This window comes from Mytilus californianus, unplaced genomic scaffold, assembly GCF_021869535.1.
Source record: "Mytilus californianus isolate M0D057914Y unplaced genomic scaffold, xbMytCali1.0.p SCAF_6, whole genome shotgun sequence".
NCBI classification, from domain to species: Eukaryota; Metazoa; Mollusca; class Bivalvia; order Mytilida; family Mytilidae; genus Mytilus; species Mytilus californianus.
The window spans coordinates 47,685,647-47,757,735 of NW_026262712.1; the positions used below are offsets into that span (position 1 = coordinate 47,685,647).

Genomic DNA, 72,089 nt, shown 5'->3' on the forward strand with positions numbered 1-72,089 from the left:
TAAAAGAAAGCGACTTTCGTCAGACCAATGAATTTTCCGCCAATTTCGGATGTTCCAAAGAATATGGTCATAGGCCCACTGCATACGAATTTGTCGATGCCTTGGTAACAGATGTGAACGTCGTACAACTCTACGTGCTCGCAGGTTAGCGTTATTGAGCATACGGATAACACTTCGAACACCTATCCTTCCACCTAGTGGCCATTGCTGTAGTAACTGAGTTGCAGGTGTAAATGGATGAGCCCTTGCGGTGCGAATCAACAATCTGTCACTACGAATTGACGTTTTACGTGGTCTTCCAGATCGAGGTCTGTCATTTACACTTCCTGTGTCTCTTTGACGTCGTAAAAGTCGAACGATGACTGTGTGATTGACGTTAAAATGGTCACCAATGGTTCTTGTGCTCATACCTGCAGTTGACATGCCAACAGCTTGCCATCTTTCAGCTTCAGATAACTTACGTCTTGCCATCACAGATAAACTTGATAAAAAGTGCTAATTCTACCTGTGCAGGTAACTTATAGTGGAAAGTTTGAATGTACCCAAACCTGTTTTCCACACTGACCACGATGAGGTTAATTAAAAGTAGTTTAACAGGTTAAAATGAACTTATTATTGCACAAAATTGATACACAATATTGTGTATGCTTATTGTTATAATTTAAAACAAAAAATACGATTAAGCAATACTTTTATAAAAATTATAAAGTATCATATATTGGTGGTGCTTAACTTTTGGCGGACTGTATATAATAAAACTCAAGTTTAAAACATAATTACTAAATTACAAATAGAATGCAACACTAAGAGAATAGTCATAAAGAAGGGCAATCAATGAACAAAAGACGAACCCGGGAACAGATAAAACACAAAATGACAAACATTATAGACAATCAGCACTGAAAAATAAAAATAAATGAGAAACATGGATCTCAAAAAACAGGGGCTACGTCAGAGGGTAAACAGAACTTGCTTCTTGCAAGACACTTGCCATGAAAACAATTTGATATGATGACAAGCTTTTGTTTTGAAATTTCCAACATGAGGCATTTGCCTCAATGTAGTTACGGCCCTGTAATAAAAGTGAGGTGAATGGTCACGAGACAATATACCTCAAGTGAAATGAAACCTATTTTCAAACATATTAAATACATTAATATTTATATTATTAAAAGATTTGGGAAGTTTTTCCCGAAAAAAATATGAAAAAGACGAATTTTGGAAGAATCTGGTGCCATCTCATACTTCAGAATAGCATTTATAAAATGGCTTAAAAGACCTGCCAAGTTAATTTCAATACATTGTAAGTCAGGTTATTTATTTTCAAACTACCACAGAACAAACCATTCATTTTTGTTATTATCAAGGCTGAGTTATTTATTTTCAAAATCCGCCTGCCCAGCCCCCCCCCCCCCCCCCCCCCCCCCCCCCCCCAGAATATCAAATGGTCGTTCCCTAATATTAAAAAAAACACCGAAAAAAGCGCTTAACTGGATAATCTCAGTTACCTTTAGTTAGTGTTTGATTTCCAGTCTCTAGTGTGGCGTGTCCTAGTTGGAGATAATAGACACTCATATCCGAGAGTGTCTTAGATTTCAAAGTTTTGCATAATTACCTATGAAAGATTTTACTCATTTTTGTTCAATGACATTTTTATTAACAAATTTTCAAATATTGCGGTAAAGGTTCTTATGCATTGTCTCATTCAGGAGAAGTGTGGTTAGACAGATGTATCTTGTTCCATATTATACATCGTAAACTGTGTATAAAGACATGCTTGTTTTTCTTCAAATTAATGATAAATGAACTAGCACAAGTATACTTCTGTTTATAATAAAATGTGACACTACTACTTTTACTAAAATTTACTTCCCCGATGGTTGTATGATAGCGTGCTCACCTCAGCGAGCGAATAATTATTGGTACGATACGCGGCAAGGTCGAAAAAAAGACTAACTACTTGCACTTATCATTTTACTGCCTTCATTTAGGAGTAAGCAAAAGGATTGATCGGTTCTGAATCAGTATAATGTGTCCGGGTAGATCATGTAGATGACTTATCTGCTCTGGAATGTGACCATGTGATAAAAAAAATCTTTACTCAAAATGAACTTCCTCGCAAACAACACTTTAAAAAATACTAATAAAAAAGGAAGATTATCTTAGAGATAAACCATACGATCTCTTTACTTACTACTAGAAGCCTTTTGGTTATTTTGTCATAAGATAACTGTTCCTATTATTGGGGGGAAATGCATATTCTCAGTAAACATAAAAGTGAGCGGGGTATAAGTAATCTTGAGACAGCAATCTCATGCAGGACTATGACTATGCGTTACCAATATATCAACGCTGGCTGTTGTCGTATTTGTTCGTTTCCAATGAACATTTTTATTGAAAACATTGAACAATAACGACTTATCAGTTTCTTTTCTCTGGCGTATGTACACATAATATGTCAATTTCGTACAGTAGTCTTGATTTCATAAAGAATTGACAGCTTACTTTGTTTATATTTTTTTTTTCTTCATAAAAACATATTTGCTGTTTTGAAAATGTTTTACATAGTATCACTATAGAAACTGAGTGTTTTTTTTAATAAAAAGACATTTAGTTGGAATAGTTTTCTTTTCATCTTTTCGATTACATATTTAAAAAAAATATTAATCGTATATTGAGTTCTAAAGAGTGAAATGAAAGGAATTGTGCCATTCATGATTGGTTTGTACTTTGAAATAAAAGAAGCTTACCCGACAACACAAGAACGATGGTTACTAAATATATTTGTTCATTAAAATAGTACAATGCTGTGGATTCATTTATTTTCGTGGGTTCAATTTTCGTGGATTGAGGAAAACTTCCATTTTCGTGGATATTTGAATTCGTGGTTTTGTTTTAGGCAACATATATTTCTATGGAACATTTGTAATTCATTGAACATTTAAATTCGTGGTTTCCCTGTACCCATGAAATCCACGAAAATTGGTATCCAACGAATAATAATAAATCCACAATGTCTGCTAAGGTTGATTCTTTGTATCGTTAATATATGCTTTCTTTATCTTACCATTGTTTTCAGAATGCAAGCACATAAATAGAAAAACGAATTGGTTTAGTGATAGAGGGTTTTATGCTGTGATCAATTTAATTCAAGTTCAAGTTTAAACTCTTTATTATGACTCTCCGATACACAAGGTGTAACAAAATGAATTCAATATATATTTAAATGGAAATGACAGATAATATGATATACAAATACATATATATTGAGTTAACTATGAAAACACGATTTATCAAAACAAAACAGATAATTGTGTATAAACTTTTTTTTCTAATTTTCTCGAGAATATTGCTATTATAAGACATTTTGTATTATTTAAGACCTTATTATCACATAATGCAAATAGTCCATACATTTTATATACACATGGATAGCGTGTATAATATAAAGACCCTAATGTTAAGGTCGAAAAGTTGGTATCTTTTCCGTGTTACGTTTAAACATTCTCTTGTTTCATTTTATATAAACATGATGAAATAATCGATAAAATTAACTTTGATTGCAAATGGCAATTTTACCTCCAACACTAGCTATGAACTTCAAATGATGAATGTAGATTGATTGATTCTGAGGGAGGAGGATGTTTACCAAAAAACCAAGGACTAACAAAGCAATCATTTTGAATAACTTGTTAAATTTTGCTTACAAGTATGGATGTCAATGAGTACGCGATTACTTCCAAGTAAAAAATTATGTGTACATTCATAAATATATTTATACTATAAGAATTAAATAAATTTACTTATTAACAATTTACAATAACTAATTACCTTACGCTATATTTTTTTTACAAAACACATTACTTAGATATTTAGAACACAGTTCTCATATCATATAGATTATCAGCCCTTTGTCGTAATATCAGCCAAAAGACCAACGATTCAAGTGATAATATCGGCATTATAGTAAATAAATCTGACATGAAAAAAAAATGAATATCATGTAATCATGTAATGATCTTTTTATAATATACTTTTAAAAAAAAATTTCCATGAAATATTTTTATTTATTTTGAAAAATATTTCTCGCGTACTAAATATTGACATTTATAATCATGATAATATTGCAAATCAAAAATCACAGGCAACTTAATATATTCAACTACATGTATATTAAATATATTAAAGTGTAGAATAACATATTTCAGAGGGTTCACATTGTCATTATTTAAATGACAAAATGGATAAAATGATTTTGTACAGTCTGATTTAACTAGATTTTGATACTTGAATAGCTTCACAGAGACAGCACGAATTTGGAATATGCTGCTTCATTTGGTCAGAAATATAGCCTTGTTTAATTAGAGCACGCAACTATCAAACTCTGCTGTCTCATGGCTGAATTATATGCCTGCTTTCTACAATATTTAATATAATATTGCCTGTATCTGCTTTTCGACGCATGCTTATTAATGTAGCTACATAGAAAATGAAAGGATATGGAGTAAATGTACATGGGACAAAATCGAACACAATACATAGAAAACATAGAAAATTGTCAATGAACAGGGCTTTTGTTCCTGTTCTTCATCTTGACAGTTGATGTCTTGTCACTTGCCTATATTTTTGTTTTCTGCTTGTTTTGAATTATGAAATTTTAGGTAGACTTATCGTATTGTTCTAAATCGTTATTAATGTGCTTATATATGAAAATTTAAAGGTGCCACTAATCCATATTCTCTATCTATTTCAATGTAAGTAAGTAAGTAAGTAATTTCTTTTGATATAAAGTCCAAACATTGAACTATTATCATTTACAAAATAAACATATTACATGTGATTATAAAATGGAACAAAATTATAAAAACAACAATACATTGAACAGCACAATTAAAATAACTTTACCACGGCCGAGTTGGTTACAGTTAAGTCCTATATTATATGTTACAAATGTATCAAAGAATTCAAACTCAGCAGTCGAAAATAAGGTTTAAATTGTACATGTGTACCGATTCTAAATAAAATTTATTTACTTTCTTACATAGAGCATACGTTTAACACTTCGGTATAAAATATATTTTATGATTTGTATTGCATTTTACATTAAATTAATAATACGACAAATCTATTACCGGCATCAGATCCGTGTCCTTTTCTCAAATATGTGCCTTCTGACGTCATGAAACCCAAATCAGTGGCCTTTTTTTCTGTATCCTATTTGTCAGGAAGACTTTTAATGTAACAATATGAAACTTAAATCTATGCCCCTTTGTTTCATTTTAAATCTGTTTGAGCATTAATGCAATAATGCTTCGTTACTTATTTCACTAGCATGAAAAAACCGAAGGAACAGTGTTGAAATTTCGCAAAAGTAGTTTTCTGAAGTCATTTTAAGTTATGCTCTTTTTATTTGGACAACATCACTTAATTACTTGGTACCTCTTACAATAATTGTCACTATAGGCCATGGAATGCCGTACATGTATATAGAAAAGGATTCATAACAGCGTTCATGTAGACACCAGTAATCAGTTTGGTTCACAAAAAAACTTACGACTAAAATTGATCGAAAGTTATGAACAATTCAGTATACTTACGATCAACTTTAGTCGTATCATTTTTTTTGAAACTGATTACTGGTATTTAAACGTGATCGTGTGTGTCACTGGATGTCGACATCACAGATTTTAGGCAATTGCAGTACATTGTAGGGGTCTTTTAATGAGGATGTACATAATTACCATCTTTACTCATTACCATTCATAAAATAAAAGTTTATAGGAATTTGGTATAAATATGATTTATAGATCCCATCAACAAGTTTCTTATATTCAAACGATTAAGGATGTTCAGAGGTGATGGCATCCAGTAATCGAGAAAAAAGGTTATTTGTTATCTTTTGCACAAAACTTTAGTTATGTTGCTCATTTTAATTGTTCATTTTTTTTTATATTCAGCTAATCCTTGTTATGCAGTTTTTTGTGGTGTTGGTACTTGCTCTAATGGAATCTGCTCGTGTCCTAGTGGATATTATGGAGTTAGCTGTGAAAACTGTACGTATGTTATTGTGTGTTATCTCTTATTGTACACATTTATGATACGGGTTTTATGACATGATACAGGATACATTGTACGTCAAACGTATACCTGACTACAGTGAAACACTTGTTAAGCTATAGAGTGAAACGAGCGTTGCAAGCTTTTAATTATAGTTATAATCGAAAAATATTTAAAAAAAAACCTTTATAAGTGGGAGATTGAAAAACTTTGTATACTAAACATACATTCATACAGATCTAGATTCTAACCCTGAATGCCTGTATATGCATTTTACAAATTTTATTAAAATTTTGAATTAATATAACTAGGAGTATTTTGTAGAGTGAGTTAAAGTATTATGGATAAAATGTCTACTATATGTACATACAACCCACATTAAAAAAATGATGTCAAAAATTTAGCACCACCGGTTATTGTTAAGATACATGTATAGTAATAATTTTCAAAGTGGAAACTACTTCTCCTTACTTTACTTATCTACAAATACGTTATTAGAATGTAAACACTGCGAAATTCTGATATTTTTACCAAATTAAGTGAGAAGTAATATTATAGAATATTGCACGCTGACTTTCCAGTGCGTTCTGTGGAAATGTTACATTGCTTATAAATAAGATGAGGTATGAATGCAAATGAGACAACTATCCATCCAACATGTCCAAGTCACAATGTGTAAAAAGTAAACAATTAAAGGTCAAAGTACGACCTTCAACACGGAGCCTTGACTCACACCGAACAACAAGCTGTAAACATGATAAAGGGCCTCAAAAAGACTAGTGTAAAACAATTCAAACAGGAAAACCAACGGTCTAATCTATATAAAAAACGAGAAACGAGAAACACTTACATGTATACAATATTAATATCTATACACATTGAGTTGCAAAGTCTAATTTATTGCACAGATGATCCATGTTATGGTGTAAGCTGTGGTGTTGGTACCTGCTCAAGTGGAATATGTTCCTGTCCAGGTGGTTACTCTGGTAGTAGTTGCCAAACTTGTAAGTATCGATATTTGTATACATTTGTTACAACTGGAACCGCTGGAGTAAAATAGAAGTTTAATCTTATTTGCACGATTTGACCCTTTTTTCAAATATTTAAAAATAGATTTGGAGTAGAAATATAAAAATTGTAGTTTATGACACGATTGATTGATTGTTGTTTTGTAACGCCAAATTGCGAATATTTCATGTTTTTCAGGACGAAAACAAATTGATACTAGTAATAGATTCATTAGGTGGGTTTTGTAATGGCGTCGACAGGTGTGAAGGGCATTCAAGTTAGACTACCACTGAAAAGAGTATCAATGTTTAATCGAAACAAATCAATTAAGTGTTATCTCATTTTTATAGCACTGGGTCTGTACTCCCGCTCGGGAATTGTTAGTCCCGACGGTATCTCAGGCCTAGAAGTCAGTGTTTTGCACTGACATGAGTTACAAGCTATATTTTTTTTTTATTAATTTCCAGTTATAAATTAAGAAATTAGCAAAATAGAAAACAAATAAGGTTCCAACTCTCTTCGCAAAAGTTGACCTGGTTATTCGAGTAAAAACGTAAAAGGATAAAAAATTTCCAATACATTTGATAAACTGTAGTATATATTGTGATATGTTTAATAAAAATGATAGGCCACCGACATTTCACATGGATTACACAGAGGAAAGGCATCATCACGTGAATAGAATTTAAACTAAAGGATAGAATTTTTGAATAATATAGGAGAAAACAAAATCTAATAAATGCTTTTAAAAATCCAAAAAAGAGAAATGGAATCATCGGACTGTTTTTCCTGCTATAATATATCAAAGGAAATAATCCTGTAGATTCCTTTGTAAATTAAACAATTTCTTAACCCCCACTAAATACGCTTTGATCAACAAATTTATAAAACAAGCAAAAATATTTTATCTTAAAATATGTGAAAATCTGTTTTTTTTTAATGAGGATTTTTATTAGTAAATTGCATTCCTGCATTCGAATATGCTGACTTGATTGAAAATCTAGACGTATTGCGTTATGCTATTTTACTATCCAAGATGGCAAAGACCCCTATACCACATTAAATTCTTTTTTGGTTCAATATCTTTTAAAATATTGAAACGTTTTGCGGTTTCATTGTTTAGGTTTTGAGCGTTACGGATTGAAAATAATTAAGAAATGTGTTTGTATACTCTAAATTTATAATTTTTCTTTTGTTTTTTGAAAATTGCCTTGCAATAGGAAAAAAAAACGCACTTGTCACTCAGTTTTAAATCTGGCTTAATGTGCACACATCATGGCAAATAGGATTTTATATCTACACATGTACTTCTGGATCACGCGTGGCAACTTTTTTATATATCCGACACAGCCAAACGGAATGGGTGTTTACTATATGATGGGAGAAGTCGAAATGACTATATATTTAATACCCCGGTCAACCCTGTAGGTGGTATAGGTCATGCTTATTCTATAAATTTCTATATTTATTAGAGAAATCCAATGTCCCTCGGCCAACAAATATATTTACACTCAGGCAATATTATCAAACATATACAAGTCTTCATTTAAACATGACGTTTTGCAAATAAATTCCATTTCTATAAAAACCTTTGCTGACGCCTTCAAGTTTCGAATTGCTGGAAGCAAACTTACGATTATTTGTTCCCACAATGTTAAGCACATTAAAACAAATATAGTATATGTGATAATGATGTATTTTATACAGATGATCCATGTTACAATATAAACTGTGGGGTTGGTACCTGTTCCAGTGGAACCTGTTCCTGCCCAGGAGGATACTCTGGAAGTAACTGCCAAACTTGTAAGCTAGTCATAAATGTAAAAAATACGATAACTGTGCCTATTTTTTCTCCTTTTCCTTTCTGCAAACTAAATGTGAAAAAATTTAAGATAAAAGATGAACACTGCAAAACTTTAGTTATACATGTACTCGCCAATATTCTGAAAACCCCTTGATATGCTCAGAGTCACGAATTTGTCATATTAAACATAAATGGATACAGATCTAGATCCTAACCCTGAAGGCTTGTAAATGCATTTTGAAAAGTCTTAATAAAAATCATAAATTAATATTAATAGGGGTAAATTGTTGAGTGAGTTAAAGTATTAAGAACTTAATGTTTTGAATGTGAATTAGAATGTCAACAATTTAGCATCGATAGTCTGGTTAATATCAAAATAAATGTCTTGTATATACGTTTCAAATTGAAATTGGAGTCTTCTCCTTTTTTGATATCAAGGTTATGTTATTATAATGTAAACAAATGTATTATTCTGATATTTTTACCTAATAAAAGTAGGTGCACTATATTGTAGGGTTAGTGCATGATTATTGAAAATATTTTTTATATTGCATGAGCTTGCAAGTGCAGTATATATTCTACGATAGTCAGCATTCACAAATATGCATGCATTAACCCTTTTATTGTGCAGCACAGTTTGAAAACTGTTTATTAATATTTGTGTTTTTGATAAAGCTCTATATTATAGAATATTGCATGCTTTTTTATCATTACGCTTTGTGGGAATATTACATAGCTACATGCTGTACAATAATATTATTCATACACACTGTGTCGCAAAGTCAAATTTATTGCACAGATGATCCATGTTACGGAGTGAGCTGTGGTGTTGGTACCTGCTCCGGTGGAACATGTTCCTGTCCAGGTGGTTACTCTGGTAGTAGTTGCCAAACTTGTAAGTATCGATTCTTGTATACATTTCCTTAAAATTTCGGTTTTTAGTGTTACTTATGAAAAGTTAGCCACAAAATTGTTTTGGTTATAATATTTTTCTTTGTTTTCTGAAATTTTACCATGCAATAGACAAAATTTGGACTCGTCATGTAGTTGTTGCAAAGTTTCCTCAAAGTGAAGACAGTAGGGCACGTCGGATTTAATATCTTCTTTTTGATCTCTTTTTGATCGCGGATGGCGGCATATATATATATATATCTGACATAGCCAAAATGAATGGTTGTTTTCTTTACTGTAGGATGGGAAAGATCCGAATGAAAACATTTCAAAAACCACAGTCATCCTTTCGGTCATATAGGTCATGCTTATTCAATAGATTTGAATATTCATTTGATAAATCGAATGTTTTATCATGTTTATATTGATGTCACTTAGCCAACACATGATATTACACTCAGTCAATATAAGGAAACATATAATAATATAAACGGTACCAATTGTACTACACCAGATGTCCATTTCGACAATTAATATTTCTTTGGTGGTGTTCGAGGCCAAAATATTTGAAAATACAAAACCTAGTACAAACATTGAAGAGCTAATCAACCAAAAGGACATAAAGCGTAGCCAAAAAACTTTATCAATGATGTATTTTATACAGATGATCCATGTTACAATATAAACTGTGGTGTTGGTACCTGTTCCGGTGGAACCTGCTCCTGTCCAGGAGGATACACTGGAAGTATTTGCCAAACATGTAAGTATGTCGCCAATGTTCAATCACGCAAACGAAGTGTTTTTTGACACATCTGTACATGAATATAAATAAAAGGTTGTGTGAATTTAAGACATCAACCGAAATCAATACTCCCCCGAAATACTCTCCCTATAAAAAAAAACATAAAAAACAACAACAAAAGAACTGCACATTTTTCGATAAAATAATCTATCACATATTTTTAAAAGATATTGATATTTTTTTAAAAATAAAATTTGCATTGCTTGAAAAGACAAAACAACTGATTGAGTTTTTATTTATGCCCCACATTCAACAAACATTTATGAATGTTCCACCAATCTGCGCTGCTTGTTCCTTGAAACACTTGAAACAGACTGCACTTTAAACAGTTGTTTTCCCTAATACTACAAACTGATTTCCTATGGTCAGTGTCTTAACTCTTTAGTCTAAGTGGAGAATGATTAAATGTGGTGTTACGCAATAACCTAGTAGTCAATGGCTAATCGTCTAAAGCCCTGTATTCGAAAGGTTATTTTCAAAAAGCAAAAATACATTTAAAATGCGGGCCATGTTTTCACAAGCCGTTTGTAAATATTGTTTAATCACAGATGATTTTTGAAATTCATTCTTATAAGCATACGACCTCATGTGTCTTATTAAATAAGACGCAAAAGTTTTTGCATACGAAATAGGATATGCTATTGAGAGCATCAAATAGTACTCAATGTTTTGATTCAAGTTTTAAGTATTAACCAAAGCTTCCTTTTTTAGCTCACTAGACCAAAAGAGCCCCATATGAGCTTATGCCATCACTTGGCGTCGGTCGTCGTCGTAAACTATTTCAAGAATCTTCTTCTCTGAAACTACTGGGCCAAATACCTTCAAACTTTAATTGAATGTTCCTTAGGGTATCTATTTGTATCCGAAGTTTTGATCCATCAACAAACATGGCCGACATGGCTAAAAATAAAAAATAGGGGTCAAATGCAGTTTTTGGCTTATATCTCAAAAACTAAAGCATTTAGAGCAAATGTGACATGATCTAAAATGTTCAACAAGTCAAGGTCATCAGCCCTTAAATTTTCCATTCCCATTGTAGGGTTGCTGCCACTAAATTGGTAATTAAAAGGAAATTTTACAGTTTTTGGTTATTATCTTGAATATTATTGAAGATAAAGATAAACTGTAACAGCAAAAATGTTCAGCAAAGTAAGATCTACAAAAAAGTTAATATGACCAAAATTATCATTTAATCCCTTAAGGAGTTATTGCCCTTCAAAGACAATTTTACACAATTTGTTCATCATGTTTGCTAACATTTAAAAATCTTCTCCTCTGAAACTACCGGGCCTAAGACTTTTTAACTTTAACTGAATGTTCTAAACATGGCCGCCATGGCTAAAAATAGAACATAGAGGTCAAATGCAGTGTTTGGCTTTTATCTCAAAAACCATAGCAGTAAGAACACAAGTGACATGTAGTTAAAGTGATTAATAAGTCAAAATTTATCTGCTTTGAAACTTTCAGACCAATTGGACAACCTATTGTAGGGTTACTGTCCAAAATAGTTTATTTTCATGAAATGTTACTGTTTTTGGTTATCATCTTTAATATTATAATAGATAGAGAGAAAGTGTAAATGTCAAAAATGTTCAGCTAAGTAGGATCTACAAATAAGTTAAATGATGAAAATAGTCAATTGACTCCTTTAGGAGTTATTGTCCTTGAATGTTTATTTCTTACAATTTTTTTTGTGCAAATCTATTACTTTTTCAAAAATCTTCTTCTCTAAAACTACTGGGCCAAATACTTCCACACTTTAACTGAATGTTTTTTTAGGGTATCTAGTTTGTAAATTATATCTAAAGATTTGATTCATCAACAAACATGCCCGCCATGGTTAAAAATAGAACATAGAGGAAAAAAGCAGTTTTTTGGCTTATATCTCAAAAACTACAGCAGTTAGAGCAAAAGTGGAAGGGCGTTAAAGTGATAAATGGCTCATGATCTATCTGTTATGAAATTTTTAGGTTGAAAAAAAAAAAAATGTATTAAATTTTACTGGTTTTGGTTATTTTCTTTAATATTATAATATATAGAGAGAAAATATAAATGGCAATAAATGTTCAGCTAAGTAAGATCTACAACTAATTCAACATGATCAAAATAGTCAATTGACCTCTTAAGGAGTTATTGCCCTTAAAACGTTTTTTTTTTTTTACATTTTTTTGTGAAAGGCTAATTACTTTTTAAAAAATCTTCGCCTCTTAAACTACTTGGCCAAATACTTAAAAATTTGAATTGAATGTTCCTTAGGGTAACTAGTTTATAGATTGTATTCAGGGATTTGATCCATTCAAAAAAATAAATGGCGGCAGTTTCTAAAAATAGAACATAGGGGTAAAATTAAGTTTTTGGCTTTCATCTCAAAAACTAAAGCAGTAAGACCAAAACTGACATAGGTGAAAGTGTTAAACAGGTTTAGATCTACCTGTCAAGTAATCTTCAGACCAAAAGGACAACTTATTGTTTGATTACTGTCCAGAAATAGTTAATTTTTCGGAAATTTTACAGTTTTGGGTTATGTATTATCTTTAATATTATTATAGAAAGAGAGAAAGTGTAAATGACAAAACTGTTCAGCAAAGTAAGATCTAGAAATAAGTTAAATGCCTGAAACGCAAAACGTATAAACGGGACGTAGGGTAAACGCCAATGACACATTAACTCAATTACACAAACACGAAGACATCTGTATGTCTACCAGTCGTCTGCAACAAAAGACAGTTAGCTTTGGAACGTGTTAAGCTCGATAACGTCTTTAGTCAAAAGTTGTGAATAGATCAATGTAAAGTGTAATACCATATGATACCGAAAAAGCGATTTACTTTTTGACACAAACATAATCTAAATGTAACGAAAACAACTTACAAGCACAACAATAACTTACAAAACAGTAATAAATTCTTTTATTTTTCAAAAAACTACATCAATAAGGGTTAAGCAAAAAAAAAAAACAAAAAAAAAAACAACAAGACAAGAAATCAACCTTTGACCATATACATAAAACTATACAGGAAGAAATTATATAAATATATCTATATTATGAACTTGTCTGAAAGGGGTCCGACAAATTAGTATAAGAGATTCCAATACTACAAACAAGTCCAGGGGTGGTGATAAGAACGTGTAATTATTTATTCATCGGACCAAGATCTAGAAATGAATCAAAATTGTCTCTGGACACATTTAGTTAATTAATATCACAATCGAAAAAGAAGTTATACTCAACCTGTAGAACTCAACATGTATTTTTAGTATTTGTTTACCAATAAGAGATTATCATGCACTTACATTGTTTTTCCGCAGGAAAAAAAAATATTTCTCTTAACACAAAGAACGAAGAGTGATATAAATAACAGATACGAAAAATGCGTTAATTGTTCGACCTATCCTGCAATGTATTACGCAATTGTGACTTATCTATTTAATGATTTTCAAAGATCAGATTTCATCAATGAAAACGACGATTTGTGATATTTCAATAATATATAAGACAAATAAAATTTTTCACCTGAACATATTCATTTTGTCAAATTTGATTCCATTCTAAAGCCTATAAAAAGCTTGACTTGAAATCGTCTAACGTTTGCTCTTGTCTTGGTTCCTTTCACACTATTCTCATTGCTATTCATAAGGAAAGAGATACTTTTTTATGTGTTTAACATAAGAGAAATGGTTTAACAAATCGTGAGAAATGAACAATCCGCGGTATCAACTCGCATTAGCTAATTAAGATGAGAATAATTATCAGGCTAACTGCCTGGTTTTATTATATAAAAATTTAAAAATCATGCTGATAAAAACACACCAGGTATCCGGCTCAAAATTCCGCTGAGAAATCCGAAGCCCGAGTAACAATTACACTTTGTTTAGAGCAAATCGTAAGTACAATCTGGATCCAATTCCCACAGAGGATAATGCTCCGTGTAAATCGGATCCAGATTTTTCTTGCCCACCGTGTTATGGTCTTGTGTAATTGCTCTTCAGAATTCGAAACCTTCGACGGATTTCAGATTGGTATGACCGGTGTGATATCGATTAGGCTATATCTAAACCAGACTCAAGCAAGCTACCAATTCCAGCGACTATCAAAGTCTAATTTGTTATGAATCTTATAATTAACATGGTCAAATTTGGTATTTTATGTTATTGAACTATGCAAAATAACAATATATATATATATATATATATGAAAAATGACTATATACCAAAACAATAAAAAACAACAACAATAATACAGACGACCAAAACCAACGCTTATACAGTTAAATTATTTCAGTTGAAAATTGGGGCGAAAGTTGAAGCTTATGTATTTGTTAGCTGAAACATGATTTAATGTTATTTTGTGAAAATAGGTGTTTACACATGTTAAACAATTGCAAATAATCTTTCTCTGGTTGCGTTTTTGATCATTTGACTGACACGGGCACCCATTTCTTCTTACATAGGACAAAGCTAACGTTTTTTCTTCAAAAAACTTAGTTTTGTACACTCTCGAAAAGAAAAAAGTCGTTTATAAGATTTACCATCAATGTCCTACATGCAATGTACATTTTGCCTTCACGGTATATGTTGAATTCACATTGAAATAGATCTTATGCAATTGATGTATTATATATGTTGTTTCAGAAGCTCTCTGAAGGGCATATGTTGTGTTGTTATTCAACTTGCCGACTTAAATTAAAACCTATTTAACATGTTTAAGATGAATCAACACTTTATATTTCCTCAGATAAAATGTTCTTACAATTTGTCAAACCGGAGATTTTGCCATGCTTTTTTAGAACATAAGATACAAAGTATGGGTCATCTAACTATTTTTCAGACTACAATTCGTTCAAACGTGCCAAACTTGCATAGATTACTCGTGAAAAAGAAACAACCTTTTTTTTGAATAAAAAGAAATCTATGAGATAGAATATTGAAATAAAATATGAGAAGATAAGTTTTATAATATGCTTTAAGAAAATAAATAGAAAAAATGGTGTCACCGAACTACAAGTAAAAAAATGAAAATTCACTTTCATTCCAGCGTAAAAGATTGATCAGAGTGATCTCCCATTATATATTTATGGCTAGGACCAAAATTTCAATCGAACAAACACACATAATTAATAATTGTTAAAACAGTCTAAATATTGCAATAAATATTTTTCTTTATTGCAACGAACAGTCTTACACAATTATTGCCAATCTGTCTGAACATTTGCAGATTTGAGCAAAGAACTAGACCGATAGTTTTCTGCTTTTGTACAATCCAAAGTGATGGTTTACAATTAATCTACCATAATTTGATTTGATTTGGTGTGTGTACTGTTTCCATTGATGAAAGAAACACTGTGACATTATGGCATTTTTATCTTTTCTGGCTATTATATGTAATAGTTGAGCTTTTTCTTTCTTTTTTTTTATTGCAGATGATCCTTGTTACAATGTGAACTGCGGAGTTGGCACTTGTTCTGGTGGAACCTGTTCTTGCCCTGGTGGATATTCTGGCAGTAATTGCCAAAATTGTAAGCATTATTATAATATCTTCCCTGATACATTTTTACGTTGATACATATATTGTTATAAATCTATAAGAATTGTGAATACAATGTATAAAGGCAATTGACGGAATATTATGTTCTACTCTCCGGTGTGATAAGGCTTCTCTTTACAATTAGATTGAGTCTAAATCACTTTTGCTAAATTAATAAATCAAGAATAAATTAAATCTGTAGGAAAATACAACGTCAAAATCGCGTTAAAAATTGATTGACATCAGGTAGTTCGATGAGGAAATCAATGTCATACTTTTTTGTTTTCATTTTCAATATTGCAGTTTTCAAAACGTATGTCATTTAAGATTTCACATAAATATTTAAAGGATGAACAAATAAATATACCCCTGAATAAAGACATTCACGAACAAAAATAAATGAACAAATCAATGATAACTAAATTATCCCTACAAAGAATGTTCCTCCTTGAAAATATATATTATCTATGTTCTATGACATCAATGATTCATCTGGAGGAGGGTTGTGGTCGTGCTGGGGTTCATCTTGAGACAAAATATATTTTTATCTTTAGAATTACAAACAATCAACCAAAAAATAATCGAAAATGACATGAAAGAAGAGGAACAAACACTTTTTTGGCAATCAAATGAATTTTTGCTAGTTTTCAAAAAGAAAAGAACTATTTTTTACTTAACGTCTGAGATTTATTTTTCATGAATCAAACAATTTATTTACAAAAATCTCTTTAGCCCTTCCTCCTTCCCCAAAAAAAAAAATAAAGTAGCAGCAGTTGAGACAACTGAGCAAGAACTTACCTTTTAAAGCTTTAAACTTAAGTATATTACAGCTCTCGTTAATTGGCTTTTGTTTATTCATTTTAGCGTGTCCATTTGGTTATGACTGGCTTTCAAGTAGTAATACGTGTGTTAAATTCTATGACGGCGATTACAGAAGCTGGACTAATCTTAAATCGGCATGTCAGGCTGATGGTGCAGATTTGCCTCTTTTAAATTCAGACACGTTATTCAATGACTTCAGGATCTACATGGATCAAAAAACAAGTAAGTCCAAAGTATTCACTATCATCGCAGACCTGAAAAAAAGGACACAGAAATAATTAAGATTTAAAAACCGGACAGACAGAAGCTTATTTACCATTGTTTTCCCTTCAAAAACAAATACCCGTCTGAGAATCCTCTTCTTTACAAAACAAAATACAAAACAAAATTAACGTTAATAGGTTGCATTTATATTCTAATTTTCCCTAACAATGATATTAACCGATGCAAAATTAATAAAGACTTTGATACAATACAAGTCTTAGCCAAGTCTTGTCGAACAATCAGAAATATAATGTTCAATTTTTCACACATTGTTCATACCCGTTAATATTCCTAAACTTAAGCAACTCACGAATCTTCAGTTAATTTGTCTTGCAGTAAGGTTGAGTTTGATTGTGATTATGAAAAGTTAAAGGAAAATCTGGTTGACTACAATCAAGACGTCATTTTTGCTTACTCTGACCTTCTATCCCCTGAATATTATAGAATGAAAATCAAACGTTAAAGATGTCATATATTTCCTAATCTTCATATACAAATAAGAAGATGTTTTATAATTGCCAATGAGACAACTCTCCACCAGAGACCAAAACGATATAGAAGTTAACAACTATCGGTCACCATACGGCCTTCAACAATGAACAAAACCCACACTACATAGTCAGCATATAAAAGGCTCCAACAAGACAAGTGTAAAACAATTCAAACGAGAACAAGCGACAAGTTTTGGTGAAAAAACAATGTGTACATACATATTATGGATCATATTAAAATCACGGAATTTATTTTAGGTAAACAAGAAAAAAGAATAAAATTTCGCCAGTGATTTAGGTCTATTGTTATTAATTTAAAAGTTCTCATCTGGTAGGAAAACTTTATCGACAAACAAGATACAGTGAATTTGTTATTAAACTTAATAAAAGTTGAAAGTGACATTGACTATAACAAGTTATTTGCACGTAAAATGATCCGGAAAATATAACTATAACTCATTTATAAAATTTGAAGTTAAACATAATAACAGGCCGAGTTCATTTTGTGTTTTCATCCAGATGATCGAGTTGCTGTTGATGGAACGTTGAGCGGAAACCAAGGTTATTGGTCAAACGGGGATGTAATAAGCAGTAATAGATTTTGTAGTGGGAATCCCGATCTGACGTATCAGTCAAATGTGTGTTTATATTTTGAAGATACAGCTGCAGGTTATTGTGGAACATCTGACAGTAGACTTGACGATTCTTATTGTAATACGTCTGCATTAAGAATTTGTATGAAAAAATTATGATCATGGCTTTTGTAAAATGTTCTGTTGGAAATGATGCATAGAGTGACTGTTGAAAAAAATAGTATTCAATTTGTTATACTTGATCTAATGACATCTTTGAATAAACAAATGAAATTTGTCTTTTACCATAAAATCGGTAGGAAACTTGGATCTATATTTTAGGTGGCCGAGTGGTCAAAGTTTTGTATTCACTGTATCACTACTCTATAGAACTATGCATTTTCTACATAAGGAAATGCTTGTACCAAGTCAGGTATACGACAGTTATTTTCCGTTCGTTTCATATGTTTGAGATTGTATTTGGCCATTTGTTAAGGGACTTTACGTTTTGAATTTTTATTGGAGTTCGGTATTTTTGTTATTTCACTTTTTACCTTATTAACAAGCACATTCTTAATATTGTTTGTGCTTGAAGTAACATGAGCAACAAGACGGGTGCCACATGTGGAACAGGATCTGTTTACCTTTCCGGAGCACTTGAGATCACCCCCAGTTTTAAGCGGGGTTCATGTTGCTAAGTGTTTGGTTTTCTTTGTTGTGTTTTGTGTATTGTTTTTTTTTTGTTGGTCCTTTTTCTTTTGAGTCATAGCGTTGGCAGTTTGTTTTCGACTTATGAGTTTAATTGTACCTCTGGTATCTTTCGCCTACCTCTTATGTGTAGTATTTAACAATGGTTAATACTAATTACATTTTGTTGGTTTCTTGATGATATATTCTTATTAGGAAGTTTTATGTTTACCTTGCTGCTATTACATTAAACCTATTCCTGCAAATATGGTAAAGAATGATGGTAATCAGGGCGTTAGTAAATATTGAAAGAACAAAGACAAAACCAGAGACACAAATTTAGATTAACAATTAAGAATACTTTGCCTTCACTTGATGATAGAAATATACACACCGAGATGTCACCAATACGACCGTAAAGAGAACATTAAAGACGAGGCAAAAGATCCAAAGGGACATTCAACTCTAACATAAACTGACAACGCCATGGTTAAAAATAGAAAAGGACCAAAAGACAAACAACATTATATAAAACACAACAAAGAGGGGCCAGCTTCTGATTAAACTTGCGTGGGGTATGGATGAACACACAGTCACGTTTGTTCGGAATTGGCTAATTAGATCCATTGCTTCGGCTTCGTGTATAAAGGGTGCCATGTTTCTTCATGTTAAAGAACCCTTGCAAAATTTCTGGTTTTTACAACATTCCTTCTCTTTTTATTGGCATTCTAACTTTTTCCATCACGTTTGACCATTTTTGCAGAATTCTAAGCTACCTTTAGGATTAATAAATTTGTTTTAATCTTTACTATGCATATCATATTTGCCTCTAGCATATATAGACGTTAAATAAAAAAGAATCAAGCAAACCATATTTTCCTTCATTTACTTCTGTCAAAAACTGAACTGCATCAGATGCATGAGACATTGACAAGAACAATTTACATTGTTTCAAACTAGATTTACTGCCATTCAAACTAATCTAAGAGTTAACATGTGATCATAAGTCATACACACATTGCTTAACTACTGACTGAATTTACAATAGGAAAAAGTTTTAATGTCTACAAATGAATAATTGTCATTGGTATTGTTCATATACTGTACATTTGACTGTATTATTATGCATACAACTTCAACTGATCTCCCACATGTCTATATTTAAAATTCAGAACTGACTCCTTTAAAAAAACACACGATACATCATGATGTAGGAACTTTTACAAATCTGTTTGGCAGATGTTATGTATGTATGAGGGTATTGATGGGAGGTCATCCTTAATTTCTGTATTCTTTTCAATTTGTAGAGCATTTTTTCTGTATCATCAAAAGTAACGCTTATTCTGTACAATTTTAATGAATTTAATGAAAACGACTTCAAACTATTACATTGTTCAGCAATTAGATGATTTCTTTATTCTAAACATCGTTCATATTATGTGATCAGTATATTGTACTACTTAATTTTTTATTTACCAGAGTTAATCTGTATATATTTTTTCAACCCATTATAATTTATTCCATTTTTTTGGATCGTTTTTCTGTATTTGTTCTTTTTTTAATATTATTCTCTAAACCCATCCTTACCTCATCTATTAATAATTTTAAAATTATAACTAATATGAACGTTACAGTACTCTCCGTTTGCCTTGAATAAACTATGAATTTGTGTTTAAAGTCAATGTACCATGACAGATGAATAAAGGGATGCATCGTTATCAGATGTGTATGTCTTGATAAGGAAGCACACTACATGTGTTTTTAGTTGAACGTACCACCAACAGCCCTTGTTTGACATAAATCAGCATATTAAACGGAATGTTTAATCAGGTTTTTGCGGTCAGAATAAATTTGAATTGCCATTTTGTTAAGCACAACCCAGAATGTGACGTACATCATCGGGTTTGTACTTACATGAGCAGCACGACGAGTGCAGCATGTGGAGCAAGATCTCTGCTTATTCTGCCTGAGCAGCTGAGATCGTCCCCGGTTTTCGGTGCGGCTCGTGTTCTCAGTTTTTAGTTTTCTATATCGTGTTTTGTTAACTGTTATTTGTATTTTGATTATTTTTCTGTTTTTGCGATTACATTGTTAATTTGTTGATGACTAATGAGTTTTAATATCTCTTTATTCTTCCGCCTCGCCTCTTTAATATGACCAGATTCATTAAACAATCCATACAATGTACAGTAATGCATTTTTGTTACTACGAGTTTACTGTCTCTTAAGAACACTTAGTATGTGTGTCAAAAGTGTTATTTTCGATTGTGTCCCTGGGTCTCATGCTTCATTTTTTTTCTAGACATCTAATATGTTATAAATATAATATATATATATATCATAGTCTTCAAAATGAGTGCTCATATTTACAATTATTTATTAATTGCAATATACCTGTACATTCATGTCACGTGAATAAGCAATAAAGAGACGAATGTCCAGTAATGGTTATCAGAGTAATTATAGCAACTTATGCAAATAAAGATATAGGGCTGAACAGATTAAGAATGTGATTTAGATTCCTTACAACTTTTTCCCCTTCTCGTTCCCTTTGGAGTCATGCAATTCTCTCAGTTATAGGTTTTGCTTTGATTTGTATTTTATAAATGGAGTTTTTAGATCTGATTATCGATAGACTACTGTTACCTCTAATTCCTTAATATATAAATCCATAAAGTATAAAAAAAACATTACCGAACTCCACGATGAATTCAAATTCAAGAAGTCCATAAAACCATAGACTATATAACCAAACAGAAAGATAAAAAACAAATGTCATATTCCTGACCTGTTACAGGAATTTTCCGAAGAAAATGGTGTGTTTAACCTAGTTTAATAGATAGCTAAGTCCGTTGATTTAGTAAATAAAATCCAATTTTAAACAAAAGAAATAGAATTGTATGCAATCGAAAGAAAAGAAAAACAACTTTTTTTGATAATGATTGATGAAAATGATATTATCTTACCAACAGAACAAATGAAACATTTTGAGTTTGAGCAGAAATCACTGAACTAAGATATTTAATAAAAAAAAATTAATTTCTTTTAGATTTCTGAACAATGTAAGACTGGAACTAGGAAATGACTGGAGTAGTTAAGACGTTTTTATGTTTTTTTTTCATATTGCATGTATTTGTTCACAACCCTTTAATAAAGAATGTATTTATACATTATATTGATAAATATATATACTATCTATGTATAAGACTACGTATTGTTACTATTTCTAATTGAAGGAGTAGATTCAATACGGCCGTAATATGGCCTCTAAGTCTACTATACTAAATTTCAGATTTGGATATACATGTGTAATACAAAATAAGGAGATGCGGTATGATTGACTTTTAGACCAACTATCCGCCAGAGATCAAATGATGTAGATGTTAGCAATTATCGGTTACCGTACGACATGGACGTAAAACTGAATGCAAAATGGAACCTTATCTTAGGTACACGTTTTGATCATGGCGAGAGTGTCCAAAAGGCAACGTCATAATACATGATATAAATGTTCTTTGAAGTTAATATCAATTATAAATTGCATGGGTCTTATTTTACTGCGACGGTTTTACAATTTTACCTCCCAGTTTTACACAACAGTTGAGCTTACCTTTGCTATTTTGTTATTGTAACTGGTGGCATACCAGGTTTAATCCACCGTTTTCGACATCAGGAAATGCCTGTACTGAAATTCATGCAACATTCGTCAACAACAATAAGTCAGGAATATGACAGTTGTTTTCCATTCGTTTGATGTGTATGAGCTTTTGATTTGACATTTGATAAGGGACTTTCCAATTTGAATTTTCCTTGGAGTTCGGTATTTTTGTTATTTTACTTCATACGTAACGAGCATTTTATTCATACCATGATGGAATGATTTAAGTAGTTTTTTTCTGATCACAAAGCTTCGCAACTATCTTTCTTGCACATACAAGGACTTCATCATTGTCCGGACTTTCGAAGCTCTGTAAACCACTGTTATCATCGTAGATTTATCACCTACCCCAAACAGAGAAGAAGTTATGTCGCATCTAGTAAGAGCATGTACAGCAAGCAGTAGTTTACAAATAGTTGGGGAAAGGTAGGCACATACTTGGTGAATAGGTGAAAATATTTGCTAGTCCTTCACACTGCTAATGCCATATGTTACTCATCTGCACCCACAACTCACTTGTATGTGTCATCTGTTTGTAGTAGTGAACACACAAAACAACCACATCCGTATCACAGATCCGTATGATTATTCTGCCGCTCTTTTCCATTTTTTTAAGGTTCGTGTCAAAGTATAAAGCATGAGGTGTCATACCAGTACATATTTAATATTGCCTGTACCTGCTTTTCGACGCATGATTACTAATGTAGCTACATGTCTTGTAACTTGCTTATACTTATGCATTCTGCTTGTTATGAATTATGAAATTCTAAGTAGCCTTATCGTATTGTTCTAAATCGTTATTAATGTGCTTATATATGAAATTTTAAAGGTGCTACTAACCCATATTCTCTCTCTATTTCAATGTGAGTAAGTAAATAAGTAATTTCTAAAAAAAAAAAAGTCCAAACATTGAACAATTATCAATTTCAAAATGAACATATTTCATGTAATTGTAAAATGGAATAAAATTATAAAAACAACAATACATTGAACAACACAATTAAAATCGCTTAACCACGGCCGAGTTGATTAGAGTTAAGTCCTATATTATATGTTACAAATGTACTACAAAGAATTCAAACTCATCAGTCGAAAATAAGGTGTAAATTGTACATATGTACCGATTCTAAATAAAATTTATTTACTTTCTTACATAGAGCATACGTTTAACACTTCGGTACAAAATATATTTTATGATTTGTATTGCATTTCACATTAAATTAATATTACGACAAATCTATTTCCGGCATCAGATCTGTGTCCTTTTCTCAAATCTGTGTCTCCTGACGTCATGAAACCCAAATCAGTGGCCTTTTTTGTATCCTATTCGTCACGAAGACTTCTAATGTAACACTATGAAACTTATGCCCCTTTGCTTCATATTAAATCTGTTTGAGCATTAATGCAATAATGCTTCGTTACTTATTTGACTAGCATGACAAAAGCGTAGGAACAGTGCTGAAATATCGGAAAAGTCTTTTTCTGAGGTCATTTTTAGTTATGCTCTTTTTATTTAGACAACTTCGCTTAATTACTTCGTACCTGTTACAGTAATTATTAGTAAAGGCCTTACAATGGCGTACATGCATATAGAAAGAATTAATAACAACGTTTATGTAAACACCAGTAATCAGTTTCACAAAAAAACTTACGACTAAAATTGATCGAAAGTCATGGACAACTCAGTATACTTACAATCAGCTTTAGTCGTATCTATCATTTTTTGTGAAACTAATCACTGGTATTTAAACGTGATTGTGTGTGTCACTGGCTGCCGACATCACAGATTTCTGGCAAGTGCAGTATGTCAGGGGCCTTTTAATGAAGATGTACATAATTACTATCTTTACTTATTACCATTCATAAAATAAAAGTTTACAGGAATTTGTTTTAAATATGATTTATAGATCCAATCAACAAGTATCTTATATTCAAAGATTACGTATATTCAGAGGTCATGGCATCAAATAATCGAAAAAAAAAAGGTTATTTGTTGTCTTTTGCACAAAACTTTAGTTCTGTTGCTCATCAAAATAAATACGAAAACACTATTCGTACAAGTTAAACAGTTTAGAGTAACATACGATCAATTCACCCAAAGATTTGTTTTGTAATAAGAATCTTGAAAAACCGTCTAAGATATGTTAGAACTTGTCACGTGGTATATACTCTTCTCAATGCTGTTTTAGTCCTCTACATGTCTTTTGATGTTTTTTATTGTTTTGAAATGTACGTCTCCTATTAAAATCATCCATGGCAAAGCAGAATAAGTATCAGTGTCAAGCGTATTACCCTTTCCTACAAGTTTTGTAACGTAAATTCAACAGAACTGACGAGTTTAAACATTTTAAATGTGAATTTTGTTCTTTATATTCAGCTTATCTTTGTTATACAGTTTTTTGTGGTGTTGGTTCTTGATCTTATGGAATTTGCTCGTGTCCTAGTGGATATTATGGAGTTAGCTGTGAAAACCATAGTGAAACACTTTTAAGCTATAGAGTTAAACGAGCGTTGCAAATTTTTAATTAAAGTTATAATAGAAAAATATTCTAAAAAATTCTTTATGTGTTGGAGATCTTTGCATACTAAACATACATTCATACAGATCTAGATATTAACCCTGAATGTCTGTATATGCATTTTACAAATCTTATTAAAATTATGAATTAATATAACTAGGAGTATTTTGTAGAGTGAGTTAAAGTATTATGGATAAAATGTCTACTACATGTACATACAACCAACATTAAAAAAACGATGTCAAAAATTTAGCACCACCAGTTATTGTTAAGATACATGTATAGTAACAATTTTCAAAATGGAAACTTCTTCTCCTTAAATTTATATCAACAAATACGTTATTAGAATCTAAACATTGCGAAATTCATATATTTTTACCAAATTAAGTGAGAAATAATATTATAGAATATTGCAAGCTGACTTTCCATTACGTTCTGTGGAAATATTACATTGCTTATAAATAAGATGTGGTATGAGTGCCAATTAGACAACTATTTATCTAACATGTCCAAGTCACAATGTGTAAAAAGTAAACAATTATAGGTCAAAGTACGGCCTTCAACACAGAGCCTTGGCTCACACCGAACAGAAAGCTATAAAGGACCTCAAAAAGACTAGTATAAAACAATTCAAACAGGAAAACCAATGGTCTTATCTATATAAAAAACAAGAAACAAGAAACACTTACGTGTATACAATATTAATATCTACAATATTAATATCTATACACATTGAGTTGCAAAGTTTAATTCATTGCAAAGATGATCCAAGTTGCCCTGGTTACGGTGTAAGCTGTGGTGTTGGTAGCTGCTCAAGTGGAAAATGTTCTTGTAAAGGTGGTTAAACTCTGGTAGCAGTTGCAAAACTTGTAAGTATCGATATTTGTATACATTTGTTACAACTGGCACCGCTGGAACAAAATGAAAGTTTAATCTTATTTGCACGATTTGACCAGTTTTCTTTTTACACATTTGAAAATAGATTTGGAGTAGAAGTATACAAAATGTAGTTTATGACACGATTGATTGATTTTTATTATGGAACCAACTCTCTTTATCAAAAGTTGAACTGAGTATTCGAGTAAAAACGTTAAAGGATAAAAAATGTCCAATACATTTGACAAACTGTAGTATATATTGTGATATGTTTAATACAAATGATAGGCCACCGACATTTTGTATGGATTGCACAAAGGAATGGCATCATCACGTGAACAGAATTTAAACTAAAGGATAGAATTTTTAAAATAATATATGAAGAAAAAGCTCTAATAAATGCTTTTAAAAAACCCCAAAAAGAAGAAATGGAACTGTTTTTGCTGCTATAATATATCATAGGAAATAATCATGTAGATTCCTTTGTAAATTAAACAATTTCTTAACTTCCCTAAATACGCTTTGATCAACAAATTTATAAATCAAGCAAAAATATTCTATCTTAAAAGTATGTGAAAATCTTTTCTTTTTAATGACAATTTTTATTAGTAAATTGCATTCTTGCATTCTAATATGCTGACTTGATTGAAAATCTAAACCTATTGTGTTATGCTATTTTACTATCCAAGATGGCAAAGACTCCTATACCACCTAACGTCCCTTTTGGTTCAATACCTCTTTAATATTGAAACAATTCAGGCTTTCAATGTTTAGGTTTTGAATGTTACGGACAAAAAGTAATCCAGAAAAGTGTTTTGGATACTCCAAATCTATATTTTTTTTCGTTTGTTTTCAAAAATGTGCCTGGTAATAGGCAAAACACGGACTCGTTATTGAGTTTTCAATTTGCCTTAACATGTTAATGTGCAGACATCATGGCAAATCGGATTTTGATATCTTCAAAGGTACTTGTGGATCGCGCGAGGCTGCGTATTTATATATCCGGCACAGGCAAACGGAAATGGTGTTTATTGTATGATGGGAGATGTCCAAATGACTATATATTAAATACCCCGGTCAACCCTTTAGATCGTTTAGGTCATGCTTATGTTTGTAAATTTCTATATTGATTTGAGAAATCCAATGTCCCTCGGCCAACAAATGTTTTTACACTAAGGCAATATTATGAAACATATACAAGTCTTCATTTAAACATGAAGTTTTGCAAATAAATTCCATTTCTATAAAAACCTTTGCTGACTCATTCAATTTTCGAATTGCTGTTAGCAAACTTACGATTAATTGATCCCACAAAGTTAAGCACATTAAAAACGACTATGATTACTGTGATAATGATGTATTTTATACAGATGATCCATGTTACAATATAAACTGTGGTGTTGGTACCTGTTCCGGTGGAATCTGCTCCTGTCCAGGAGGATGCGCTGGAAGTAACTGCTAAACTTGTTAGTGTGTCATAAATGTTCAACTAAGCAATAAAAGTATTTTTGTTTAGAAATTTAAGTGAAGCCAACAAAAAAATGACAACTATGACTATTTTTCTTTCTCCTTTTCTTTTCTGCAAACTAAATGTGAAAATTTTAAGATAAAAGATGAGCACTGCAAACTTTTAGTTATACTCGCAAATACTCAGAAAACCCCTTGAGATGATCAGAGTGACGAATTTGTCCTACTTAACATACATGAATACAGATCTAGATCCTATCCCTGAAGGCTTGTAAATGCATTGAAAAAAATGTTTGGTTGTTTACTGTAGAATGTGAAAAGTTCAAATGAACACATTTCAAATACCGCAGTCAACACTCTAGGTCGTATAGGTCATATTTATTCAATAAATTTCAACATTCATTTGATAATCCAATGTTTTATGGTGATGTCCCTCGGCCTTTACATGCTATAACACACAGTCAATATAATCAAATATATAATAATATAAACGTTACCAATTTTACTGCACCAGATGCGCATTTCGACAATTAATGTCTCTTTAGTGATGCTCGAGGCCAAAATATTTAAAAATCCAAAACTTAATACAAACGTTGAAGAACTGATCAACTAAAAGGACCTAAAGTTTTGCAAAAAACGGACAATAAATAAGACCTTTGCCCGAGAGAGATATATATGTTCTAATTTTAAATGATTTCAAAAATGTAATAATAGCAAAACTTAATCAAAACAGTATCCGTATTATCACGCAAGTACCAAAGTTTTGGCTACGTGGCTGATAATACCCTCGGTTCACCAGCAGAGGTATCGACCCAATGGTAGTAAATAATATAAACGGTGCTTATATAACTGCATTAGATGCGCTTTTTTACAATAAATGTCTCTTCAGTGATGCTTGAGGCCAACATGTTTGAAAATCCAAAACCTAGTACAAACGTTGAAGAACTGATCAACCAAAAGGACTAAAAGTATAGTCAAAACGGGGAATCAGAGCTTTGCATGAGCAAGAAATATTTCTTAATTTCAAATAATTTCTAAAATTTAATAACAGTAAAATTTTATCAAAACAATATCCGTATTATCATGCCGGTAGCGAAGTCAATGGCTATTTGGCTGATGATAACCTCGGGCAATAACAGTTCACCAGCAGAGATATCGGCCCAATGGAAGTAATAATATAAACGGTACAAATGTCACTGCATCACATGCTCATTTTGACAGTTAATGTCTCTTTAGTAATGTTCGAGGCCAAAATATTTAAAAGTCCGAAATCTAATACAAATGTTGAAGAATTGGTCAACCAAAAGGACTAAAAGTTTAGTCAAAACCGAACAAGGAATCAGAGCTTTGCATGAGCGAGATATATTTCTTAATTCAAAATGATTTCTAAAATTAAATAACAGTTAAATTCAATCAAACCAATATCCGTATTATCATGCCAGTACCGAAGTTCTAGCTACTAAGCTGATGATACCCTAGGGGACGAAGAGTCTTCATAAACAGATGATCCATGTTACAATATAAACTGTGGTGTTGGTACCTGTTCCGGTTGAACCTGCTCCTTCCCAGGAGGATACGCTGGAAGTATTTGCCAAACATGTTAGTATGTCGTACATGTTAAATTACGCAATAGAAGTGTTTATCTACACATTTGTAAATGAATATAACATATAAATATGTGACTATTCCCCCGAAACACTCCCCCTAAAAAAAAAACTTAAAAAATAAAAACAACCAAAAAACGAAAAAACAGTCTATCACAAATCTTTAAAAAATATTGATTTTTTAATAAATAAATTTTGCATTGCATTAAAAGACAAAACAACTGGTTGAGTTCATTTATGTCCACATTCAACAAACATTTATGAATATTCCACCAATCTGCTCTGCTTATTCCTTGAGACCCTTGAAACCGGACTGCAGTTTAAACAGTTTCCCCCCTCATACTGCTAAATGATTTCACATGGTCAGTGTCTAAACTCTTCGGTTTAAGTGGTGAATGATTAAATTTTGTGTAACGCAATAATCTAGAAGTTCATGACTAATCGTCTCAAGCCCTGTAATCGGAAGGTTAATTTAAAAAAGCAAAAATACATTGAAAATGTCTGCCTGCTTTCACAAGCCGAATGTAAATTTTTAATCACAGATGATTTTTGCAATTCATTCTTAAAAGCATTAGACCGTATTTTTCTAATTCAATAAAATGCAATAGGTTTTGCATACGAAACAGGATATACTTATTCCTTGATAGCACCAGATATTACTTTATGTTTTGATTCAAGTTTTAGGTATTAACCAAAGCTTCCGTATTTTGTGTTCATTTTTGCACAAAACATATAAACAGGACGTAGGATAAACGTCAATGAGACATTAATCCAGTGACACAAAATCGAAGACATCTATAGGTCAACCTACCGTCTGTAACAATAGACACGTGGCTTCACAACATGTTAAGCTCAAAATCGTCGTTAATTAAGAAAAGCTGTGAATATATCAATATTATGTAACGTGCAACACGATATGGTTACGGAAGAGCACTTTACTTTTTGACACAGACATAACTAAGATGTAATGAAAACAAATTACAAGCACAACAATAATAAGCAATTTCATAATATAATGTTTTAAAAACTACACCCATAAAGGTCAAGCAACAAACAATACACGTTATAAACATACAACAAGAGAACAAATCAACATTTTACCATATAGAGAAGCTATATAAGAACAAATTATATAATTATATATGTATTATGAACCTGTCTGAAAGGGATCCGCAAATCTCTGTCCTAGAGATTCAAATACGACAAACATGTACTTATTCATTGGAATAAAACAACATTGTCGCTGGACCCATTTAATAAATTAATTCCACAAACGAAACAGAAGTGGTACTCATCCTTTAGGACTCAACATATACTGCTGTACCCATATTTTGACAATGTTACCTATTATGTCTGTTTTGTTCACGCATCGTTGTAAATATAATCGAATTTGATGCGACTGTCATACAAGTGAGAGGTTTAGCGCTATAAAACCAGGTTCAATCCACCATTTTCTACATTTGAAAATGCCTGTACCAAGTCAGGAGTATGACAGTTGTTGTCCATTCGTTTGATGTGTTTTATAATTTGATTTTGCCATTTGATTAGGGACTTTCCGTTTTGAATTTTCCTCGGAGTTCAGTATTTTTTTTATTTTACTTTTTATTTATAATTTTTGTTTACTCGTCAGAGATTATCATGTACACACATTGTAATTCCGCAGGAAAATTTTTTTTCTCGTATCACACACAACGAAGTGTGATATGAATAACTGATACGCAAATATTCGTTAATTTGATTGACCTATCCTGCAATGTAATACGAAAATGAGACATATCCATTGGGTATTCGTTAGGAAAATGATGATTTTCAAAGGTCAGATTTCATCCATGACAACGAAGATTTGTTATGTTTTCAATAATATAAAAGATAAATAAAATGTTTCACCTGAACATATTCGTTTTGTCAAACTTGAAACCATTCTGAAGCGTATAAAAATCTTGAAACCGTCTTACATTAACACTAGTCTTAGTTCGTGACACAATACTCTCAATGCTATAATAATAACCGACATATATTTGAACTGAAGCTTGCATAATAGGAAATATTTCACTAAGACAAAGATATTTTTAACATAAGAGAAATAGATTTTACAACTGGTGAGAATTGAACATTCCGTGATATAAACTCTCGTTAGTTAATCAAGATGATAATACTTAATACGCCAACTGATTGGTTTTATTATTTTGAAATTAAATAGCTCGTGTTGATATAAACACGCCGGATATCCGGCTCCATATTCCTCGGTGAGATCCCAATCCCGAGGAGCAATTACACTTTGTTTAGTACAACTCGTAAGTAAATTCTGGATCCGCTTCCCACAGAGGATTATGTGATTCGGAGCCAAAGTTTACGTACCCACCGTGTTACGGTTTCGTGTAATAGCGGAACAGGAACTGTATACCATATTGAAACACCAAATCACCCAGAGTGTTGTGTTGTTTTTGCTTAAGTTTTCAGAGTTGTATTTTTTCTAAATATATTCAATCATGATGTCCCATATTCCGACGTACATACCCGGTTTGATATCGATTAAGCTATATCCAAACCAGACTCAAGCGAGCTACCAATTCCAGCGAATTTCAAATTTTAACTTGTTATGAATAAAGGCAACAGTAGTATACCGCTATTCGAAATTCATAAATCGATTGAGAAAAAAACAAATCCGGGTTACAAACTAAAACTGAGGGATACACATCAAATATAAGAGGAGAACAACGACACAACAAAAACACAACACTAAAATGCAACACACACAGAAAAGAACTATAATATAACAATGGCCATTTTCCTGACTTGGTACAGGACATTTTAAGAAAAAACGGTGGGTTGAACCTGGTTTTGTGGCTAGCCAAACCTCCCGCTTTTATGGCAATGTTGAATATAACATTAAAATGACAAGATTACATGACAGGGCTACAATACAAATACATGGGAGAACATATAGGACAGAGACACACACAAATAACAGCTATCAAAAGGTACCAGGCCCACAATTTAATACGCCAGATGCGCGTTTCGTCTACATAAGACACATCAGTGACGCTCAAACCTATAATTAACATTGTGAAATTTAGTATTGTATGTTATTAAACAATGCATCATAACAATACATCTGTACACCGACAATATAAAAACAATATAAAACACAAACAATAACTGTGAAGAAAAATACCATCGCTATAACAATTAAATTATTTGAGTTGATAGTTGGGACCGAAAGTTAAAGCTTATTTATTTGTTAGCTGAAACATGATTTATTTTTTATTTTTGTGAATATAGTTGTTTAAACAATTGCTTAAAAACTTCCTGTTATCGCGTTTTTGTTAAATTGACTGACACTGACACTGGCACACAGCATTTTATCATGTGTTTCCTGATACATGTGTACGTTGAGATACATTGAAATTAATCTATAAGTATGTGAGGTTCTACTGTGCGGTGTGATAAGGCGTCTCTTTTCAATTAGATTGAGTCTGAATCACTTAAGCTAAATGGAATTAATCATAAATAAAATTGAAAGAGAAAATAACAAAAAAACGAACAAATAAATATATACATAAATAAAGACATTCAAGAACAAAAATGATTGAACAGATCAATGATAACAAAAACATGTATATTCGTTCCTCCTTAAAAATATGTATTATTTATTATCTATGACATCAATTATTCATCGGTGGTAGGGGGGTGTTTTTATAAAAATATAAAAGTAGCAGCAGTTGAGACAACTGAGTAAGAACCTATCTCGTCAAGTGTTGAACTTAAGTATGTTGCAGCTCTTGATAATAGGCTTTTGTCTATTCATGTTAGCGTGTCCATCTGGTTATGACTTACTTTCAAGGAGAATCCACTTCTTTACAAAAAAAAAAAAAAAATAAAAACAACAAAAAACAAAATAACTAAAACAAAGTTAATGTTAATAGGTTGCATGTTTATTCTAATTTTGCTTAACAATGATATCAACCGATACAAAATTAATATTTACAAAAGCTGCTATGCGAACAGACCAAATCTCTAACAGGTATTTCTAATTTCAAAAGTTTGAAAGACTTTGGTACCATACAAGTCTTAAGCAGGTCTTGGTGAACAGTCAAAAATATAATGTTTAATTCTTCAAAATCCTTGTTCATACCCCTTAATATTCTATACTTGAGCAACTCACGAGTCTTCAGTTAATTGGTCTTGCAGTGAGGTTAAGTTTAATTTTGATTATGAAAAGCAAAAAGAAAATGTAGTTGACTACAAGCCAGACGTCATCTTTGCTTACTCTGACTTTCTATCCCCTGACAATAATAGAATGAAAATCAAACGTTAAAGATGTCAATTTTTTCCTAAATTTACAATACGACTTCATATAAAAGATAAGAAGATGTGGTATAATTGCCAATTAGACAATCCAACCAGTAACCAAATGACATAGAAGTTAACAATTAAAGGTGACCGTACGGCCTTCAACAATGAGCAAAACTCATACCGTATAGTCAGCTATAAAAGACCCCGAAATGAGAAATGTAAAACAATTCAAACCAGAAAACTTACGACATGATTTATGTATAAAACGCTGTATACATATATACGTATTATGGATCACATTAAAATCCCTTAATTTATTTTAAGAAAACAAGAAAAAAGAATCAAATCTCGCTAGTGAGTTTTGTTGACTGTTATTAATATTACACTGCTTGTCTAGTATGTAAATCTTTAACGACAAACAACCTACAGTGAACTTGCTATGAAACGTTATAAAAATTGAAAGTCACAGTGACTATAATTTCTTTTAGGTAAACAAGATAAAAGAATCAAATCTCGCATGTGAGTTAGGTTGACTGTTATTAATATTACATTGCTCGTCTGGTATGAAAATCCTAAACGACAAATAAGCTACAGTGAATTTGTTATGAAACGTAATAAAAGTTGAAAGTCACAGTGACTATAATCGGTTGTTAAGTAAGGGTTTTGCATGCAAAAACAATCAGGAAAATGCTAACAAATACAGTTATTTGTTTAACAAAGTAAGGTTCACTATAACTCATTTATAACATTTAAAGTAAAGCATAATAAAATGCCGAGTTCTCCTTGTATTCTCTTCCAGATGATTGTGTTACTGTTGATGGAACAGTGAACGGAAACCAAGGTTATCGGTCAAACGGGGATGTAATAAGCAGCAACATATTTTGTAGAGGGAATCCCGATCTGATGTATAAGTCAAATGTATTGTTTATATTTTGAAGATACAGCTGCAAGTTATTGTGGATCAACCAAACAATAGACTTAACGATTCGTATTGTGATACGTCTGCTTTAAGAATTTGTATGAAAAAGTTATAATGTCTTTTGAAAAATGTTCTCTTGGAAATGATGCATAGAGTGACTGCTTAAAATTTAACTTTTTTAAGTATTATACTTGATCTTATGACATCTTTTGTCTTTAACCATATAATCGGAAGGAAACTTGGATCTTTATTTTAGGGGCCTCGGTGGCCAAGTGATCAAAGTTGTTCATCCACTGTATCACTACACTGTCGAACCCTGCCAAAGGTCGGCGGTTCTCTCTGGTCACTCCGTATTCCTCCACAAATAAAAAGCTGGCCTTCTCGAAAGTCAGTAGAGCTAAAAGTGGCGTTTTAAAAATACCAATAATCAAACAATATATATGCATGTCATTTCGTGAATGAATTTGAAAACAAACTTGCTTTGAATATTACGAATATGTAGCGGACTTGGTTTGGTAAAAGTGTTCCTCTATTTTGGTCATCTACTGTCCGGACAAGGATATGTATAGTCTCTATCACTTTTTGTCCGTTATACAAGTTATTATCTAACTCCTTGATTTTTTGTCGCATGGGATAGTTGGTCAAGCACATGAAACTGCAAAGAAGTCAATAAGCAACGTGTTAATTTCGATTGCAAGAGTTTTTCGGTTCGATCCACGAGAGAGTTGAAACTGAAATAAGGTTGCATGTATACGAGATTTCAATAACATCCCTTCGTCACAAAAAGTCAAATATATCTAGAGGTCAGCATACCGTTTTCAATAAAGACAAAGATCGATTCAATACGTCAACGCTAAATGTGCCCACCCCTAGTCAATCGTTGATAAACAAGCTAACGTCCCTTTGGTTTGGCGAGAGAACGTTATACCCAATATATATTGTCTGCTTGAATACAGTTTGTTGTAGAGTCGTAAACATTTTTTGTCAATCTATAGGTTTTCTATTAACAAATGCATAAAAGGGTACAAACGGGGTGACATTGAAATGATTTTTATTTACTGCATGTGTGAAACTCATCCCTGCTAAAATGGTATAGAATGATGGTAATAAGAGCCTAAGTAAATATTGAAAGAACAAAGACGAAACCACAGACACACATTCAGATTTACAATTTAGAATTCTTTGCCTTCACTTTTATATAGAAACAAACACACCGGGATGTCATTCACCCAACCGTCAAGAGAACACTTAAGGAGTGGCAAAAGATACCAAAGTGACATTCAAACTCATAAGATTAACTGACAACGCCATGGCAAAAAAAGAAAAAGACCAAAAGATGTGATACCCTCAGTTATAGTTTTTAGTTTTATTTGTATCTTCTTAATGGAGTTGTTAGATTTGATTATCGTTAAACTAATGTTGTCTCTAATTCCTTATACATATTCAAAAAGTTATAAAAAAAATTTATCAAACTCCAAAGTGAATTCAAATAGGGGAAAGTCCATACGACTTAAAATTATATCAATCAACGGAACGAATGTCATATTCCTGACTTGGTACAGCCATTTTCCGAAGAAAATGGTGTGTTTAACTGTGTTACTAGCTAACTTCCCACTTGTATGGCAAAATCAAATTTCCCGACTTAGTCTTGCATAAATATAAAGAGAATATTTATATAATTATCAAGAGAGGAAAATATACAAGTCCGTTGAGAATTCAAAAATCCCAATTTTTAAACAAAAGAAATGGAATTTCATGCAGTCGAAAGAAAAGAAAAACAACTTTTCTTATAATGATTGATGAAAATGATATTCTCTTATGGATGCGGCCTGTTATCTATTTCTTGCATGAATAGGTAATTTTCGTATCACACTGCACGGAGTGTTATACGAAAAAATGATACGAAGACTGCGTTATTTTGATATGCTTATTCAGCATCATGAGACGATATTTCGACATTTCCATTGGCTTTTCATTAGGTCATTGATAACTTTCAAAGGTTAAGACCATGTACATTTCGTCCATGGCAACGGAATTATTTGATTTCTTCAATAATATACAAATTATCACACTTTTCACCTAAAAATCTTCTATTTGTCAAAAATATTTACATACGAAAAATTGTAAAAAATTGACATTAAAGGGCAATAACTCATGAAGGGGTCAATTGACAATTTTGATCTTATTTGTAGAGCTTACTTTGCTGAACATTTTTGCTGTTTACAGTTTATCTCTATCTATTATAATATTCAAAATAATAACCCAAAACTGCAAACTTTCCTTAAAATTACCAATTTAGGAGCAGCAACCCAACAACGGGTTTTCTGATGCGTCTGAAAATTTCAGGGCAGATAAATCTTGACCTGGTGAACATTTTCACCTCATGTCAGATTTGCTCTGAATGCTTTAGTTTCAGAGATATAAGTCAAACTGCATATTACCTTCCCCCCCCCCCCCCCCATGTTCTACTTTTAGCCAAGGTGGCCATCTTGATTGATGGGCGGGGTCATAAGATACATTTTTAAACCAGATACCCTAATGATTTAGGCCAAGTTTGGTTTAATTTGGCCCAGTAGTTTCAGAATAGATTTTTGTAAAAGATTACAAAAATTTGCAAAAAAAATGTTAAAAATTGATTTTAAAGGACAATGGCTCCTTATGGGGTCAATTTACAAGTTTGGTCATGTTGACTTATTTTTAGACCTTACTTTGCTGAATAATTTTGCTGTTTACATTTTATCTCTATCTATTATAATATGCAAGTGCACGTCAGTTTAGCAGACTAAACAGTTCCACTCTGCAATATCCTTTTAAGCTTACCTGGCCCAAAGGGCCAAGTGAGCTTTTCTCATCACTTGGCGTCCGTCGTCCGTCGTGAACTTTTACAATAATCTTCTCCTCTGAAACTACTAGGCCAAAGTTATTCAAACTTGGCCACAATCATCATTGGGATATCTAGTATGAAAACTGTGTCCAATGACCCAGCCAAGATGGCCACCATGGCTAAAAATAGAACATAGGGGTAAAATGTAGATTTTGGCTATATATCTCTGAAATCGAAGCATTTCGAGCAAATCTGAATTGAAATAAAATTGTTCATCAGGTCAAGATCTATCTGCCCTGAAATTTTCAGACAAATCAGACAACCTGTTGTTGGGTTGCTGCCCCTGAATCGGTAATTTTAAGAAAATTTAGCAGTTTTTGGTTATTATCTTCAATATTAATATAGAAAGAGATAAACTGTAAACAGCAATAATGTACAGCAAAGTAAGATCTACAAATAAGTCAACATGACTAAAATGGCCAATTCACCCCTTAAGGAGTTATTGCCCTTTATAGTCAATTTTTCTTAAATTTTGATATCTTTTACAAAAATCTTCTCCTCTGAAACTACTGAGACAAAGTTAATCAAACTTGGCCACAATCATCATTAGTGTATCTAGTTTTATAAATCTGTCCGATGACCCCGCTTACCAACCAACATGGCCGACACAGCTAAAAATAGATCACAAGGGTAAATGCAGATTTTGGCTTATATCTCTAAAATTAAAGCATTTAGAGCAAATCTGACAAGGAGTAAAAAATGTTCAACAGGGTAAGATCTATCTGCCCTAAAAGTTTCAGACAAATCATACAACCCGTTGTTGGGTTGCTGGCCCTGAATCCGTAATTTTAAGAACATTTTGCAGTTTTTGGTCATTATCTTGAATATTATTATAGATCGAGATAAACTGTAAACAGCAATAATGTTCAGAAAAGTAAGATTTACAAATAAGTTAAACGACCAAAATGGTCAATTGAACCCTTAAGGAGGTATGCCCTTTATAGTAAATTTTTAACAATTTTTTGGCAAATTTTTGTAATCTTTTACAAAAATCTTCTCCTCTGAGACAAATTTTACCAAACTTGACCACAATCATTATTCGGGTATTTAGTTTATAAAATGTGTCCGTTGACCCCGCCTACAAACCAACATGGCCGAAATAGCTAAAAATAGAACATAGGTGTAAAATGCAAGTTTTGTTTATTATTTTTTGAACCGTTATAAATAGAGAAAATCTGAAAGGAGCAAAAATGTTCAGAATAATGAGCTCTACCAATTGTCTATATACGTCAAAACTGTAAGACAAATTCTTATAGGAGTTATTGCCCATAAATGACATATTTTACCATTTTTTTTTTCATTTTTGCTTATTATCATGAAAACTATGATATTAAGAGAGAAATATTTTTTTCTTCCGTTATGCCTTATATGATTTAAATTATAATAGATAAATAGACACTTTAAATCACAAAAATGATCAGCAAGGCAAGATCTATTAAAAAGACAAATCTTGCCGATATAGTTAGTAGACTGTCACTCTTCATAGGAGTGATTGACCTTAAACAAGGATTTTGTTTACCCTCTTTTGTATTTTGAGAAAAAACTAAAGAAGATAAAAACTAAACCTGAGACTACTGTTATAGTAGTCTCAGACTAAACAGACTAAAAAATCAGTAATACAAGATCAACAAAATAGAGATTTTTGTCATGAAGTCTATTTTCGTCTACAATGTTGTAGAGTATCCTTTGTTTGATATGCACATAGTCCAAGGTGAACGACACAGGCTCTTTAAAGCCTCTAGTTTGAAATTAAAGCAACTTTCAATGTCTGCCATGCTTCATGTGAAAAATGTTTTTTTTAATCTTGAAATTTTTTTTTTTATCAAACTGGCTACAAAAACAAATAATCATGATTCATTTCTTTAAACTTCTTAAAAAACAACTGTTTTCCCATTTAAATGTCGACTTTAGCCAGGAAGCTACCTCAAATTTCCCCAAAAAGCACCTCAGAATGGAACATACAGTGGTTGCCTTCTATCTAGCACGTTGTAATATTGTCTATCGGAAGAGAGATTAATTATTTTTTGAAAAAAACTATGCCCAACATTGAACAGCAGTTTCATTAAAAATCCATGTCAGTTTTCTACATCTTGTATACAAAAATGAGGTAAAATCATGCATCTTTATATTACAATTATCTGATCTTATATACCAAACAGGCATTAAGGTTCACGATTGCATTTCTTTTTTTAAAGAAAGCAACTTGTTTGTAGATCTTGTTTAACTGCATGCCAATGTTTGCCTTTTTCTATTTCTCTTCTATCTACTGTAGTTAGTTTCATTTAAAAAAAAACTCAAATATTGGTAAAACAATCGTCGTTTCCAAGACTGGAAAAATTGGAGAAAAAACAAACTATTCAATTATCACAGATGCACAACTGCAATATATGTTATGTGTTATCGTTCTTTGTAGTGTAAGGGATCTGGGTTGCTTTATTGATTGTGTTAAACACTACTTTCAGCACTATTGGCTATATCATGGCGACAAGTTTTCAATTTAAAGCTCAATTTGAACCAACTGTCATATATGAATTTAACAGAAAATACACAAGATTCAATTTCTGACTACAGAAACATATAAACTTTCAATATCAAGATCATTCTTGGTTGATTTGGTCTTCTCTGTCCCTTTAAAGACTTTTTACAACCGTTACACCGAGATTAATACATTAAAAATAAAAGGAAATGCTGCCACGAAGCTATAAAACAAGTTTCAGGAAGCTCTGATTGTAGTTTATGTGAAAAATGCAACTGAAATTTCATGGAATGCATGGACGAACAGGGGTAAAACAGTATACCTCCTCTCATTCATAACGGGGTATAACTCCGGAAATGGGGTATAATAACCTGTTCTACTCCAAAATTTGTCTAGTTTATCCCCTCACCCCTTTTTTCAAAATCCTGGATCTTCATCTGAAATTTTCAAAGTTCATATGGGAATACCTTCTTGAAAAAAAAATTAAATCATAATTTCCTGTCGATATGCACATTTGCACAGTATCTCCTTATTATCTAAAAAGTTTCATGACATTTTATTGTGTGGTTTTAGAGGAGTGATGATGAAACGAACAGGACTGAGAGACGTAATTCAGGTCTAGAGCTGGCATGCCAGTAACTGCTAGTAGTCCTTTGTTAATTTATGTATCATTGTCATTTTGCTTAGTTTCTTCTGTTACCTATTCTGACATCGGACTCGGACTTCTTTTAAACTGAGTTTTACTGTGCGTATTGCTGTGTGTTTGTTTATTCTACATTTGCTAGAGGTATAGGGGGAGGTTGAGATCTCACAAAACATGTTTAACCCCGCCGCATTTTTGCGCTTGTCCCAAGTCAGGAGCCTCTGGCCTTTGTTAGTCTTGTATGTTTTTTTAAATTTTGGTTCATTTATATGTTTCGGAGTTTAGTGTGACGTCCATTTTTGCTGAACTGATACACAATTTACGGGTGCGGTATTTTCTCGCAGTGTTGAAGACCCATTGGTGGCCTTGGACTGTTTTTCTGCTCTTTGGTTGGGTTGAGCTTTGACACATTCCCCGTTTCCATTCTCAATTTTAGTCTTAAGATTTTGCCATCATTATTCAAATTGTACTTTTATCTTTTTATCAAGGTAGATTTTTTTATCGATTTAGATCAACAGATTTATATGGTGAAAACACATGCACTTGGCAGACACGATAAACAGTCATTTTGCAATACACCTTATCGCTTTTTATTAAAATCCGGACAAGTTCTAAAATTACACAACTTTTAGCGATCTGGGGCCCTGTTTAAACAATGTATTATGCATTAAACTTCTCAAAGAGAAATGTTTAAACAATCGTAAACATTACAAACAAAGCATTTTTATTACTTTAATTTGTGTTTAAAAACAGTGAATCATAATTTATCAAAGTTTCAAAATGTTTGCTTTCTAAACTTTTTACTCACTTAGCTCGTTACTGACGACCTTTTTTTTTTGCAACACTTGACCCAAACAGGAAGTTGTCTAAGTAACTGTTTTTTTTTTCCGGATTGGTTTAGCGATAAGGTGTATTGTCCCTCCGGTTGAGTCAACCTTATAAATCAAAGCGACAAATAGTTTTAATAATTAAATTATTTTTCTTTTCAAGTAAATACCGGGCCGGTCGCAGAAGACTTTGAGAAAAAGACCACCGCCGAAAACAACTAAGCGTTTTGTTTAGATTTTTATAATGAGTAAACATGTAAACCTGTTGGTGACCTTCTGCTGTTGTCTGTTCTATGGTCGGGTTGTTGTCTCTTTGACACATTCCCCATTTTCATTCTCAATTTTAAAGTAAACAATTTTTGCAAGTTAGTTTGTCCCAGTCCCAGATTGCTTTTGTAAACAAATAAAAAAAGTGGAGAAATGTTACAAATCTATGAAATGTAGTAGATGTAAATACCTTTTTAACACCTTTCAGTAGGTTGTCGGAATCATGACAACTGACCAAAGAGAAATCGGACCAAGACATCTCGAACAATTTTAAGACAACTCGGACCACTTTCAAAGACAACTCTGACCAGTTTGAAACACTGTTCAGACCAGTATTTTGTCTAGATTTGACTGAAGTTGTTTTATATGTACAGATACATGTACAACATTGAAATTAAACCGAACATTTGAAAGTATAGACCCCTTGATAATTTTGTTTAAATATTCTTCAGATTCTTATGTTATCTTTTAAGTACAAGTATGTCTGTAAACCCAATTTGAGATTTAATGTATGTCAAAACATTAAGCGATGAACATTTTCATTTTTGTTTAGAAATAAAGTAGTTATATTTTATAAAAAAAATATATTACATCATTCTCGACTTTAATCTTTTTTCAATGTAACATTTTGTACGCCAGACGAGTGTTTCGTTTACATAGTAGTCATCAGTGACGCTCGAATGAACAAGAATATCAACTGGATCCGATACTACAGTTCTTCTCTACTTTTTATATTTAAACCATATTCTTTTCGGAGTCCTATATAAACGTTTCTTGGATTATTAGGTGAAAATGTTTCCAACGTTGTTAATACACTTAACCGTTCTCTTTCAAATTTGTTACTTAACATTGCTTGTTCATAAAAAATCAACCGTTTCCTTTGCAGCCTGTTCGAAAGACGTGGGCTTAAAACCAAGTTGATGCTTTGCTTTTTCACAGCATATTGGACCTCTTGTCACGGACGGAAATAAGTGAACAACATCTTCATTGTCAGACACTTGAATATCAATATCTTGCTTTTCCATATATTTTTTCATCATTTCAAGAACTTCTGGCAGCGTTGGCGTCTCATCAAATGCAAAGTCGTATGCTTCGTCTAAAAGGTCTTTGTCATAATTTAAACTTTGTGATACAATTTTTGCAACGTCTTCAACATAAACGAAGCTCATCGGAAAGTTAACAAGATTGTTTGGAATAGATATTTCTTTTTCTAAGTATGGTGATAATCGCAACCAAGCCTGGTATATCCACCAACAGTACGTGTTATCACGTGATCTAATAACATCCGGCAATCTGATGAAGAAGTATGGCATCCCACCTTGCTTCTCTGTTCTACCAAAACCTCTTCCCCTGAAAATTTCCGATGTCCGTAATCATCTTTCTTGTTCAAAATCTCCTGCTCTGGCATATCACCCGGTCGTACAGAATCGGTATATACCGTTGGCCGAGTATGGTTTTTCGTGCAGACCTCGTATACAGAGTCAGAACTGATGTAGATATAACGCCCTACTCGTCCTGCAATAAAAAAAAATCATATTTGAGCATGCCAAAGACACGTATCTAATAGCTATTTTTTGTCAAATGCTTTGCATATGGCAATATTTTCTGCATTTAGTTGGTTTCCATGTATAAAAAGGGGGGTTCCTTTTTGTTTGACAACTAATGCTTTTGTATGGGGACTTAAGGTTGGACCCCCCCCCCCCCCCCCCCCCCCCCTCCCTTTAAAATGGCTAGATCCGTGCCTGAAGTTTAAAGGTTTATTGCAAATATCATAAATTTTGTTATCCATGTTTTTAATTGTCTTTGATATACAAGTCTTTATAACTAATATAGATATATAGATTAAAGGATAAATGTGCCATGTACATAACAAATTAAGATCTCCATGACAGTTACCGGCGGAATGAGTCAGTGTTGCACCTCATTCTTATTATTTTTTTTTTTTTATTTTTTGAAATTCACTGGATATATTTATTACATTGGTTGCAATAAATTACCTTGCCTGATTTCTCAGTGAAATAAAAACCGATAATTTCACATGTGAAATGATACATTAGTTTATAATATGACCGAAAATAGTATTGAGGTTCTTTTCATCCGAACAGAACCTCCGTAAAAATATGAAGTCGACTTACCTTGCAGAAGTTTCAATGTATCCTTGATCATATACGGATCAAAACCACTGAAATCTACAATTGCATCATAAAATCATACTGTTCTGCACTCCAGCAATCCATTAAACTTTTCATTCGATCACATTTCAAATGCTTTATTCGTGGCTTGATAGTATCGTCAGTGTCCCAGTACCAGTTTCCTCTGGTAACCAAAGTCAAATCGTGTCCATTTTCTAGCATTTTATTTACGCTGGCTGCACCAATAAGACCATTTCCACCAAACACCAGCACCTTTTTTAACACCACCCGCGTTAATCCAAAGAACAAGAGAGAAGAGTATGATAAATGATATCAATAAGCCCATGATTTCTAACCGAACAATACTTTTGTGTCTCCACTTTTAAAAACAAGATAAATAAAGAAAATGGCCTTGATGTTCAGTAGTTGTTTGTTTGTTGATGTGGTTCATAAGTGTTTCCCGTTTCCCGTTTTTTATATAGATTAGACCGTTGGTTTTCCTGTTTCAATAGTTTTACAGTTAGTAATGTTTGGGGCCATTTATAGCTTACTGTGCGGTGTGAGCCAAGGCTCTGTGTTGAAGACCGTACTTTGACTTATAATGGTTTACTTTTATAAATTGTGACTTGGATGGAGAGTTGTCTTAGTTGCACTCATACCACATCTTCTTATATCTATTAAGAGGTAGAATGTGTTGAGATTTTTTTAATTTTAATATAAAACATAATCATATTACAGGTGTAAATGTAACATTTACATGAATATTTGCATTGATCCCTGGTTTGCAGTAATACTAGATTACAAGGATCATCACCATCTTAAGGGACAACCAATTGATTTTCTTGGGTGGGAAAAGGGGGGGGGGGGGGGGGGGGGGGGGGGGTAGGAGAATTTTGAAAATGAATATCCCAGTCTGGAAGGACCTGATAAAATATTGCCCAAGACCGGATAAAAATTAATTATCTGCAACACAAAAATGCAGGAATTTTTGTATGTGTACAAAACTTTTTGTATGTTGATTTGTACCAAAGTCAAGTCGAAAAAAAACAAACTTGCATAGCATTAGATCAAACTGCAAAAAAATCATCCTGTCCACCACTGTCATATCCCATGCAGTATCTTTTTTGTGTCTTATATATATAATATTGGTAAAAGATTGGCAAATGATAGGGTTTTCATTTCATAAAAATGTTTTAAAGTTTGAATATTTTCTGTAACTTAACCAGTAAAACCAGTATCATGAGTATGTCTATTCCTTATCGAGACCAAAGACTGGCCTTTTCTATGGGAGGGGGGTGGGCATGGGAATGAAGGAACGGGAAGCTGGAGAAGAAAAAGGGGTAAAAGTGGAATATGTTGGAAAAAGTATTCTGCCCGATTTTCGTCTGGGAGTAAGGGAATGGAAGAAGGACCCCCTTAAACCCCCTCCTATGGCCTTTTCAGCTACCGGTTTAGTGTGTCGTCTGCTTGAAATCTACGAAAGTTACACGGGGTTGTTTTACCAGATAATTAAAGCAGCAATAAAAAGGAGACATAACACATGTTTACGTGCGAGGCTATCATTTCAACCTTTTCTCGTACAACCAGCACGTCCTATTTATTAACTGTACAACTGAGAATCCAAAAAACGTTTATTTACGAACTGACAGGTGCGTGTTGACTTCATTTTCAGACCTTAAGAGCTTTGGGACAGAGGTCGGTAATCGGAAGTCGGATGTCGGATGTCGGTGCGGAGAGATTCCGACACATTTGTGAAACATTCGTTAACTTGGTCGGTAAATTATTCTACGACCAGTCGTGTACGATTTACGATCTTTTGTGAAACGATAGCCTGAACCGTAAACCTTTTTTTTAAAATGTCTGATGTCAAAGTTTGACGACGGAGAAGGACATATGACGTCATACTGGTATGTGCAAAATACTAGATTCGCGGAATTTTCAAATTAACACAATGAGAGTGTTGACCATAAGAGAAATAGGGTTAACAACTCGTGAAAATTGTATTTAGCTTGAAATGAACTCTCGTTATCTAATTTAGATGGTAAAAATGATCTCACCGAAAGCTCGTTTGTTATTATATTGAAATTAAATAGCTCGAGTTGTTATCAAGCGATATCCAATTCTCACTCTAGTGAAACTTATAATTATCGTACGAAAAGAACAAATGAAACATTTTGAAATCAATGAAACTTAGATATTTTATAAAAAATCTTCTCTGAACAATGTAAGAATAGTATTAGGAAATCACTGAAGTAGATTTTTTTGTGTATTGAATGTACATGTTCACTACCCTTTAAAAAAGAATTGTATTTATACATTGTATTTATAAATATATACTATCTCTGTAGATGACTACGAATTATTACTATTTCTAACAGAAGGTAGTAGATTCGATACGGCCGTAATATGGCCTCTAAGTCTACTTACTCAAATTTCAGATTTGGATATAATACAAAACAAGAAGATATGGTATGCTTGCCAGTGAGACACACAACTCTCGCTCATCGTACTACATGCACGCAATACTGAGGGCCAAATGGAACCTAACCGTAAGTGCACGTTTTGTTGCCGAGAGTGTCCAAAAGGCAACTTGATAACACATGATATAAACGTTCTTTGAAGGTAATACTTTGCAATGGCAGAATCAGATTTTTTTGTGTCAACATTTTAAGTCGGTTAAGTATAATTACGTAATGTTAATCGTCAACATACTATATGGCTATATTAATATATCATTGGATACGTCAAAATCAGTACTTTCGAAATGTCAAAAAGAAATGTGGTAACAGTTTAGCTTAAAATAAGATGATAGATCAAAAACTATGTTAATTTTGTTTCTTCCTTATTTTCAAAATTCAAAAATAAATGTAGCAACTTATGTTAAATTTCAGATACCAACACCTTTTAAAATCAATTAACAATGAATTATCTCGAAAACACAAAAAAAAAAAAAAACTTTCAAAACGTCGATTTTTATGAAAATTGACGTTTTTCACACACTTGTTCTATTATCCAACATCATCACACATTCCTTTAAAGTCGCAGTAGTTACCTTGCCTGTTGACTTCAACCTTTGTAATAAATGATAAACATTGTTTAAACTTGAGGCCTATTCCCTAAACACGTTTTTTGCAAAAGCTCATGAATGTAATTAATGAAAACCAAAACCACTAAATACCTCACAAACAGTTACAATTAAGGCAATACCCTCGAAGAGGTCCAAACAACAGAATTCAGTGAGGACTGTCTTCTGTTTCATCTGTCAAGGAATATGGTTGGGAACTTCTGTATAATTCTGACCCCTGACAGGAGCACAGCTCCGTACATGTATACCCTGGAGTATGAAATTACTATCAATAATAACATTTCACGGTTATTATTTTACTGCGACAGTTTTACAATTTTACTGCACCAGCTTTACACAACAGACGAAGCTTATCTTTGTTGTTCTTTGATTATCACCCACACGCACCTTTGAAACAAGTTAACACTTAAACGCTTCATTTAGATCAAATGTTAAATGAGCTAATTATTAATAGACTATTTCAAGGAGCCTTGATTTTCAATCACTACAAACGTCTAAAATAATTTATTATGAAAATTAATATTTAGGAAAATTGAGAATTTTAATCAATTTAAAACTTGTCAACATTTTAGTCGGTTTAGTATAATTACGTAATATTCATGAAAGTAAATACTTCTGTTATAGCACGGTGACCAGACTCAATATGTTTTAATATCTTATCGTCAAACATACTATATGGCTATATTACATATCATTGGATTCGCCAAAACAGTACTTTCGAAATGTCAATGTGACAATGGATACTATAAACAAGCTCCATTCAAAGATGGTCATCCTCTATTTAACTTCAATTTCTAAAACAGAATAGTAGTATTATTATCACGCATATCTGTTATGGCCAGGTTTTTAGAATAAATAGTGGTATATTTAGACAATGTTAATACTGTCGCCTATAGACGAAAATAAATACTATAATTTTCCCTAGATGGAGATGTTCCTAACTAGGAGAAGACATAATACAATTATCTGGGGTTCGAATAGTATTTCTGATACCAAATATTCCCTTGTTTTTTTTATCAATGAAATAACTAATGGTATATAGAATAATATAAAGTAAAGATTCAAATGATTGTTAAAAACAGCTAACGAGAAAGTTCAATTACTAGTAATCAGCATGATCAGAATATTTCAAAACGTATATTTATAGATTCTGCCACAATACACCGTTTTTAAAGATATTTATCAAAACAAAATCACGCTTTCAAAATATTAAACGTGAGTCTTAAAGGTTGTTTCAAAAAACGTAATTTGTTTTACCGAGAATGGATAGATATTATAAAATGGGAAAAAATACAAAACTATTTGCACTAACAGTTGAATGAAAACTCCAACAATACTAAATAGAAACTATAAGCAGGAAATAAATGCAACAGTTAAATCAATGTGTTATTTACCACAAACTATTCAACTGGTCAAACCAAGTTTAAATGAACTTAAAATAAAAGAATTTCTCACCAGGTGCTCGTAGGAGTTTGGAGACATTAGGTAAAAAAACACTAACAATCGTAACGTCGTGAAATCAAGTAGAAACTAAAGAAAAAACGTCTGTTCAACTAATTATAATTTGAGTACTCATAATTTGTTACAAATATTATTATAATGTCAGCAAAACTCATTATAATTTGCCTATATCTTCATAACATTTTATGTTCAATATATACTCATCATGTGGTTCAAAGAGTTTAAACAAACTACTAATATATCAGAAAAAACTCATCATAATTTGCCACTATTTTCATCTTATTTTTAATGTCTGCATCATTCATCATACGTTTGAAATTCATATGACATTAAGTCATTAGGATTGTGATAAATATGAAAATAAAAAATAACAATTAATATAGTCATAATAAGTTTATGCAAAACAATTGACCTCTGAATCATGATGCTCATATCACAATGTATTAAATCATTTCAAATTACATAGAAATTTCATATTCATTGAAAATAAGTTATTGTGACTCTACGAAGCTTAATGCACCGCAAACTTACTTTTATTGTGCAAATATCTATTAGGTACGTCATATATTCTTTATGATGTCACGATTGCATGCGACGGAAATCATCATTATAAATAATGCAGCTTATCAAAACATCGTAGGTAATCAACACGTGTTTTACTAATATGCCTACGGGATCGCGAATTTAAACGATTAATGAGTCTAGTGCTTTACCGGTACTGATCTTTCAAAGATTAGTTTAACCCCAACTTATATTTACGTGCCTGTCCGAAGTCGTGAACCTCAAAAGTGGTTGTTTGATATCAATATATTTGTTATTTTGAGAATTTTGTGTTAATCGGCATATTTTCACGTGCGATATATTTCATATAGGTCAATATATGTTCGAAATATATTTCTCTAATAAAAATTAGAACCAAGTTAAGGAAGGGTATTCTTTTTTTCATGTACGTTTTGCAAATCTTCTGGTCTCATGCAAAAGGTTAAAACCACTATAAATTCGATATATCTGTATCTTATGTGTTAATGTGACACCTTTTCTGATCATTAATATTGGTTGAACTGATGAAGAGGGAACAATAGAAAATAAAATTGTTTGTATAATAAAGGAAACAAATCAATAGTTTGTTTACACCGGTACTCATATTTATTGTAAAAAAGTTATTTTCAACCTACACTCGTATTTAAAAAAAAATATTATCTATCAAACTGTGTTAATCAAAATATGTATGCATATATATCAACGCGCGTATGGCGTACAATATGTTAAAAAATAGAAAACAACACGTTTAATAATTTCATGCGTCCGAAGGTATCTATGATGAGTCTATTTATCCATATTGCCTTGTTTTCATGATTTATCGAGATAATATTGCATCAGAAGCTTATTTTGCTAATAATTATAACCAAATGTTAATCGATGCACCAATTTTCATAGTTTGTCAAATAGTCCTCAGTATAGTACAATTTGACGAAATCTATCTATACTTTCCACAACTATGTTTTCGAACACGACATTGTCAGGGGAACTTCAATTGTAAAGTAGTATCTGTGTGTGAATATAACGATTAAAAAATAATTTCTGTGCAAATTAAAAAAATCAAAGGAAACCATTTTTACAAAATAATATTCATCAGTTAAAATACATCTTTTTACATTTCAAAGTATAGACTAGAACCCGATTTGTTTGTTTGATTCAAGTCTAATCGCTCAGGGTATCTTCTAAAAAGATAATTAGGAATTAAATCAAGCTTCTCGTTTGTTTTTATATGTATTGTAGTGACGTTGTCATGGGAAGCACTTGGAGTTATAAATGTCGAATTTTATTGGATTTAGCTCACCTTTCGATGCTTTCAGCTAATCAAAAGTATCGATTCTTATAAAACAAACTTGGAATGTAATTATTTAGAAATAAAGTCGTTATCTGATATCGAATAATCTTTCATTACAACATCATTGACTTACATCCTAAAATTGAGAATGAAAATGTGGAATGTGTCAAAGAGACAACAACCCGACCATAGAGCAGACAACAGCCGAAGGCCATCATTGGGTCTTCAATGCAGCGAGAAACTCCCGCACCCGGAGGCGTCCTTCCGCTGGCCCCTAAACAAATATGTATACTAGTTCAGTGATAATGGATGTCATACTAAACTCCCAATTATACACAAGAAACTAAAATTAAAAATGATACAAGACTAACAAAGGCCAGAGGCTCCTGACTTGGGACAGGCGCAAAAATGCAACGGGGTTAAACATGTTTTTTGAGATCTCAACCCCCTCCCTATACCTCTAGCCAATGTAGAAAAAAACAAACGTACAACAGTACGCACAGTAAAACTCAGTTTAAGAGAAGTTTGCTTGTATAGATATTTTAAAGTGCACGACTTAATAATTCATCTTAATAAGAAGAAAAAACATTTGTGCTAAAGTAACATTTTACAATAGTACTAATAAATTGAAACATCGTTTGTGTAGAGCCTTACAAGTAACAAACTATTGGCAGCAAGCGGTTAGTGTTTAATCTTATTTATAACAGATGACCCAGCTGATAAGCACATTTCTTTGCTGTTTCCATTTTATTCGAACAAAGGGGTTATATTTTGCTCTGGTACCTTTTCAGGGATTGTTTGAACTGAACGGGCGAATTGGTTCTATGTTTCAGCGTCTCCTATCCACAGTGTAACATATAAATTATTTCAAAGAGATGTTTTTATCGTCACTCTCAAAAAAGTATACTTAACGTCAAATGTGTACTTAACGTCAAATGTATACTTAACGTAAAAAATACATATATGAAATTACCGTTCACGCTGTCTGGCTAGATAAGTTACGTTATTCATCACGAAGGTCCCAATGACGTCCCTGATATACCCCTAAACATTAAAAAAAGGTTATTTTCCCGTCCTTTTAATGTTCTGAATTACATTAATAGATCTTTGATAGCACTTATAAATAACTATATGTTGACTTGAATTATTATTTATATGATAAAAATTATAAATTAACTGTTTACAAAACTCTGAAATTTTTGCAAAAAACAAAAGATGTTTTACCCCAGGAATAGATTACACTAGTTTTATTTGGCAAAACCTTTCGGAAATTTAGGTCCTCATTGCTCTTCAGTTTCGCAATGTATTTGGCTTTTATAACTGTTTTTTTATTCGAGTGCCACTGACGGGTCTTTTGTAGACAAAACGCGCGTCTTGCGTACAAAATTATAAGCCTTGAATCCTTGATGAATTTTGGGGTTTTATTCACTTTATTGAAATGAGATACTTATATTCTATTTTATTATATTGTCAATGTACAGGTTTTTATATAAGGTTTTTAGCTACTTCAAAGCAGGTCTACATAGAATCAGAAAATAACAATAATTAAATTCGGAATAGACTATAAATTTACAGACCCAAAAGGAATAAAGGAGATGATGATTGGCTATTCAATGCTATTTACACACAGGTGTTTGAGATTAATTGTATTTGGTATAAGTAAAGATATCGCTTTTTATGATGATGTGAAATTTGTTACGATGTTCTTTTTTGCTATATTAAATGTATACTTTGTGATGTTGTGAGATACATTTAACACTAAAATTACAATTTCACGTGTCCCAGCTTTCATCTGTCCCTGTCAGTCATGCAGATGTGTATATGTAAAAAGTTTGTCAATACAGAGCCACATACCAGGATCATAAGCTTAAACAAATCTTAGTTTAAATATAAAAGGTTCCCGATTCTTAAATTGTCAATTGTAGAAATAAAAAAAAAGTATCAAGCTTTACTATAAATTATTAACATGTTTTTCAGCTTTTGTTTTTCGCACGAACTGTATAATGTGATTTTACAAAACAAGTCGGCCAGAAAAGAGCACAGTTGGTTCTCATTGGAATGCTGATTGTTTGTTAAAAACATAGCAAATATGTGTCAATAAAAAAGATTGGTTGTCTACAATGTATGATTGACCCCTTCTTATAACAAGATATATGTTGACAATTCTTTTATATGAAATAAAGTAAGACTATTTTTTAAAAATCTATCCTATAGTTTAAACTGAGGAGTAGTCATGTAAAGGGTAGAGAAGTCTAATGTTTTAAACTTTGGAAGAGGTTGTATGTACTCTAACAGTTCCTTAAAATGTGTAATTATCAACATTTGATTCACTTTACCCCTAGAATGTAAGTCTAAAGTCCAGTTTGTTTGCTGATAAAATTGATTTTAATCATTTAGAAAGAGGTTTCGTGGACAATATAACGTTGTCTGTAAGGAAACTTCTGTTCTTTGCATATCCAGTAGTGTAGGAAAAATCATTATTTTTGTGTCTTTGGTTGAAATTTCAAAGACATTCCAGAACAGAGTACACTTCTTTTCCGTTGATCGTGAATAAAATGTTTTTTCTTGGATACTGGATACCGTGAATTTGTAAAATTGTGCGAACAATCAATATGAAATTTGTATTTTGTTGATCACTTGAATTGAATAATAATGTATCCACAGTATCGTAGCTGAAGAAAGAATTAAAAAAGACACTTTTCCAAGAAAAGGGTCACCTTTAATTGTATGTATGGTCCGGGGAGATATAATATGATTTAAACTCCATTCCGATTTTCTGTGTCATTTCTTAACTATATGACCTTTTCAGACTTAAGATGTACAGTTGGTATGCATTTGTCACTGGACTCATGCATAATGAATATAAAAGTTTAAAGTACAAATTGAAATCATATAGTCATGTAGTCTAGATCTTCCCTAATACAAATAAAAACAAATTTACGAAGAGAAGAGGATATATGGTGTCGTATGTCACCTGGAAAATGTCTTTCAAACAAAATACATTGTAATAGGGCAATTAAAAAAGTATTTTGATGTCAGTTTCAAATTTGTTAAATACGCATGTTTTTTAAGTTTTGAATTCACACACCATATTGTTAAGAGTCCTTAATAGGTTTTATAGGACAGACCAACAACACAACATGTCAAAGTTATACTACATATAGCAGAAAGGCACGATTCGTTTTATTTGTTACAACTCAACGAAACATGCATTGCAAATACAGCCTGTGAAGCTACTAAGCAGCAGGTATAATTCTGAAAACAATGGCCATTGGGAAATTAAATCTTACAAATAAACAATTATTCTTTGACACATTAACCATTTCCATTCTCAATTTTAATCAAACAAAAATAAAAAACAATGAGAGAAACAATTCAGAATAACGAACACCTAAACAGCATGGGTAAAATAATCAACACAAAGTAAGCTCATTTCCGCCCAAAACAAACAAACAAACAAACAAATACTTAATCAAATTTAAACAAACAACCACACAAAAATAAACAATAAGAGAAACAAACCTAAAGTATGAATAAAAAAAAAATTCTATGGTTAAACATATATTTCACAAATACCATCTAGTTGAAATTAAGGATACTACCTACACAAGAAGGTCTGGATCTTTTTCTCGATATTGACACAGATGAAGGACTTCAAAATAAGAGCAATGACAATGTGATGGTTTCAGCTAATTAACCCATTGTTAACTTCCCATTTCTCAGCAGTGACATACCTTCTCCTTTATCATATCGTGTTTACATATCTCAATTAAATTACGTTGTTTTGAGCGTGCATATTCACATTATAAGGACTTCATAAACAGGGTCTTGCCTTTGGCGCTAAATATTCTGCAGTAAGGATCTGACATCGATACTTTGCAAGTTTTACGATCACCACGACGAATTGTTGACTATATCTATGTCTCAGCTTACTAATTACATTTTATCGCGGTATATATCTGAAAGGTCGTCTTATCTGTAAAAACACCGATTGTGCAGTATTACCTATTGAGATATTTAACTGTGGATTCGCAAGGCGGTTGACGTATGCATATAACAGGGGATGCTAACCTTGTCGAAGCGCTCGGTCCCGCATTGTAAAAAGTTCCTGTGATTACCTCAGTTTTTGATTTTTTACATTGATTGTTATTTTGTAAATGGATTTACAAGATTTGAAGATCACTGACTTACAGTTAAAACCTTAGTATATGCAGTTCATAAAAGGAATAAGAAAAATAATAATAAACAATTGTACATGATAACCTTATCAAAGACTGTCTACTGTCAATTAGTCGTCTAAAAATAACACCCAAGACAAGCGGTTTTCCCATTGTAACATTTACTATACAATCTTCATCCGGCTTCGTAGTGATGTGGTATGTCTGTCACAACATTTGATCCAATCTAGAGTAGTTCACATCTAAAATGCATAAAATGACTGTTGCTTTAAGAAATAATAGTATATTTTGATTTTGATAAAAATGTATTTTGTACTGTGACATGTAAAAAAAGTAAAATCACAAAAATACCGAACTCCGAGGAAAATTCAAAAAGGAAAGTCCCTAATCAAATGCCAAAATCAAAAGCTCAAAAACATCAAACGAATGGATAACAACTGTTATATTCCTGACTTGGTACAGGCATTTTCTTATGTAGAAAATGGTGGATTAAACCTGGTTTTAAAGGTAGCTAAACCTCTCACTCTTATAACAGTCGCATCAAATTCCATTATATTGACAACGATGTGTGATTAAAAAATAGGGGTACAGCAGTCAGCATTGTGTTAAAATCTTAATCACTATTAAAACAAACAAATATGTAACAAGGAAGCACAAAATGGTATATAGACCAAGCATATTATCAAAAATTAAAAACAAGAATACACAAATTTACCATAGTACAATAACACAATGACGAGTAATTGTTCCAATCTTAGACCTTTTGTCTTTGATTGATTATTTGCTATGTTTGTCCTTTGTGCTTAATAAAGACAACAGTAGTATATCGCTATTCAATAGTCATACGTCGATTTAACTGAAACAAATCCAAGTCACAAACAAAAACCGAGGGAAACACATCAACTATAAGAGGAAAACAACGAAACAACAAAAAGACTGAACTGCTACAAAAACAAACGCCAACATACATAGAAACGGACTCTTTGATAACAACTGCCATATTGTATACACAAAGAAGCATTTAAACGAACGCATGAAATTATATAACGTGTTGTTTTCATTTTTTGAAAACTTACGTCTCGACCAATAGTATTTCAATCCAAGCATAAGACAAGAGCTCTAGGCTTGTTGACACAATTTATTTTATTAAAAGTAAGGTTTATCATCTGATATATTTGTTTTTTATTGGGATTAGTTACATTAACAACTCCCTCAGGCAAATTGGCCTTTAGATGAATTTGGCTATTTATTTTAGGTATTTTTGACATATAGCTCTTCAACGGTTTCGGTACTTATACATCTTCGGATTTCAAATGTTTGACTTTGAGCGTTCCTGATGAAGGTAAATCCAGAAAAGCGCTTCGGACGCAAGAAATTATTAAACGTGTTGTTTTCAATTTTTTAACTTAACAAGAATATACTAAGATGTCTTCATGGAACAATGAAACAACATCTTTCTACTTCTACCAATACGCGGCCACCATCAATAAGTTGATTATTTTGCCAATTTTTCGGATGCGCATTTAAAATTTAGACAAAAAAAAATAAATATTGAATTGATTTGAATTTGTGCTATACATCATATATACAGTGAATTTAAAAACATCTTTGCTTGATCTAGTTCATCTCATGCAGGTAAATCTTTGAAGAATGTCACTCAATTGTGCAACCTCTCTTAAACGAAGACATATAATAAAATTACTTATTGTAATTTAGTGCATTAACACATCTTTTCCTCTGTAATTGTATATTGCATATATCCTTTATTCGATTTATAATGAGGTTTGAGTTGCTTAATATCTTGCTTTGTTTGTGGTGTTTTGTAAATAGATGTTATTCGTCGTTTTTATCTCAACGTTAAGGTTGTTGACTTATTGGTTTTATTTCTGCCTTCTAACATGGTTAACAATAAGATACCAAGTTTCGACTGTTATTCAATTTATTCGACGGCTTGTTAGGAACTCTTGATCCCTCTGGAGCACTAAACATCACTCTCGTTTTCTACGAGCGTCTTGTTAATCAACCTTTAAATTTCTGCTTAATGGTCTCTTTATCTTTCAACGACAGTTATATAATTTTAATACACTAGGTTGGAATAACAGATGAAGTCAATATATCTTCTATATTCTTTTATTATCGTCTGCATGCATCCGTGAAATAAATCAACAATTGAAAGATTTAAATATACCCAATTAAAAACGGGCTAATTAAACCAATTTAAGGAGCCTTGATTTTCAATCACCACAAACGTCAAAATAAAATTGATTTAAAGATTTATGTTTAGAATTACGAATTTTAATTGATTTGAAAAATAAAATTCTTTATATTATGTAAGCCGGTTTTTTTATGTCAATATGTTATGTAAGTTTAATTAGTACATGTACAATAACGTAATATTCATGTAATCTGTAAAAATGTTTTTGGCGGGTCACCTGAGCCGCTAGCAAATTTATGTCTTAATAACGACATTATATGTCATAATACCAATATCACATATGTCGCAATAATGATATTATTTATCGCAATAACGACATCCTTCATGGTCCTAATGACATCCTTTGTCGTAATAAAGACATATTCTGTCGTTATAACGAAATACATATAACGACAGAACATCTCGTAATCGACATCATACATCATAAAGATGGTATCATACGTCGGTATAAGGACATCCTTTGTCGTTATAATTCAAGGTCACAGTAAAGACATTCTATATCCACAGTATAAAGGATGTGAGGGCAATATACGAGTCTGTCTGTCCGTCAATGTATGGAACCCAGGCTAAGACGCCAGTTATATTTTACACGATTGTTGTGCATAATATGTAGATGTTTATATTATAATTTCTTCTTCGGGGTAGCTTTTGCTGAAAAAATTATAAAATTTAGAGAAATATCTTTTTTGTCTTTGGATTTCAAAGAAAATTAATAAATACATATAATATGCTATTCCAAATATTTCCAGTGAAAAACGAAAAAATATCTTCTTAACTCTCAGTTTTTATCGAAACTTGATATTAACAGTATTATCCTGAATTATTCAAAGTGTCAACATTTACAAACATTGTCACATCATAATAATGGTATATATTGTTTATTTGCATCAGCTTTAAATGTTGTTTGATTCTATGCCTCATTATAAAACGCCCCTCCTGACAGTTTTTGATTTGCTTTGTGTCTTTTCAATATAAACTCACATTTTTATTTTCCTTTATTTGATTGTCTTTATCCACGAACTACCGGTACATCTTTAACATGCCTCCTCGGTAGTCTACGGGTAGTATCTTCGTATTGAGAGTTGGAGATAACGGATTTAAGGTCGGTCGGAATTTTAACACTGTATTTACATCTTCCAAATTTCAAAGTTTTTAACATTATGTAAATATTTAGGCATCAAGCCCGCAAAAAACTGAACTCGAATTTAATGAGGTTTGTGTTGCTCAATATCTTGCTTTGTTTGTGGTGTTTTGTAAAAAGAATTTGTTCATCTTTTTTTTCATCTCACCGTTAAAGTTGTCGACTTTTTGGTTTTATTGCCACCTTCTTACATTGTAAAGAAAAAGATACTAGGTTCTGACTTATTATTCAATTTTATTCTACTGCTGATGTTATGAGTAGACCAGGCACTCTTGATCTTCCTGGAGCACCATACATCACTTTCTGATTTCTGCGAGATTCGTGTTACTCAACCATTAAATTTCCTTGTAATGGTCTCTTTGTCTTTCTGGGACAGTTATATAATTTTACTGCAGCAGGTTTACATAACAGACGAAGCTTAATATATCTTCTATATTCTTTTGTCATCGTCCGCATGCATCCGTGAAACAAATCAACAATTGAAAGATTGAAATAGATCCAACTTAAAACGGGTTAATTAAACCAATTTAACAATTCCTTGATTTTCAATCACCACAAACGTCAAAATTAAATTGATATGAAGATTTATGTTTAGGAGAATTACGAATTTTAATTGATTTGATATTTAGAATTCATCATATTTAACCCAGTTTTTTTTTATATCAATATTTTATGTAGGTTTAATTAGTACATGCATAATAACGTAATGTTCATGTAATGCATCAGTAAAATTGTTTTTGCCGTGTAACCTGAGCTGCTAGCAAATGTATATCGTAGTAACAACATCCTTATGTCATAATATCAATATCATATGTTGTAATAACGATATCATTTATTGCAATAACGACATCCTTTTCGTAATAACGACAATAGTTGTCGTTTTAAAGACATGTTCTGTCGTTATAACGAAATATAGATAACGACTTCACATCTCGTAATTGACATCAGACATCATAAAAACGGCATCTTACGTCGTTATAATGATATCTTTTGTCGTGACATTTCCATGTTATAGTAAAACATTCTATAGCCACCGTATAAAGGATGTGCGGGCAATATACTAGTCTGTCTGTCGGTCAACAACTTTTTTAAACGCAAAAACTCATAATATATGGGACCCATGGAAACCGATACTGGTATAATAATGTATAAAGGCTCCGGTATAACAAAATATGAAAAATAGAAAAACAACAGCCTGGTTTATAATAATGTTGAAAACAATAAACCAAAACAAAGATTAACAGACAGCAATTGACCACAACAGCTAACGAAAACAACTGAATGATAGGCTCCTAGCTAGGGACAGACTTAATCAGACGGTGGTGGTGTAAACATGTTTGTGAACGTTCAGCACTCCCATGACTTGGGACAGTGGTGTATCTACGCAATAAAATAACAAACTGTTCAAACCAATATAAGATAGAGGTGTAACAACGTAATTAAAGAGCAAACTGTAAAAGTCATGTTTAACTGTGCTTTACTTTTACATGAAGCTTGTATTCAACTTATAGGGCAATTGAAAATATGTAGATATCCCTTTTTTATATTGTTTTACTACAAATTATTCAAATACAAACAAATTCAGAAAGGGGAAAATTGTTAATGAAACTCACGCTATTTCATTTTAAGTACACATTCGACATAGGATGTCTTTATAAGGACATATGTACATCGCAATTACGATGAAGTTCATCGATTTTACAATTATGTTTTTGCAAATTGTGGTCCTAACCCGCTTCCGTTGACACCTTATGGAATATCAAATAGGAAGAAAATATGAGCTTGGCAAAGGAATCATAATAACAATACTTATTTACTTAATAAAAGAAGAAAAAAGCACCAACACTAACGAGATAACAAGGCTGATAATCACGTTCCATGCTAAACGTATCTTTTACAAAACAATATTTTAAACTTACCGAACATTGAACACAAAAAAGATATGTATTTCTTAATCCGACACAGATGAATCAGAAATGATAAATTGCCCAAGAATAATAATATCAGTAAAAGAATCTAAACGCACCAATTTTTAAATATTTTGTTAAAAATTTATTACAAAGACATCAGCATTCTACAATCAGCTTATAAGTTCCGTTTTTCTGTAAAATCGTTTTAATCTGTTCAGCATGTATACATCCTGCTGAATAAAGTTAAAACGTTTTTCTATATGAAAATATTTTCAAGGAATATATCGGTACCATGGAATAAATACATATTAATATTATGTTCCCCATAAGAGGAAGCCTTTTATGGTTTCAATTATCATGCTTTAATACACAGGATTTTTTTTCAAAGTAAACGGAACTGTTTCATAGAGATAACATTAATAAGATTTGCAGTATTGAAGCAGAGAAAAAAATAACTTTTATCATGATGTAACATCTTCCTGTATTAATGAATGCTTTTCAAGATAAAGAAATAAAACTTTAGGAGGATTAACAGGACGTGATATTTCTTTGGTACAGTGGAATTGTTGTTCTTATCTGATACGCCCATTTTAATTTCGCGACATTCTGCCTTATGAATGTATTTAGTGAACTATACACAAGAACTTTTCTCATTATGCATTTGTTTATAAACTAATAAAAAAATGATTACATTTGATCATCAATTATTAAACATATGTTAGTTTATTTGAGATTCAGTTTGAGGGTGACGTCATTATATCTAAAGCTCAAATACACGCATATGTGTTTGAATTGTTTTAGTATCGGATGCAAATGTCCATCTCCTTAGACCAGACGGATTAAGCTCAAAATAGGATATCATATAGATAAACTTGATATGTTGACATTGCAAAATAGCATGCTTTATTAAAAAAGGGTAATGTGTTATGATTGTCAATAGGACAACTATCCACAAGAGTTCAAATGCAGGGTAGTTTTTATTAGAATCCGTTTTAGGAATACTGATTGATATTTTGGTCTGGGAAGCATGTCTCACTCAGGTGTTGAACTTTGGATTCGCACTAGTTTTTCATAAACTGCGCCCTTTCAATCTGATTTTTACAGTTTTTCATATGTAGTGCTGTCCGATCACAATCCCAAGTTTGGCGAAGTGGAATGCATCATGTTGATATTTGAAAACATGTTCAAAATCAAATGAGTCAAATAACAGCAGCAATCCAATATAGCGAGACAACACTCAGCCCCAGAATCGTTATCCTTCTACATGACACAATAGTATAGTCGTAACACCAACTAATGTGTCTGAATATATACTTCTAAACAACAGTATTCCTACAAGTAATTAAAAATGATATCTGTAATTTTTGTCTTTGTTCCATTTTTGTATATGACTACACATTTCTTTTACCCATACATTTTCTGTGATAGTAAACAGTCTTTCTTATTATCCTTTAGTTTCAAGATTCCGAAACGGGAACAAAAAAGATTTTTAATCGAAAAACAACTCTCACGACTTTAGTAATTAAGTAATGTATCCTGATGAGTCGAAAATTCATGGTTGAGCAGATGTTATGAAAATAAGTAAAAGACGGATTATATGAATTGGTCGAAGTGAATATGTGAACAAAAGAAACATATCCAAAGTCAATAACTGAAAGCATTAAGAAACGCAAGAAGTTTGACAGTTTGTCATTCTTAAATTTGCCTGCCCGATAAGTTTAACCAGTTGCAAATATCATCGTCCAAAAAGAAAGCTCAGGTTCCTGAAAACGTTTTGACTTGCAAAAACGTGGCGTAAATGACTACTTAATGGCTGAAGACCGATGTACGTGCATTATGAATAACACTTATGCATGCTATGTGCTCGGGTACAGTTTTTCTAGGAGACATCATACACGAATGTAATTGGAATCAACTAAGTACTAAGCAATTGAGGCATATTAACCAGTAAGCTTAGTTTATTAATTACAATTATCAGTCCTTTTATAAATCACGAAACTTCACGTACAATAAAACATGGAATAGCCAGAACGATTTTCGCATAAAAAGAGTCGGGAAATAAGTAACAATGAACAAAAAACCAATATTCTGCTTTTTAATATGCAGATGAGCATATCTATCCGAACCCACCGAAGTAAAAGGGGCAATTATTACAAAATACCGGTAAATCAAATACAATCCCCATCAATGGTATCTGAGAGACCATTAAAGAGCGTGGGTGTTGTTGAGTTCTAATGAAGGTGACTGTCCAAAAGTTTATTCAACAGTTGTTTAATATACACTACCTTAAATAAAGCAGCCTTGAGAAGCAGATATAGCTGTAAAAACGATAAGTGGTTGAAACAAGTATCCAATATTTGCCTTCTATCAAGTGTTAGCTGCCGGTCCTTACAGCATTTTGAGACTTGTTAATTTAATAAAAAGAAGATATTTTATGAGAAAAGGTACGATAGTATATTTTTAGTTTTGACGCAAATGATGCAAACGTGGCCTTGGCGCAAATGATTTGTTGAGTAAAAGGACGCATTTTGCGTAAACAGTCACTTGTTTGTGAGCCTTCTCCTCCAACGAAAGAAGATTGTTTTTTCCTCCATATTTTTCATTAATTGAATTTGAAAGTAAAACTCTAGCATTACTTGAACATTTATTTTGATGTTGAATATACAAAAAGTGTTATATACTTATCCAATTTAAGTTATTCTGCATACAAAATGATATGGTCATTCAAAATCCTTGAAAAAAGTTCAAAGGCTATCATATTGTCATTGAGATGTTTTTTGCTTTTTTTTATTTCTTTTTTATCCATCGTTATAGTGTTTCAATTTAGTAATACGTGGTTCAATCAAACGTTCAATGAAATCATCTGAGTGACCTCTCCTTGTCAATCAGATGGTTTGAAGTATTAAAAATCAAACATTTATCTTCATTGGAAAACAAAGAATATTACCATAAGAAGATATCATATTTATGTTTTGTGTAAATGAAAATTAAAGCTTAGCCTAATGAATTACATTTCCGTACTAATATATTTACTCACCATTGGATGTCAAAGAGAGGCGAAAGATATCAAAGGGACATTCAAACTCATAAGTCGACTGAAATAAACTGACAACACCATGGCAAAAAAGGAAAAAGACAAAAAGACAAACAACTTTACACAAAACACAACATAGAAAAACCAAAGATTGAGTAACACGAACCCATCAAAGACGGGGAAAGGGGGGGGGGGGGGAGTGATCTCAAGTGCTCCGGAAGGGTAAGCATATCCTGCTCCACGTTTGGCATTCCGTGGTGTTTCTCATGTAAGTTCAAACCCGTTGATAAGTCTAATTCTGTAGTCGCATTCGAGGAAAAGAGGACGGGATTGTGGTTACAAGAATTGGAACATATTCGTCGTCATCTGTGAATCAGATATTCCATAACGGTCAACCAACTCGTGATGGCGTCCGTAAGATTTACGAAGGGATGATTTCAACTTCAATACTTGGAACTCTTGGTTTTATAGCTTCCTTGTGAGCAACAATCTTCTATCAAGGAATTAATCATGATAGAAAACGCAAACCCTGGAATATCGTATCAGCTGGGAGATATATCCTCCATATGCAGGCGCTGCTGGAATGTTGCTACATAGAGATGGAAAGTTCACAATTGGGAAGCTGAAATAACCTTTTTTTCATAAAGTTTTGTTTTCAACTAACCCTCATTGTCAATTTCTAGATGTCAGTCAAGCAATGAGACAGACTTAACTGTATCTGCTGTATCTTTCATCTCAATTTCAATGGGATTGATAGCTGACTAATTTTCATACTACACTCTACCTTTGTCTCAAAATTAGACATACAATGAGACACACACAATTGAAATAGATGACTGTATGATGTGTTATTCTACGTTGATACGTAAATTGTTTTTATCTATTTCCACAATGTAGTAGCTTTTATGTAAAATTGTCCAGTCATGGCGGTTTATGCTATGGTTTCGCGATATGTTTTTGAGCAGGAACTATTTACTTATCCAGAGAAAAATAGTTAAAAAGTCGTGACATTTTAGATTGAACTGTAGATAGTTTAATCCAATAGTGAAACTTTACTTTTGCAAATATCATAAGCTATTTGTATTACGAAAGAAAATTTCTATCAAGATCTAAAACAATACAATTCATCGTTAATTGATAAATGCTTTTCCTGGTAAAACATCAAACATCAATAAATTGGCCATATCATAGTCCATTTTAAAATAAATCTTATTTAAACTATACGTAGTTTATGGTAATATATCTGGTGGTCTTACTATTTTCCTTCTAAACATATCAATATGATTTTTTTTCAAATATGTAACAAAGCGCAGCGTTAACTAAAAATGGACCAGAAAAGGGAAAAATTAACTGGCGGAATGATCATTAGGTTAAGTTACAGTTAGTCCTTATCATCTTATAAATCGATGCCACGTTTAACCAAAGATTATGATAGCATTTTTATGACATGAATAAATTTCTGTTGGCAAACCTCAACATGTACCTGAAGTTTATTTACTCTTTGTAGAAAACTACTGCTGACTTGAAAAAAAATCTGCTTGCCTGCTTATTAAACTTTAAATAAATTTCAAAGCAATTACACATGAACCAAGTTATTCTATCTAAAAGTTTTTTACTCGTTGTTTGAATTATCAATGGCTATATTTAATCTAGACTTAAATAATCCGATATTATTTAACGATCTGTACAGACATGAACGCATTTTTGATTGCAGGAGTTATTTTGATGATAAGAAAATTTGTTAAGTGTATAATATTTGACTACATTGTTAAAGACATAAAAAAAATACGCTTTATGACTAGACGCCTACATGATATAATATTATGAAAGAAAAAGTACCAGTTTAGTTCAAATTAGGATGCTTTGCTTTTATTTTGAGAAAATTTGATATTTATTCTTTTAATTTCGTTTTTTGTATTTTCATTCCTAATTTTTAGCTTTGTTTTCACGTTGATGTTGCTTTTTGAGGTGATTGTTTAATGCATTGCTGTTTTTCTGTATCAATTATAAGACTGAAACAAATCAGCCCATAGTATCGATTGTTCAAAAGCTCAAATAAAAAAGTATAACACTGAAGCGGTTGGAAAATATGAATCAGAGATAGAATTTTGAAAGTTCATAGAAAGGTTTAATTAATGTAACGAATCTTGAACCTATGTTTTCAATAATACAATTATTCCTGAGGATCAATTTGTCACATCAAATAGGTCACACTGGATCCACGCCAGATTATCATTACTGACTGGAAACTGAAATTAAACTGCATTAACACAGAGAAAAGTCAGTGTAAATCAAGCAAAAAAAGCAGGAATTCCCGTTGTTTTCGAGTGTAATTGTTACATATGTATTATGATTGTTTGTGTAATTCCCAAAGTGTTCGATAGAACCTAACATAGTATAAATAAATGACGACAAAAAAGCCAAGATAATTTAGCAATTTTTCTCTCGTGATATTAAACAATATTTTCAGTCACATATTTTGAGGAGTCGGTGACAAAGGTTAAAAGGATAGATATTGACCATTAAAACTAGTAAATAATTTATTTTATTAGAGCGATTTCAGTACAATAAACTTTCCCCCGCTGGTCTATATGTATATGATGACCAACGTTTAGAATAGGCAGTAATGAAATAAAGAATCAAGTTTGAATCAATGTGGCATGATCGAATCGTAAATGTCCAAATCGTTAAGTTTTGTTAAACATATATGCTCGTTTAAATGATTTTCCGTGCGGTAAAATCAAAGTGTGTTCAGATATTTCTTTTGTAGTCCATTTAAATCCAACAATTCATTTAGAAGAAATTCAGTATTAGCATTTAAAATTCTATTTACTGAGTACGTGTTTATGTATTATTGTCATTTTGTTTATTTTCTTTTGTTTCCTATTCTGACATCGGGTTCAGACTTCTCTTAAACTGAGTTTTACTGTGCGTACTGTTGTACGTTTGTTTTAACCTACATTTACTAGAGGTATAGGGGGAGGGTTGAGATCTCAAAAAACATGTTTAACCCCGCCGCATATTTGCGCCTGTCCCAAGTCAGGAGCCTCTGGCCTTTGTTAGTCTTGTATCATTTTTAATTTTAGTAGCTTGTGTATAATTTGGAGTTTAGTATGACGTCCATTATCACTGAACTAGTATACATATTTGTTTACGGGCCAGCTGAAGGACGCCTCCGGGTGCGAGAGTTTCTCGCTGCACTGAAGACCCATTGGTGGCCTTCGGCTGTTTTCTGCTCTTTGGTCGGGTTGTTGTCTCTTTGACACATTCCCTAATCCCATTCTCAATTTTATTAAACTTTCTTATTTGTCTTCTCAAAAGGTCAATTTCATTAGTACTTAATATTACAGGTGATACAGTTAGTGCCATTTGGTACAAATCACAGTTTATAGGAACCAATGATCTTAATTACATCAAATGGTCAGTAGAGGCCCGTACAGTGACGGAGTACTAGTGCTGCTACAATTGGCGACAGACAATTAATTCTGACAGCAGATTTTTCCAATATGAAACTCAAGCAGGAAACTGCATATTACTTGTAATTGTTTGTATCAGGTTAGACATGTCCATTTGTAAAAAAGCAGTGAGATTGAACATTACAGTGACCATGTAGGTAAATGATTAAAAAACCCTAAACATAAGATAATTATGAAAAAAGTAAAATAACAAAAATACCGAGCTCCAAAGAAAATTCAAATGGAAAGTCCCTTATGAAATGGCAAAATCAAAAGTTCAAACACATCAAAGGAATGGAAAACTACTGTCATATTCCTGACTTAGTACAGGCATTTTCTTATATAGAAAATGGAAGATTAAACCTGGTTGAATATCTAACTAAACTTTACGCTTGTATGACAGTCGCATAAAATTCCATTATATTGATAACAATGTGTGGGCAAAACAAACATGCATATCTGGGTAAAAAAGGCAAATGATTGAGGTACAGCAGTCAACAGTGTTTCATGATTTTAATCACTATAAAATCAAACAACTATGTCAACAAAGAAAAACAAAATGGCATATAAATACTCTATAGACAAAGCACATCAATAAAAATTAAAGACAAGAATACAAAAAATGACCATAGCACAAGAAGAAAAAATGCAGAATGTATAAATACCGAGCCACGCGAAAAAGTTATTACCAAGAATAGACTAAATAGTAAAGGTCAAAAATATTCAAAGCCAATCAAAAGAAAACTATAACACGTTATTCAGATGATGAACATCGTCAGTACATAGAGTCTATACTTCAAGACCATCATGTATTATTTGTTAAGCTGATACGAAATTCCAGCATACTGATCATTTGTTCCTCAGTGTAGCATCTTTAACATGTTTAATTGTTTTGTTCACTATTAACAAAATATGCCGTATGGTATACCAAAGTAATAAATTTATAGTGTATGCTACCATTTTGTAAATTGAAAAACACTGAGAATGGTGGTGTAAAAGATTGACAAATCAAAGTTTTTTTTTAAAGAATTAGTTTCAGAGAAAGATCAAATTTAAAATTATCCAGAAGTTCTTTAGAGTTTTTTAGAATCCACATATGGTTAATACAACTAAGCGAGGAAACAATTTCACAGTATTTCTGAAGACTTTCTTTCACTTTGGACATATTTATTGTCAGTCTAATGAAAACTTCCTTTGTAGAACATGCAGATGAGTCGGCGATGTCCGTTGTTTGTACGGAATTTTGTGAAGCTAAGGTATCCAATACAAACAGGTAAGTCCTCAGATTTGCAGTTCAATGTAATGTTCATTGAAGCCAAGACGGACTTATGATTTGCCGTAATTTCATCCTTGTCAAATGATATGAGACGTCGTTTATTATTTTAGTAACGCCAAGAATATATTTTCTGCAGAACATTTGGTTAACGTTTCTTTCTCTTAATAAAGTAATTGACTTTGTATAATATTTGAATTATGATGTGTTTTTACAGGCTTTTGATTATGGTCTACATGTTATCATTGAGACTTTCTAAAGTGTCTAGACGTTATGATTCGGGTAAAAAAAATGTCATTGTTTCCTTTAATTTCGAAAAGATAAAAACAACAGATGCAGCAGGTATAATAGCCGTTTTATTAGTTACAAGTTAAGGTACACTCATCAGTAAACGCGGAAACTAAAGATCCGACGGACACCGGGATTTTAACGATCGAGCTGCTACTTCTATTTGTTCATCTCCCGGATCAGCTTCATTGCTTACCGGCCTTCCCATCGTATGAATACAAAATTATACAAACTTGATTTAAGCATACTCCGCGGTTGTTTCGACACAAGCATCACATGTAAAACATGAAAATGGTTTTACAAGTGGAGTCATTGTTTTAATTTTCCTGAACTTACGAATTTTTTTGTAAGTCATTTATTTGTATTAAAACTAGTGCGTTATGTATATTCACATGTCTCGACGTTCAAAACGTTAAAAGTGAGCCCGGGGGACATTGGATTGGACACAACTGTTTATAGATATCTTTTTTTTTTATTCTATGACGCAATATCAACATACATGTACCAGTACGTACTTCAGTATTTGTACTTTTCAAATCTTGTGCAAATTTGAATCATAAATCTTGTTGAAAGCAACTTTTCCGGCACTGAGAATACACATGTAATGCATCAACGTACATTTTGTGTTAAGGGGACAATTTTTTGGACATCTACATATTTTTCGTACAAATTTCGTAACACGTGTTTCGTTTGAATTTTCAAAGTGATGAAAAGATCAGTAAATGTACATATTTTTGGTATAAAATTAATACATCATTCTTAATATGCGATATTTTTTTTGACAAGCAATTTCATCTTTAAATCTGATATAATGTTAAATTTCGCAACATTAACTGATACGGGACACACTTCATGTGTCATCTGATTCTCATATTTTTCGACTCCAGCCGCTATTGAAGGGATAGCGAATATTGCGTGAAGAAGGTGTTTATGACGTCCATGAACGGGGATACAAAATAAGCAGTTTGGCAGACAAAAGAATCCACTACATTTGTTTCATGTCAAACAGCATCATGCAAAATGACAGGACAGGACACAATTCAAAATTTTACGAGATTAGGACTTTTATTTATCTTTAGTTTATTATCGCACTGCATAATGCTTGCAATATTTAAAAAGAGAATAAAATAAGCTTTCTTTTGATATAGCGCATGCTAGCAGTACATTTTTACAATAATACTGAAACATATTTTAAAATAGGTAGAGCACGTTTGTTTCGAAGTGACACCACTATCCTGAGATTACCTGAAATCTCATTTATTCCCAATAAGAGAAAAGAATTGTAATACCATTATTTGTAGCTATGTGTTTATACATGCAGTTTGACAATCGAATAGAGATCTTGATACCTTACAAAATATATTTTAGTTCATTTATTTTATTGTTAACATAATTGCCACAGTAAAGTTCCTCGATGACACATGTAGTCATTCTAATACATGATATATCACCCTGAAAGTATGTTACAAGGAACGGCAATTGTATGGTTTTCCAGATACCGTTTCGATTCCTTACATCACTGAAGAGAATCAATTGTCGAAATCCGGATATGGTGTACAAAAACCTTCGCACATTTTGTTTGCGGTATACCATCTTTTCCGCAAGTTTATTGTTTCTGTTTAGTATTAAATTTATAATTAAGATCCATTTATTACATTGGTGATCCGTTTATTTGGCAATCGCCAATGGCAGTCAGCAGGGTTTAAGAACATTTGTTGTTCGACCTGTTAGTCAAACGCGTTTTGTTAAAATATACTTTTTCACTTTTTTGGTCTTTTGGAAAATGTTGTTTGTGCTGTATTTAGACCCCTCTAACAAGAAACTTGTTTTGCATGCACACGTGTACAAATTGCGGTTTTTATCCAACGCAATCATAGGTTTGAACATTATTTCCAATTTAGACTTATATATATATATAGGTTTGAACGTTGTTTTCAATTTAAACTTGTTTATATATTATATATATATATATATATATATAAGATCGTCTGAACCAGTGACAATTCTACGACAGATTTTATCCATCGGATCACCAGTGATGGTAATACAGATTCTGTATATATAATTCGTCTGAACAATAAGCCCAACAATGATAGATCTGTAAATTTGCGGAAGCAAATTTTTGTTCTTCCCTGGCCGGGATTCGAACTCAAGCTACTGAGATATCGTGGCACCAAATCGCCTTTCACTATTCCCGGCGCGCTAGACCACTCGACCACCTAGGCAAAAATCAAGCTTTCGGTGGCCGGGTGTTACCTTATATTGCTTTCTTTTGATGAAGATTCGTCTTATTGCTATTTACTATGTCATAAGTCGTTTTCTTACAACTGTTACTCTCTTCCATTTCAGTAAACAGGATTGCAGTCCATGGTAGACTTGTTACATATATGCTACTGGGGTAATGGCGGTGTAATTATCGTTTCGAAATTTAGAGTATTCCAACCAGAGAAGTTAAACACCGCAGCCATATGTCTGTTTATGGCTCGTATTGGTGAAAGTGGGTTTGGTTCAGCTGTTAACAGACTTTTTGACGTTGTATATGTGGTCAACTTACGTTACGAATGTGTTTGCTTAAATTATCAGAAGATTTATAATAAATAAATGATTAAGTTTCTATATCAAAATGAAATCTACTATATTTAAGGTTTTATACTGGTTTTCGAACATTTATTTACACCCATTATCAATAAGTTCAACAAACAAAGAAGCATGGGGATATATAAGTACCCTGCACGTCCTCTCTGTGTTTTTGTTAGATGTATTTCTGTTAGTATCCATCTGATGAGTTAAGCTTTTTTCAACTGATTTTTATAGTCTGTTCTTATGTTGTACTGTAAAATCACTGTCCCAGGTTAGGGGAGGGTTGACGCGCATTCAAACCGGTTTAACCCAGCCACACTATGTATGTACCTGTCCTAAGTCAGGAACCTGTAACTCAGTGGTTGTCGTTTGTTGCTGTGTAACATATTTGTTTTTTTTTTCATTATTTTGTACATAAATTAAGCCGTTAGTTTTCTCGTTTGAATTGTTTTACATTTGTCATTTAGGGGCTTTTTATAGCTGACTATGCGGTATGAGCTTTGCTCATTGTTGAAGGCCGTATGGTGACCTATAGATGTTAATTTCTATGTCATTTGGTCTCTTGTGGAGAGTTGTCTTAGTGGCAATCATATCACATCTTTTTATTTTTATATTCTTGGGTTTTCTGCTCATACCATCAATCAGTCTTGGTTAACACATATTTATTACTCATCATTACAAATATATTATCATATAAAACTAAACCAAAATAATAGGATTCAAGAACAAACTGCACTTATAGATTATCGATGGTTTTTCCAACGAGAGGTTGTTTGTCAGCTACAATCTCCTCGAAGGGCGACAGTCGTGAGATGAGGTGGCCGAGAAACATCCTCGAATTTGAAAGACAATTGATAATCTCTTTATCGCTATTTTGCCTATGACGTCGATGATGTTGGTTTTGACATTGACAACGGTGCCTTTGCCATTAGTTTCTATCGATACTTTCTATATCAAGCTAGTTAAATGATATGAAAAATGATGACAAAAACAGTTCAAAAGAAAAATAAGCAAAACAGCAGTAAATAACTTATGTTAATCATTTTCTTAAAAGTACCAACTCCAGGTAACGATTTCATAAAAATAGAATTCAATGTTACATTGATATAGAACTAAACTAAGTAAAAAATTACGTAACAAAAAAAAAAAAGAAAAACAAACCGTAATGATAAAAGATAAGAAATTTTTTTATATACATTTGAGTACTATACAAGTGTTCAGATAAAATTCAACTTTGTCAAAATAGTGAATAATAATTCTTTCACTTTAATAAAAATTCTTGAACCTTTTTCAAAAATATTCTTGTTTTTGGTATAAAGTTAAAGTTTGTGAGCCAAAACAGTAGATTCAGTATGACTAGATTTCAATTAAGTAGATGATCTAATTACGCAATACGTCATATATTTTATAATTCAGTAGGAACTGAGCTGTTAGTAATCTCGATTAGACCACACGAGCAATTTGAAGAATTTACAAGATTTCGTCTGACCTAATCTTCATTTAAAGAACTGTTGTTCATCCGTAACATAGTATATATTATTTAACACATTCGTGGTAACAAAACTCTGGACGGACATTTTATATGACTTTTGAAAATACTTAAACATGTTAAAGACGAAAATTTCCTTTTTTGTTTCGGTAACTTCATGTAGTTGAAATGTAAAATTTACCTTGTAGATGGATTTGATAGCGATATCTTAGTTGGGAAAGGCATGCGTATTGATCGTTGGTGGTAGAGCGAAGTCTTCCTCATTTATAGTTTTAATTGGAGTGACCTCTTTCTTGGCTGTTGTTTAATTGTTTCCATAATTTTTATTACTTCTATCATAGATAAGTTGGCTTCATGGTTATGTGACGGACAGAATATGACCCTCCGAGGGCTCGTGTGTTTTAATACTGTTAGACAGGCATGAATAGTACAGCAAACTCTGTTGTTTCGTCTGTTCCTGAGATCCGAAATTAAGATAATATAATATTTAAAACTGAAATAATTTGTGAAAAGGAAAAGATTGAAAAACCTGCTTTTAACGAACAGGTTCGATGATTGAAACACGAAAATGCATTGATGCAGAAAACTGTTAACAGAATTTGAATACATAATAATTTGTACTTAACGGTTACATTTTTTATGTTCAAATTTATTTTTGC

At 32.2% G+C, this 72,089-nt stretch overlaps 1 protein-coding gene across 1 annotated transcript; it reads left to right on the forward strand.

Moving 5' to 3' along the window:
* Positions 1-6,002: 6,002 nt before the first annotated feature.
* LOC127705771 (delta and Notch-like epidermal growth factor-related receptor) lies at positions 6,003-18,454 on the forward strand. The gene is made up of 8 exons (XM_052210127.1): positions 6,003-6,057; positions 6,966-7,061; positions 8,773-8,868; positions 9,669-9,764; positions 10,425-10,520; positions 15,983-16,078; positions 16,951-17,130; positions 18,183-18,454. Exons 1-8 carry the CDS (start codon positions 6,003-6,005, stop codon positions 18,413-18,415), a joined length of 948 nt encoding a protein of 315 aa, XP_052066087.1. The 3' UTR covers positions 18,416-18,454.
* Positions 18,455-72,089: the final 53,635 nt, after the last annotated feature.

Excerpts from the sequence above, each read along its gene's own strand:
- LOC127705771 (XM_052210127.1), top strand. The coding sequence starts at position 6,003 with ATGGAATCTGCTCGTGTCCTAGTGGATATTATGGAGTTAGCTGTGAAA. Across the intron at positions 7,062-8,772 it reads TGGTAGTAGTTGCCAAACTT|ATGATCCATGTTACAATATA; the intron begins GTAAGTATCGAT and ends TATTTTATACAG. Across the intron at positions 10,521-15,982 it reads TGGAAGTATTTGCCAAACAT|ATGATCCTTGTTACAATGTG; the intron begins GTAAGTATGTCG and ends TTTTTATTGCAG.